Source organism: Salvelinus fontinalis, chromosome 34 (assembly GCF_029448725.1).
Source record: "Salvelinus fontinalis isolate EN_2023a chromosome 34, ASM2944872v1, whole genome shotgun sequence".
Lineage (NCBI taxonomy): Eukaryota > Metazoa > Chordata > Actinopteri > Salmoniformes > Salmonidae > Salvelinus > Salvelinus fontinalis.
The window spans coordinates 26,326,926-26,399,014 of NC_074698.1; the positions used below are offsets into that span (position 1 = coordinate 26,326,926).

The 72,089-nt window shown below is 40.4% G+C and overlaps 2 gene segments (V, D, J or C); one reads left to right on the forward strand and one right to left on the reverse strand.

Moving 5' to 3' along the window:
- Window positions 1-25,683: 25,683 nt before the first annotated feature.
- On the reverse strand, window positions 25,684-29,745 carry LOC129833624 (Ig mu chain C region membrane-bound form-like). The segment is given in 7 exon segments: window positions 25,684-25,793; window positions 25,952-26,106; window positions 26,916-27,233; window positions 27,572-27,889; window positions 28,019-28,303; window positions 28,499-28,798; window positions 29,661-29,745. Coding segments are annotated over 7 exon segments (1,407 nt in total).
- Window positions 29,746-54,895: 25,150 nt separating this feature from the next.
- Window positions 54,896-55,370, forward strand: LOC129833626 (Ig heavy chain V region-like). The segment is given in 2 exon segments: window positions 54,896-54,938; window positions 55,038-55,370. Coding segments are annotated over 2 exon segments (363 nt in total).
- The last annotated feature ends 16,719 nt before the right edge of the window (window positions 55,371-72,089 follow it).

Below are 72,089 nucleotides of genomic sequence, written 5' to 3' on the forward strand. Positions count from 1 at the left end.
TGTGAAAGCTATCTTTTCTGTGAAAAAATGGCAGTGTGTTTTTGGATATTGTGGTGAGCTAACATAAATATATGTTGTGTTTTCGCTGTAAAACATTTTAAAAATCGGACATGTTGGCTGGATTCACAAGATGTTTATCTTTCATTTGCTGTATTGGACTTGTGATTTCATGAAATTATATTATATTATATCCCTGTGGCGCTAGGCTATGCTATGCTAGTCAGCGTTTCTGATGAGAATGATCCCGGATTCGGGATGGGTAGTCCAGAAAGGTTTTAACTAACCTCCAGATGAGCTTCAATGCCATACAACTCTCCTTCTGTGGCCTCCAACTGCTCTTAAACGCAAATACAAATAAATGCATGCTATTCAACCGATCATTGCCCGCACCTGCCCGCCCATCCAGCATCACTACCCTGGACGGCTCGGACTTAGAATACGTGGATAACTACAAATACCTAGGTGTCTGGCTAGACTGTAAACTCTCCTTCCAGACTCACATTAAGCATCTCCAATCCAAAATTAAATATAGAATCGGCTTCCTATTTCGCAACAAAGCATCCTTCACTCATGCTACCAAACATACCCTCGTAAAACTGACCATCCTACCGATCCTCGACTTCGGCGATGTCATCTATAAAATAGCCTCCAACACTCTACTCAACAAATTGGATGCAGTCTATCACAGTGCCATCCGTTTTGTCACCAAAGCCCCATACACTACCCACCACTGCGACCTATACGCTCTCGTTGGCTGGCCCTCGCTTCATACTCGTCGCCAAACTCACTGGCTACAAGTTATCTACAAGTCTCTGCTAGGTAAAGCCCCGCCTTATCTCAGCTCGCTGGTCACCATAGCAGCACCCACTCGTAGCACGCGCTCCAGCAGGTATATCTCACTGGTCACCCCCAAAGCCGAATCCTATTTTGGTCGCCTTTCCTTCCAGTTCTCTGCTGCCACTGACTGGACCGAACTGCAAAAATCACTGAAGCTAGAGATTCCCATCTCCCGCAATAGCTTTAAGCACCAGCTGTCACAGTAGCTCACAGATCACTGCACCTGTTCATAGGCCATCTGTATACAGCCCATCTATCTACCTCATCCCCATACTGTATTTATTTATTTTGCTCTTTTGCACCCCAGTATCTATATTGCACATCCATCTTCTGCACACCTACCATTCCACTGTTTAATTTACATATTTTAATTACTTCGCCACCATGGCCTATTTATTGCCTTAACTCCCTTATTTTACCTAATTTGCACTCACTGTATATAGAATCTTTGTTTTCTTTTTTTCCCACTGTATTATTGACTGTATGTTTTGTTTATTCCATGTGTAACTCTGTGTTGTATGTGTCGAACTGCTATTCTTTATTCTTGGCCAGGTCGCAGTTGCAAATGAGAACTTGTTCTCAACTAGCCTACCTGGTTAAATAAAGGTGAAATATATATATATATTTTTAAATAGCTATATTTTTTAATGTAAAGGGGGGATATGAAACAGTACATTAAAGTATTACTACTTGTGGTGGATAAAACATATTAAAGACACTTAAGGAGAGCATTCATCAGTACTGGTCTTTATTTTTTCATATGGAGAGAGAGTGCCCCCTGTTGGTGCATCAACAACAATAGCACCATGTATTTAACAGGTGTATCATTGTGTTATTATTTGATACATCATTAGAATTGTTCCTCATGTGTCCCCTTGTCATGGTCTACTGGTCATACCATACGTGTGTCTGTGTGTTTGTGCACGTCCTTCCTTTCTCTACCAGATGGTTTTTGTACAGCTATTCTCATTAGTTTAACCATAGTGAGTCTCTAGCACAGTAATACACTGCAGAGTCCTCTGGCTTCAACTGGCTCATGTGCAGATAGAAATTAGAGCTGTCCTTTGATGCAATGAATCGACCCTGTACTACCTGGGCATTGCTCTTATAACTGTCAGAATAATAGTAAATTATCCATTCAAGTCCTTTTCCAGGTGCTTGGCGAATCCAGTGCATATAACTGCTGCTTAGAGTGATTCCACTACAGGCACATGTGAGTTTGAGGGATCCTGCAGGGGTCCCCTGGACTGACTGTTCAGCCTGTGTGAGTATGACCTGACAGTGGACACCTGAGGAGGGAGAGGAATGACAGGTCAGTTCAGTCAAGGAGTCACATCAGTATCACAGCAACACGAGTTATACTGATCAGATTACAGTCAGGAACTCACAGGAGGCAGCTGACAGCAGCAACAGCAGAGATGCAGGGAACATGGTTTGTGTTGAAGCTGAACAGGGAGCTGCTCTTCTCTACTCTCCAGGACTCAGAGGGACGCACTAAGACTCTCAGATACAGATAGGTTATTATATATGGGGAGGAAGAGGGAGAGAACAGGCATATTTGCATAGGGAAAGGACAGACATATACAATTTATGGGGATATCAGTATAAACACAATTATTTAATAACTGTACAAGCTATAAATACTCTATTGTCCATGTCAAAATACATACTTATACCGGAAGACAATGTTAGACATGACTGTGATAAAATTAGTATCTGTTGTCCATGTAAAAAGCCAGACTTTTACTGGTGGATAATGTTAGGCAGGGCCGTGATACAATGTGTTTAACTCTTTGCCAATGTTGTTGATATCATAACACAGAAGTGTTAATGCATATTGACTATGTGGAATAAAGCTATAACAGGAATATAATTGTTAGTTGCAGGTTAGGAGAAATTAAGCAGCAGGTAAGGAGAACTTACATAGCAGGTTAGAAGTTCTTACTCAGAAGGTTAAGATAATTAGGTTAGCAATAAGGTAAGTGTTAGCTAAAATGTTCTCCTAACCTGCTGTGAAAAGTCACTTCCGGTCATAGCTGTACTCCATCTTGTCACAACCGTGTTAATGGTCTCCAGTTTTTTTGCTGGATATATTTTATTGAAAACATATTTCTTCTTTGTGTCTTTTTCATAATATTTAATACAAAATACCTTATTGTTCCGTATCACCTTTTTATGAATGATTAAAACGTATAATGGATCATGCATAAGTTAATTGAATGTTTAGTAGACATCAATTAGAATACCATCAAGGTCTGGAGTCATCAGTCTGGAAGGAGTATAATTGGCAAACATTTCAAATATTTAGTTCTAGCACCGCCAGGGATAAATAGGACTTAAATGAATTTACACATTTGATATTGAGAAACATCTGTTCTATTTAATTGAATGAGTCCTAATATACAATGAATCACTGAGGAAGGGTTTTTCTACAGCTCTGGTGGTGGTTTGTATCACTGTGTCCGCTTAACACAGTAATACACAGCTGTCTTCAGTCTGGTTGGTGTTCCCTTGTAGAAACACTGTACTGCTGGAACTGTCATATCTAGAAGTGATCTTGCTGTTCAGTGAAACTACTGTGGAAGTGCTACTACTGCATGTATAACCAACATACTCCAAACCTTTGCCTTCAGCTTGTCGTATCCATCTAAGACAATAAGACGGTATAGAAAACCCAGAGAATTTGCAGGAGATGCTGAAAGACTCTCCTGGTTTTATAACCACTGGACCAGACTGGACGAGTTCAATATTACAGGAAACACCTTTATGGAGAAACACACATCAATACACATCATTGTCAGTTTTCATCAGAAATTAGAAATGATCAGTTCAGAGTTGTAATAAATGTCCATTTGTATTAACAGAGAGACTCAGCAGCAGAGATGCAGGGAACATGGTTTGTGTTGAAGCTGAACAGGTAGGCACTGCTCTTCTCTACTCTCCAGGACTCAGAGGGCCTCTAAGGACAGACAGACAGCCACTGTTCAAGTTGGGAAAGAACAAGAGAGACATAGAGAGATGGATGGAGGGAGGAGTTATACTGTAGAGGTTGGCATAATGAAGCTCTTAATAAGAAGGTCCACAGTTTGGAACGTGTGATTATATATTATATTATGGAGAAGGTTGGAGCTATATATTGAGCAAACTGTCTAAGTCAAATACAATTGTCAAATATACCAATGTAGTATAAACTAAATGAATCATTCCATGGGGCGTTTTGACTTTATATTATTACAGTAACAAGGTTAATATCACCATTGCTCCAACTGTTTAAGGGATGAGTGAGTTTTGTACAGTACATGTCTGGCCCTGGTTTGTATCACTGAGTCTCTGGCACAATAATACACAGCTGTGTCTTCAGCCTCCAGGTTCTGCCCTGTTATAGTCCATATTTTGTTAACCTGTTGAGGACAAGGGGGTGCTGTTTTCACTTTTGGAGAAAATCGTATGATATTTAAACGGCCTCGTACTCAATTCTTGCTCGTACAATATGCATATTATTATTACTATTGGATAGAAAACAGTCTCTAGTTTCTAAAAGCGTTTGAATTATTTCTCTAAGTGAAACAGAACTCTTTTTACAGACATTTTCCTATCCGGAAGTGAGATTTCCAAATGCGAAGTCTCTCTTTAAGACCTTGTCTATAAAAGTGAGTTTATAGGTGTATGACGTGTTTCTACAGTCATGGGTGTCATGCGGAAGTGAGAGCAGAAATCAGTTGATTATCTCGTTCAGGGGTTGTATACAACATCTTGGAGTGAGAAGTGCGCACTTTAATTTTTTTTGGAAGGCGCGAAGTTGGATCTGTACTCGGCTCATGGAAGAACCTTTTTAAAGGTGAATATGATCTCTGGCTTCGATTTTCTTTGATACATGTCACAATATCATCCTAAAGTATGTTTTTTCAATATAGTTTAATTATATTATTGAAATTTATTCTGGACTTTAGACGTGATGCGACGCAAGAATTGGTTCAAGAATGAGAGGTTAGCATCGCACGGCAAGTGGGCTTGCTAATTCAAGAGGGAAATTGTTCGTTCTGGATCGAAATAAAGACGTTTCTGAACAAAGGACCCCTTGGAGAACATTCTGATGGAAAATCAACAAAGATAAGTACCCAATTTGGGATGCTTTTTCATATATCTGTCGAACTGTGCTAACGCTACCGTTTGACTAGAATCAATGTTGCTGTGTGCTAGCTATTGTAGTAAGCTAATATAACGATATATTGTGTTTTCGCTGTAAAACACTTCAACAATCGGAAATATTGTCTGTATTCACAAGATATTTGTCTTTCATTAGCTATCCACCATATATTTGTCTGAAATGTTTTATGATGAGTAATTAGGTAGTTGACGTTGGTGTCTGTATTTTCTATGGCTACTCCCGTGCGATTTCTGACTGTAGCTATGATGGTAGCAGTAATGTAAAACTGATTTATAGCTAAAATATGCAATTTTTTTGAACAAAACATAGATTTATTGTGTAACATGTTATAGGACTGTCATCTGAGGTAGTTTTTTCTAGGTTATTTAGGTTGGTTCTAGGTTAGTTAGGTTGGCTTGTGCATGCTACCTGCAGCCTACTTGTGCTGTGAAAAATGTCTGTCTGTCTTTTTTTATTTGGTGGTGACCTAACATAAATATATGTGGTGTTTTCTCTGTAAAACATTTAAAAAATCGGACATGTTGGCTGGATTGACAAGATGTTTATCTTTCAAATGCTGTATTGGACTTGTTAATGTGTGAAAGTTAAATATTTCAACGATTTTTTTTTTTGAATTTGCCGCTCTGCCTTTTCAATGGAATGTGGGAGGAGTGCCGCTAGCGGCACCCCTGGCCTAAACAGGTTTTAACCTCTCTAGGGTATGTGGGACGGTAGCGTCCCACCTCGTCCACAGCCAGTGAAACTGCAGGGCGCCAAATTCAAAACAACAGAAATCCCCTAATTAAAATTCCTCAAACATACAAGTATTTTAACACCATTTTAAAGATACACTTGTTGTAAATCCAGACACAGTGTCCGATTTCAAAAAGGTTTTACGACGAAAGCACACCAAACGATTATGTTAGGTCAGAGCCAAGTCACAGAAAAACACAGCCATTTTTCCAGCCAAAGAGAGGAGTGAAATGAAAGCAGAAATAGAGATAAAATTAATCACTAACCTTTGATGATCTTCATCAGATGACACTCATAGGACTTTATGTTACACAATACATGTATGTTTTGTTCGGTAAAGTTCATATTTATATAAAACAATCTTAGTTTAGGCGGGGCGCTACTGTCTCACTTGGCAAAAAGCCAGAGAAAATGCAGAGCACCAAATTCTAATTAATTACTATAAAAATCTAACTTTCATTAAATCACACATGAAAGATACCAAATTAAAGCTACACTGGTTGTGAATCCAGCCAACATGTCAGAATTCAAATAGGCTTTTCGGCGAAAGCAAACGATGCTATTATCTGAGGATAGCACCATAGTAACAAAGAGAGAGAAGCATATTTCAACCCTGCAGGCGTGACACAAAATGCAGAAATAAAAATATAATTCATGCCTTACCTTTGACGAGATTCTGTTGTTGGCACTCCAATATGTCCCATAAACATCACAAATGGTCCTTTTGTTCGATTAATTCCGTCGATATCCAAAATGTCCATTTATTTGGCGCGTTTGATCCAGAAAAACACCGGTTCCAACTTGTGAAACGTGACTACAAAATATCTCAAAGGTTACCTGTAAACTTTGCCAAAACATTTCAAACTACTTTTGTAATACAACTTTAGGTATTTTTAACGTAAATAATCGATAAAATTGAAGACGGGATGATCTGTGTTCAATACAGGATTAAAACAAACTGTAACTAGCTTTCTGGTCACGCACTTCAAGTGACCCTCGTTCAAGATGTCCGTACTTCTTCATTACACAAAGGAAAAAACCTCAAACAATTTCTAAAGACTGTTGACATCCAGTGGAAGCGGTAGGAACTGCAAGAAGGTCCCTTAGAAATCTTGATTCCCAATGAAAACCCATTGAAAAGAGAGTGACCTCAAAAACAAAAGTCTGAATGGTTTATTCTCGGGGGTTCGCCTGCTAAATAAGTTATGTTATACTCACAGACATGATTCAAACAGTTTTAGAAACATGTGTTTTGAGTGTTTTCTATCCAACATGAGTGTTTTCTATCCAAATCTACTAATAATATGCATATCTTATCTTCTGGGGATGAGTAGCTGGCAGTTTAATTTGGGCATGCTTTTCATCCAAAATTTCGAATGCTGCCCCCTACCCTAGAGAAGTTAACTTCTTGGCGCACAGATCCATTTAGCGGGATCATTTTCGTCAACATCCCCTGAATTGCAGAGCGCCAAATTAAAATGAAATTACAAAAAATATTTAATTATCATGAAATCACAAGTGCAATATACCAAAACACAGCTTAGCTTGTTGTTAACTTCTTGGGACTATAGGGGGTGCTGTTACGCATTAGCATATTTAGGTCTCCAAATTAAACTGCCTCGTGCTAAATTCTTGATCGTACAATATGCATATTATTGTTATTATTGGATAGAAAACACTTTCTAGTTTCTATAGAAGTTGGAATTTTGTCTCTGAGTGGTACAGAACAATATCTACAGCACTTTTCATGACAGGGGTCAGATTTCAGAAATTTTTACCCCTGATCTGGAGTCTGTTTTTAAGGCGACAGTGAATGCTATGAAGAAACCGACACTGCCTACGTCTTCCTCTGGGTGTCTGTACGTCATCACGTTTTGAATGGAATCGATTGCACAATCACAGTCATTATAAAAGAACAAAATGTATAGGGACCTCCCTTTCTCGTCGCGCGCCTGAAGCGTGAAGGACATCGGACTTGCCTCATTCCAAATCGTTGTTTAACTAGTTATATTTCTCCGGTCATGTTTTCAGTCGTTATAGTTGTTAAAAACATCATAATGTAGTTAATTTGAACCGTTTTATAGCAATTTATATCCGTTTAGTGCGATTCTGAGGAATTTCTTTGTCGTGCACTTTTTAGCTTTGGAAACGTTTCGGGGTGTCGGTCGTTGGTGGTGGACATTTCGAAGGACAGAGGACATCTATCGACCAAAAGACGTTTATAACATAGAAAGGATACATTGCCCAAGAATCTGATGGAAGAACAGCTCAAAGTAAGCAATATTTAATATGATAAATCGTTGTTCTGTCGAAATATTTTAAACGCATATTTCGCCATTTTGTTTGGTATAGCTTCACTTGGCGAACCCTGTATTGAAAAGTAAGGATAATTTTAAAAATGTAAATCAGCGGTTGCATTAAGAACTAATTTGTCTTTCGATTCCTGTCAACCCTGTATTTTTTAGTCAAGTATATGATTAGCTTTCGATTAAACTAGATCACTCTGAAAGCTGACGTTCCTCATTTTGAGGCTTGAGTGTTGACTATTTCCATTGTATAACCACGGTTTTGTATGGCTAAATATGCACCTTTTCGAACAAACTGTATATGTATGTTGTAAAATGATGTTACAGGAGTGTCATCGGAAGAATTCTGAGAAGGTTAGTGAAAAAATTAATATATTTTGGCGGTGATTACGTTATAGCGCTCTTTGGCTGGAATCGATGCTCTGGTAACGTTTTCACATGTGGTATGCTAACTTATCGATTTATTGTGTTTTCGCTGTAAAACGCTTAGAAAATCTGAAATATTGTCTGGAATCACAAGATCTGGGTCTTTCCATTGCTATGCTTTGTCTATTCTTATGAAATGTTTTATTAAGAGTAAATTGGTCATACACGTTGCTCTCTATAGTAATTCTAGTCGTCTTGTGATGGTAGGTGCAATTGTAAACTGTGATTTCTACCTGAAATATGCACTTTTTTCTAACAAAACCTATCCTGTACCATAAATATGTTATCAGACTGTCATCTGATGGGGTTTTTTATAGGTTATTGGCTATCAATATCTTAGTTTAGCCGAATTGGTGATAGCACCTGAAGGAGTAAGAAACTGATGGAGTTAGAAAAGTGGTGTATTTTGCTAACGTGTTTAGCTAATAGATTTACATATTTTGTCTTCCCTGTAAAACATTTTAAAAATCTGAAATGGTGGCTTTATTCACAAGATCTGTATCTTTCATCTGGTGTCTTGGACTTGTGATTTAATGATATTTAGATGCTACTATCTACTTGTGAAGCTATGCTAGCTATGCTAATCAGTGTGTGGGGGGATGGGGGGTGATCCCGGACCCGGGGTAGAGGCTCGTTAGAGGTTAATCCACCTGGTGTGTCAGATTTTGAAAAGCATCTTTATGGCGAAAGCAAACCAAACAGCTAGCAGTAAAGTAGCTTGGTCACGAAAGTCAGAAAAGCAATAAAATGAATCGCTTACCTTTGATGATCTTCGGGTGTTTGCACTCACGAGACTCCCAGTTACACAATAAATGTTTGTTTTGTTCGATAAAGATGATTTTTATATCCATAAACCTCCATTTGGTTGGCGCGTTTTGTTGAGTAATCCACAGGCTCGTGCAGGTCATGACGGGCAGATGAAAATACCAAATAGTATTCGTAAAGTTCGTAGGAACATGTCAAACGTTTTTTATAATCAATCCTCAGGTTGATTTCAACATAAATAATCGATAATATTTCAACCGGACCGTAAACTATTCAATACAGGAGCGAAAGAAAATGTCGAGCTACCACTGTCACGCGCATGAACTAATCGAAGGGCATCTGGCAGTCCACTGACGCAATGTGATAAATCTCACAAATTTTTCTGAATAAAAGCATGAAACTATGTCTAAAGACTGTTCACACCCTGTGGAAGCCATAGGAAAAGGAATCTGGTTGATATCCCTTTAAATGGAGGAAAGGCAGGCAATGGAACAGGGATTTTTCAAAATAAGAGGCACTTCCTGGTTGGATCTCCTCAGGTTTTCGCCTGCAAAATCAGTTCTGTTATACTCACAGACAATATTTAGACAGTTTTGGAAACGTTAAAGTGTTTTCTATCCTAATCTGCCAATTATATGCATATTCTAACATCTGGGCCTGAGAAATAGGCCGTTTACTTTGGGGACGTTATTTTTCCAAACATAAAAATACTGCCCCCTAGCTTCAAGAGGTTTTAACCGATATATGATACTTGTATGTACCTAAATATTGAATATCCATAATTTTTATGATTATTTATTTGAATAGCGCGCCCTCCATTTTCACCGGAAGTTGCCGACAGGTGTCCCGCTGGCGGGACGCCTAGCAGTAAGATGTTTTAACTTTCCACCTTCTCCACTACTGTTTTCGTCAATGTGGATGGGGGGGGGGGGGGGTGCTCCCTCTGCTGTTTCCTGTAGTCCACGATCATCTTCTTTGTTTTGTTGACGTTGAGTGAGAGGTTATTTTCCTGACACCACACTCCAAAGGCCCTCACCTCCTCCCTGTAGGCCGTCTCGTCGTTGTTGGTAATCAGGCCTACCACTGTAGTGTCGTCTGCAAACTTGGTGATTGAGTTGGAAGCGTGGACGGCCACGCAGTCATGGGTGAACAGGGAGTACAGGAGAGGGCTGAGAACACACCCTTCTGGGACCCCAGTGTTGAGGATCAGCGGGGTGGAGATGTTGTTTCCTACCTTCACCACCTGGGGGCAGCACGTCAGAAAGTCCAGAGAAGTAATATATGCATAAGAAAGAGGCAGGTATAAATTAACTGCTAAAATAATGGAACATGGTCCTCCCGAGTGGTGCAGCGGTCTAAGGCACTGCATCGCAGTGCTTGAGGCATCACTACAGACCCGGGTTCGATCCCGAGAGTCCCATAGTGCTGTGCACAATTGGTCCGGGTTAGGGGAGGGTTTGGCCAGGGGGGCTTTACTTGGCTCATCGTATTCTAGAGACTCCTTGTGGCGTGCCGAGTGCCTGCAGGCTGACTTCGATCGTCCTCAGACACATTGGGGCTTCCGTGTTAAGGAGTGAGGTTTGCATGGTCATGCTTCGGAGGATGCATGACTCGACCTTCACCTCTCCCGATCCCGTTGGGGAGTTGCAGCTATGAGACAAGACTGAAATATGGAGAAATAGATGTTAAAATACAACAACTAAATTATAATAATGGAACACATTTTTCTGAAGTTTTAGCAAATTATGTGATAATTTGACAGTTTTGACATTACACTTCTAGGAGATGGTTAAAAAAGGCCTCAGTTATGGGACACAAATGACATGGATATTTTCTTGCGTTGTTGGTAATCCTAATATGTTGAAAAAATAAATAACAATGATGATCATTGTAAAATGTATTTCCATGGTTGTGCTTGTGAACATTGACCTTCTAAAACATTCATCGGAGGGTCTGAATGGGGAAGTGGTTTTTGTATAGCTCTCTCACCACCCTCTCTCACTTTGTGTTTCGGGCTGAGTCATCACTTTTCAGGCTGGGTGTTCTCATGTTCTCATGCATTTTAACTACTTTGCAGATATGAAACAGACAGTCATAATATCAGTCAAAAATATAAAAATATAAAATGTATAAGACATTGTTGGCAGAATAGATGGATGCAGTTCAATGCATGATTAATGTAATTAACCTATCATGTTGTAAATTATAGCTGGCCTGGTGCATTGTTTGCTGCCTCCACCCATTCGGGATGTACTGTTTCAGTTTCAATTATTCAAAATTTGGGAAAAAACTGATGACTGTAAGTAAGGAATGTCAATACAATCAACCTAGCAAGGCAGGGATCGCAAGTCAGTCATAACATGGCTAATAGGCTAGCGCATGTGTCACACAAGGCCTGCGGGCCAAATAGGATACACAAGCGAGTATGAATGAGATAATAGTTGAGTCATCTACTACAGCCTGATGCGCTTGCATCAGTGAATTCTACTTTAATTGCGCTGCTTTCGAGTATCCGGGTAACTCAGAGGGAAAGTATACAGACACATGCCAAAGTATTAGCTAGGCTACTAAAATGTTGCAGTCAGTTTTTAAAGCTTGACAATGAATAACGAAAAAACAAAACCTGCAAAAAAACACAATGCAAAGGAGAAACATGTAGACCTATTACAGCAACATTTGAGCAATATGCTGACTACTCAACTACAATACATTTTGAGTGCACCATACAGCAACGCTGCATTAAACCGCACCGGTGATCCACGCAGTGCACATGTTTTTAAAAATGTTTTATGTTTAAGTGTGCACATCTGCAAGCATAGCAGCAATGACTGGACAAATATTATTTATCTATTTTGTTTTAATGTTAAAATGCTATATACATCATCATATGTCCATAAGTGGACAGTATAAAAATACATGTTTTCAGTTAAAACAATGGCCATTTTGGGTCGCAGTTGCACGTGTTTTTGTAAAAACAAATAGGCTATACCTGCCCTCAAATTATTTATTTTTTCAATATGTCCCGTGCTCTGATTGAGTTTGACACCTCTATGCTAGCGTATCTAGCTATTTATTTAGCAAGCTAAAATCATGGAGCCTAAAATTTACTAGTTAGCTTCTGGAGGATGTCATGTCATTGGAGGAGTGGATGAGTGAACAACTATTTCTTTCTTCGTTTTTCGGTGGCTACAACTTGAGCTGCAGGTGTCATTTGGTTAGCTAGAAAGACATGTTAATCACTTTGCTAGCTAGCTAGCTATGCTGAACTCTAACTACTGTTATCCACAGTTAACATATCTCTTAGTTGTCAATTAAATGTGAATGATGGCAGGCCCATGTGGCAAATTGCTCATTTGCATATAGACCTCCTCTAGCTTTGATTGGCTATGGAGCACTCCGGTCCTGGACAGGACAGAGGTTTTTATTCGGTTTTATTTACTGCAGTGTCTATTAATTGTCCTAATGTAAGGCTGCATTCCCACTCTATATTGATATAGAATTTTCACAAATGCCTTACTATACGTAATTCCCAAACATTATATGAATTTATGAAAACGTGAAAATGACCATATCTAAGTGCTTGCTTGTCAGAAAAAAAAGGTGTCATATTCTTCCTGGTGTTGTATATGAACATATTTTTATAAGATTTAATGTTTCTAAAGCACTGTCAGTTCCACTTTAAGGCGGTATACAACTAAGAACGGAAGTGACTTTTTCTTTACAGGTTTGGATAATTTACACAGCATGTTAGAAGAATTGGGTTAGGAAAAGGTTCAGGTTTAGCTAAAGTGCTCTCCTAACCTGCTACGAAAAGTAACTTCCAGTCATAGCTATGCTATCTAGTCACAACCATGTTAATGGTCTCCAGTTTTTTTGTTGTACATACAGTGCCTTTGGAAAGTATTCAGACCCCCTTGACTGTTTCCACATTTTGTTACGTTACAGCCTTATTCTAAAATGGATTAAGTAGAAACATTTCCTCAGCAATCTACACACAATACCCCATAATGACAAAGCGAAAACAGTTGTTTGACATTTTTACAGATGTTTTAAAAATAAAAAACAGAAATACCTTATTTACATAAGTATTCAGACCCTTTGGTACGAGATTCGAAATGGAGCTCCGGTGTATCCTGTTTAAATTGATCATCCTTAAGATGTTTCTACAACTTTATTGGAGTCCACCTGTGGGAAATTAAATTGATTGATTATGATTTGGAAAGTCAAACATCTGTCTATATAAGGTCCCACAGGAAACAGTGCATGTCAGAGCAAAAACCATGACGCCATGACGTCAAAGGAATTGTCCGTAGTGCACCAAGACAGGATTCCTTCGAGGCACAGATCTGGAGAAGGGTACCAACACATTTCTGCAGCATTGAAGGTCCCCAAGAACACAGTGGCCTCCATCATTCTTAAATGGAAGAAGTTTTGAACCACCAAGACTCTTCCTAGAGCTGGCCGCCCGGCCAAACTGAGCAATTGGGGGAGAAAGGCCTTGGTCAGGAGGTTACCAAGAACTCGATGGTCACTCTGACAGAGCTCTAGAGTTAATCTGTGGAGATGGAAGAAACATCCAGAAACACAAACATCTCCACAGCACTCCACCAATCAGGCATTTATGGTGGCCAGACGGAAGCCACTTCTCAGTAAAAGGCACATGACAGCCTGCTTGGAGTTTGCCAAAAGGCACCTAAAGACTCTCAGACCATGAGAAACAAGATTGAACTCTTTGGCCTGAATCACTGCCAAAGGTGTTTCAACAAAGTACTGAGTAAAGGGTCTGAATACTTATGTAAATGTGATATTTCCGTTTTTTAATTGTAATACATTTGCAAAAATGTCTATAAACCTGTTTTTGCTCTGTCATTGTGGGGTATTGTGTGATTGAGAAAAAAAAACAATTTAATCAATTTTAGAGTAAGGCTGTAACGTAACAAAATGTGAAAATGTCAAGGGGTCTGAATACTTTCCAAAGGCACTGTATTTATATATATTTATTTAAGATAGAAGTGGCAGGTAATGAAATTGAGTTAATAACAAACTAACATCAATGTTTAGCCATTCCTCATAAACAACAGTTGATAAAGGGGGCAAACCAAGAAAAAGTTAAGTATATATGAACCCTGAGGGATCTGGATTTATATCATGATGTCATGGGGGAGGGGCTGATGAATGAGGTCAGAGGTCAATTTATGAGTCATCAGTAGGGCCAAGAGTTTATTTAACCTTTAGTTTTGACAGGGAGTCATGTTGAGATCAAGGTCTCTTTTTCAAATGAGCCCTATAAATAGAAAATATACTAATTTGAATATGAAAAAAAAACCTGGGTCCTGAGTCTGTCATGGGCTGGACAGACTCTATTCATCAGACATATGGACTGACTTGACAATTGTAGGAACTGTGGGGAGCCTTGGTGGATGATAAAAAACCTTCATCATGATTTAAATGGCAGATTAGACATCTTAAACACAGCTTAATGCAATTCTCCCTCTCTTTTCTACACCTCTCCTCAGGGAAATGTGTACTTTGTATTAATGTACAAGTAGCTCTCAGGGGAATATTACATTTCAGTAGACATTACTCTGCTGTACTGATCCTCTACTGCCCTCTGTTGACTCTGCAGCCAGTTAGATTCTCTGAGGGGTTTTTGTACAGATCCTCTACTCACTCACACCACTGTGTCTCTCGTGCACAGTAATACACAGCAGAGTCCTCTGCTCTCAGACCAGACAGCTTCAGAGTCATCATGCTGTTGGAATTGTCTTTAGTTGTTTCCATACGTCCTTCAAAGCTTTTAGCATGGTTACCTAGGCCTAATCCGGAGTTACCCATCCATTCCAATGCTTTCCCAGCAGGTTGTCTAAACCAATGTGTGTTGTAGCTAATAAAGGTTTACCCAGATCCCTTACAGGAGAGACTGAGAGTTTCTCCAGGATTTTTCCGGACTGAACTGGAGGGAATGGATTCCAGACTCTGGCCATTGAAACCTGAAGGAAAGCAGGATAAGATATTAAAAAATCTAATTGTCCATGTTCACTAATTTCACCAAGAACAGCTGATTTAAGTACTGCAGAACTCACAGGGCAGACAGAGAGAGAGCAGCAGAAGGTCGTTTTACGGTCATACTGAGGGTGGAGAGACAACAAGTCAGCAGCAGAACATAAGTATATATGAACTCTGAGGGATCTGGATTTACATCATGATGTCATGGAGGAGGGGCTGATAAATGAGATCAGATGTCAATTTATGGCTCGTCAGTAGTGCCAGGAGTTGTACCACATGACAAGACCAGCAAAAAACATTGTTTTTCCTAATCAGGTCACTTAATCAGAAAAACCTACAGGCCCTACTCACCACACACATAACTGACTCAAGGACTGGAGGAACTGTGGGGAACATGATGATTTTCTAAATATTGATCATCTTCATAATAATTATTTTAATTGTGTATTCATTGAAATGGTATATACTGTATAGACATCCATTTGTCAAGGAAATAATTAACATGTATTGAATAGTACATACATAAAGGCCACGATTGACAAGAATAGTAGACTAGTATTCACAGGACATGTTTTCAATGGGGCAGTAATTAATCATTCCAAAAAAAAAGTATGTTTTACATTTATACAGCAGAGCCCTCTGCTCTCAGAACATACAGCTTCAGATACACCAGGCCAGGGCAAAGGCCGGCCTGATTCAATATGGCCCGCAGAATCATGCTCAGACCACATAAAGAATTTGCGATAGTAAAGTTTTGAAAAAAACGGATTTGTTATTCAAATTAAAAGCCCAATGAATACTCGCCTTTGTGTAGTGATCTAACTCCCACCGCTTGTGGGACATTTATTTTGAAGGCACGTATAAATAACAACTACACGAGGACAGACAGTGACTGACAGGCTGACACACACGTCACAGTTACAAATAGTAGCTAGATAGAAATTGTGAAAAAATATGTTTTTCAAAGATATCAAAGAAAATGAAAGTCGACAATGAATGTAGGGTGTTCCATCAAGAGTGGACGTCTAAATATGTCTTTATTAAGGTATCAGGGAAAGCTGTGTGCTTAGTGTGCAAGAGAGCATCGCTGTCTTGAAAGACTACAACTTGTCCTGATACTTCCAGACGAAGCATGTAGAGAAATATAGGAATATGTTTTCTGAGCAGAGGGCAAGTGCATCGAAAGAGTTGCATTCTCAGTTGCAAAAGCAGCAAGGACTTTTCACAAAACTGCACTCAGCAAACGGAATTGCAAGAGCTAGCTATGTACTGTCTGACAAAATTGCTAAACAAGGCAAGCCATTCTGGGGTGGCAGGTAGCCTAGTGGTTACAACGTTGGGCCAGTAACCGAAAGGTTGGCTGACAAGGTAAAGCTGACAAGGTAAAAATCTGTTATGCCCCTGAACAATGACGGCCTAGGAACCCACTGTTCCTATGCCCTCATTGTAAATAAGAATTTGTTCTTAACTGACTTGCCTGGTAAAATAAAATAAATTCACTGAGGGTGAATTCTTTAAAGAATGTTTAATTGACTCTGCAGCAATACTTTGCCACGACAATAAAGAGCTGTTTGAAAATGTTTCCCTGTCAAGACGAATAGTGACACGGTGTGTTGAGGACATCGCAGAGAATATGGCACAACAGTTGAAAGACAAGGTAAAGGATTTCACCTTTTTCTCCTTGCCCTGGATGAGAGCAGTGACTGACCTGCAACATGCGCTTATCGATCTTCAGTCTGATGCAGTGATTGGAGAACTATTCAAAACAATGTCACTGACGAGGTTCTATTCATCTCTCGATGAACAAAACTTTCCAAAGATTAGGAGTCATGCTCAGAAGATGTTTGTACTGTGTGGGTCAACCTATGTATGTGAATAGACATTTTCAGTGATGAAATATAACAATTCAAGGCACAGATCATCTCATACTGACTCTCACCTCTCAGCAATCCTGCGCATAGCGAGGTCAGAAACTATACCTGACTTCACTGCACTAGTCAATGCCCATCAGATACTTCTCCTCACACTGATTGAGTAGTTTAAATGTAATGTTGAGCTCTCTATCTTTCTGGTGTTTTTGTGATTTACAGTAGATATATCTGTCAACACAATCATACACATGATGTATAATCCTGTAATATGATTCTGGCCCGCGATGGCAAAAATATATTCTAATGTGGCCCTCCATGGAAAATAATTTGCCAGGCCTGAGTTACACCATGCTGTTAGAATTATCTCTGGTGACTTCTATCCGTCCTTCAACACTTTTTGCATATGCAGTTCCACTACTAGTCCATATAATTAATATCCATTCAAGTGATCTTCCTGCAGGTTGATGTATCCAGGCCATTTGGTAGCTACTAAATGTAAAGCCAGATCCCTTACTGGAGAGGCTGAGAGGTTCTGCAGGCTTTTTCAGGACTGGACTGGAGGGAATTTCCTCCAGACTCTGACCATACACCCCTAATAGAGAAAAGAGAATGAAGACAATAGATCAAAATATGTTAACTCAATGGATATTATAATTATCTCTATACGTAAAATACTTTGTTCCAATAAATTGCTAGATTATTGAGTACATACTACAGAGGCCCAGCAAGACCAGGAGGAGGTGTGGTTTGCCTCTCATCTTTTCAGGATGGAAGACAATTCACACATGGTAGGAAACATCATATAAGTACACAGACTTGAGGGACAGAATTTGCATGACATCCATAGTTGGGTGGTAGCATGTCACATGCATATAAAATATCAAGGCAATCAATTCTAAGACAAAGCCAGACATCAGTGATCACTGTCAATCAGCAAACATTTTCTGTGTTGTTTACACAGTAAAGTAAATGTTTTTTTTTGTCACGTCTCTCATTCGAACAGTGTTTCATGTATTAAGAAGAGTCATGAAATAGTTGACATTAAATCATATTACATTTTGATATTTCTCACAACAATATCACAAATGGCCCTTGTAAGAAATTGTGGTATGTTGTGTCATACGTTTTAGGCATAGTTTTGAATCTGGCCTACTGCCCTTTGACACAACCTCTATCTTTCATTACATTACCTCTCTCTCTATCTGTTCAATAAAGTCAGAAAATACCTTACAAATATAGATTTTTAAAACAACACATAAAACAAGATAACTAAAAAAGAAGAAGGAATAATTCCCATCCTGAAGTACCCTGAAATGTATTCCCATTGCTTCAATGTCATATGGTCAGCAAATATCACCAAACTACTTCACTTAGATGGCGAAACTTCACTCGATAACTTTTTCAATTCACAATTTGTCTTTTTAACCCACATCTGCAATACATCATTGTTGTGTGTTGTTTTTAAACATGTTACTGCACTTTCACAATGATATATTCATCCTTTTTAGGGTTAATGAAGATAATATATCAGGGAGGGCAGGTGCATCCTGGGGCAGAAGTTATGCTTGGGTAGCTTTGAACTACTGTGCCCAACACTCATTTTGATAGACACACCTGATAAAAACACATTCTTAAACTCTCTCCCCTATAAACAATTATAATGAAGACATACTAAAGTATTTAGGGGGAGTATCCCAGGACAGATATGAGAAACCACATAGAGCAATTTATTATTTTAGTTAAGGACTCATTGTTCAATGCAATTCTTGATAAGTGTGTTATATTTATTACCAACACAAACCATGAATATGGTCTGTCAATAACATTGTGTGTGATGAGTAGCAGTGAATGACTGAAAATATAAAATAATACAATTAATACAACTGTTGACAAACCAATAATTAAAATTAAATGATTTGATCCATCTCACCATTTAATCAAATTCAAATTGTGTTCATGTGGTTGATGCAAAACAGCTTTTTCTCCTCAGCTGAAACAAGGTAGTGAGAATAAGATCATGAAAGAGTATAGGAACAGTTCCTGCAGTCCCTGGTCTACTTAACTACTTTAACTGTCTATCTGAATCATCAGAGATGCTAAACTGGGACCCTGAAACACCCAGGTGACAGACTGGAGTTCACCAAGCGTGGTGCCACACAGCTGTGAGGGTCACAGAGGGGAAGAGAGAGGGGTGGGGTGTGTGAGAGAAACAGACACCACTGAGAAAAGGAGAGCAGGGCCGGTGTGGAACAGAATGGATTTTCAAGCATAAATCTTATGGAATGGATGCATTAATAGTTACTTCTCAAACAGTTTGACCAAAAATTATGGAAAATATGGTGGTTCTGTGTGACTTAAAACATAATAATTATGACAAAAGTAACTGTAAATTTGTTTATTCCATACTCTAAGTATGTGTTTATTATTAAATAGTCCGTTTATATTGATATATTCAGTCAATTTGGTCAGAATCTGTGACTATTTGGCTTCGTGTACAAAATGACATTAAAGTTTCAATATCTCAGGCCCATAAAGTAAAATTCTTACTACGTAAAGTTCTCCTGGTTCAGTTTTCTCAGAGGGTCTACGTCATCAGAGAATGGTCCTTGGTGGTGCTATGGGCCACAACTGCATTTTCATCCTTTCTGTATATTTGCATGTCTTAAAGCATAAGAACTGTTTGAAAAGTAACAGTAACAGATCGACTGCTCTGTCCATAATAGGTCCTGAGACAGGATAGACTGGGCATTAAGTTTAGCATGTTCAACATTCATTGGTTCTACTTACAGTGGTTCCTCCTTTAAAAGTTGTGTCATACTTGCGGCACACCTTGTGTGCTGCCGCAGCATTCTGTGGCACATAATTTAATTCATTTAAAGTTATTGCTAATTTTACCACCAGAGGGCACCTTTGAGATTCTAAATTGTTTGCCTGCATTAGACAACTTTGTTACAATATTTCTGTAAATCAGGGCATATTATAGTGTTTCTATTCAGAGAAAAACAAAAAACAAAACCCTCAGGGTTTCTATGGCGCTGTACAACGTGACGGTCGGGAACAGGCTACAGGATCGGAGGATTCTAAATTGTTTGCCTTCATTAGAAAACTTTGTTACAATATTTCTGTAAATCAGGGCATGAGTTTTGTGTCAAAATGTCAATACCTCCTGTAAATAAAGCCATATGTCTGGACAACGTGATAACCATGATTGTTATATCTTAAATGTCAGGATAGGGTGCTACACTGTATATTTATATGGACAGGCATGTCCGAAATCAAACATGAATTTCATTCAACAATTTGGCTAAAAAACAGCACAGTAGGAATCAGTATGAAATCAGAAACATAGTACACAATAGTACAATAGCAACCAATAGTGGAATGGAGAAAATTAAGATGAAAATATGAACATTTAATTTCATAGCAGTGAAATGATCTCTCGTATGGCTCCAGAGTGAAGTCAATGTTTACACAGTACAATCCTGTCAACCCTCATGTCCATGGAGGTGTTTTAGTATTGATGTTCATCACTGTGGCCACTCCCGTACACAGTGACTCACTCCATTACAAAAACCCATGTCACAAACAGCCACAGAATCCTCTCAGTAAAACTCACTGAAACCTCCTATGTCTCCATGTGGACCATCTCTTTTTCAATCCTGTGTCATTTACAACAACAATTGAAGTTCAATTCAAGCAAATTTTTAGATCACAGTGTACAGAAAAAAGTTGTTCCCCAGTGTATGTCTGTTTTTAATGATGATATTTCTTTCTCTGAAGTAGGCCTAAAGAGTAAAGAGTATGGACATTTGTTTGAGTTGATAATGTGTATAAATGTACCAGCACGTTTAGGTTAGCTGCCTATAGACAATCAGAATGTATATGTCTGTGTTCCTTAGGTGTCAGCACTCTTACACACTGTGCTTGGTAGAGGTGGTAGCTTTTTGTCATGGACTGTATCATTGTGACCCTCTATATGGCACAGTGGTTTAACCCTGTACAAAAACCTCCCCACCACTCTGTGCAGGGCCAAAGATGGAATAAACACAGCAACCATAACATGATCTATTGATTTTGATCTCATGAACAGTATGTCAAATTATGTTTTACTACGTATTATTAACTCTTGATTAGTTTGGGCTTTCAGCTTTTGCTCTGTCAGGCATTTTAACCATAACAATGATCAAAGCACCTTGCTAAGGTCATTTCTTTACACAGTACATTTTTTTGTCATTATTGAAAGTTAAAAACATTTTTTTTAAACTGAAAATAAACACATTCTGTTGTCAGAATCCAATAATTGGATAATTGGAGTAGCTGTTTTAGCCAGTAGAGTTGATCTTGTCAGATATTATAATCTAAATGTATATGAAGAAATGCCAATCCATTCTCACTGGCCATCATGGCTAAAGGACAGACTGCACAGATGAGAATGGATAATCATACAACTTAAAGAGTGAGTAACGCAGCATCTCTTTAGGTTGTGAAATAAATGTTATTTGCACAACAGGAATATAAATGTGTTCTTGAACGTTGCCCTAGATGACAGTGTTTAGCTGGTTTACAAGAGCTGCTGTCCTCAAGCTCCTTGTAGTTGTTAGCAGAAGTAGCCTCATGCGCTGAATACAGGTGTTGCTGTTGATAGCAGCTCTGATGCCCTGGCAGCCTGCTAGTCTCCAGTAGTTGTAAGGTTCTGCTTTCTTTTCTTAGTCAACCTTGTGTTATTTTTCTTTGTGTTCTGGAACGTACCCTTGTTTCTTTGTGTTCTGGAACGTAGCCCTGTCTTTCATTTTTGTTCATTGATTTCACCTGTGTTCATTTCTCACCTGGTCTCATCAGCTCCCTATTTAGTTCAGTTCTTTCTGTTCGTATGGTTGTGAGGTATTGTTTGTTTTTGACTGCCTGCCTGTGTTTGACCATTGTCTGCCTGTGTTTGACCATTGTCTGCCTGTGTTTGACCATTGCCTGCCTGTGTTTGACCATTGCCTGCCTGTGACCATGATACCTGCCTGTGACCATGATACCTGCCTTCTGCTAAGGCATAATAAACATCTGCCGTGCTCTGCGTGTGAATCTACACCTTTTTCTCCCTGAGTATTCATTACAGTAGTATTTACACACATATACACACATAGAAAGTGACCTGTATCTAAGTCAGTGGTTCACAACTGTGATGGGATATAAAATTCTGTGGCACATGTAAAATGTCCCTATTAATTAATTCATTTAGTTGTAATGATCACATCTGATCCATTCTGAAAATCATCTATTTTATTTTACTTGAAATATGTTAATAGTTTTCATAGTTTCGTACTCTTGAGCGTTAATTTGTCTTTAAGAGTCGATTGGTCCGGGGTTAACATTACAAAAACAAAACAAAAATCAGTCAATTTAATCTGTCAGTTTAATTTTTAATGAATTAATTAAAATGTTTATGGGCTGCCTTTGGCATCTGCGGTGGAAAGGCGCAGAGCTACAGTGCTGTTTGCCAGACCAGGAGACATCTCAAAAATCTGTCTTCTCATGAAAATCTGCAGTGTCTGAATGGATTGGCCAACAAGATGAGACTCTCACAAACACAATGGTGTTCTCAGTTTTGTCCTACAACCCCCACGAGTGTCATAAAGGTAACACGGTACCGGGTGAAAAAATATGAAAATCCTGAGCTTTCTCATATCTCCTAGATATTGGACAGACACTTCAAAACCAAATTTCTTTTGATAGATGTGTATGTTTTGCATTTTATAAATGTGTTATTCAATGCATTTCTGTGGACTTGCAGTAAAAGCCAAATTCAATATTTGATCAAATACCTAAAGGAGTCCTAAAATTAAAAATCAAATAGATAAATGATCCATGTTATGACCATCTTTAAACATTTACATATGTTAACTTAATGGAACCCCCCTTTGTTACGTGCCCCTCAACAGCCTGAGGACACTGGACGTGAAACAACGTTACAGATGTAACCATGTTCCATTGAATGAATTATCTGACCTCCACTAGTGCTCCCAAGTCACAACTCCATGTGCAGACATTTTGTGAGTGTTCCATTTTTTAAATCATGATCAGGAAATGTTTCAAAACATACCTGAGAGTTCCTCAACTCACACCAGTGTGCGGCGGCACATCGGTTGGGAACCATTGATCTAAGTTACCAAATAATCAACAACTATAATAATAATCATCAAAGCACTGACATATACAGTATATGTGTGTGTGCTGGTGTTGATGTGTGGGTGCGTTGCTTTGGTACATGCAGTGTTTCTCTTCTTTCAAGGAAGTGTATTTGTGGCCCTGGCAGTTGCTGGACAGTTTCAGTGACACAGGTGTGGTATCAAGGGGATAGAGAGAGAGGAAGCTGCTTTTGCATGACACTATTATTAGACAAGTTAGAGAACCAAGAAACCACCTCAGATCAACTGATAACAGAATGTTGAAGTCTTAGTTGTGTATTGCGGATATAGCCTAACGTTGTTTTAATCTGTCCTGGGAGGAAGTACAGCTGTAAATGGTCTACATAAAAAACTGCCAAGCAGAAACACTTCAATAGGCAATGTATTTTTATTTTACCTTTATTTAACCAGGCAAGTCAGTTAAGAACAAATTCTTATTTACAATGATGGCCTAGGAACAGTGGGTTAACTGCCTTGTTCAGGGGCAGAACAAACGTTACTGGCCCAACGCTCTAACCACTAGGCTACCTGCCGCCCCAAACACAATATAGGACTTGTCCTTCTCCCAGCATTAGCATCCAGTGGATGTGTCAGTAAAATGTCTAGCTAAAAGTTAGATTTTATTTAATGAAAAAGGACACAGACTTCACAGGATACACTTTATAATTAAAGATACTGTACAATAGAAATCAATGAATGAAAAATAACATATCACTACAATGAATGTATAATAGTGAGAAAAACAATACTAATCAATCATAATCAATAATGTATTGGATATATACAGTGGGGAGAACAAGTATTTGATACACTGCCGATTTTGCAGGTTTTCCTACTTACAAAGCATGTAGAGGTCTGTAATTTTTATCATAGGTACACTTCAACTATGAGAGACGGAATCTAAAACAAAAATCCAGAAAATCACATTGTATGATTTTTAAGTAATTAATTTGCATTTTATTGCATGACATAAGTATTTGATACATCAGAAAAGCAGAATCTAATATTTGGTACAGAAACCTTTGTTTGCAATTACAGAGATCATACGTTTCCTGTAGTTCTTGACTAGGTTTGCACACACTGCAGCAGGGATTTTGGCCCACTCCTCCCTACAGATCTTCTCCAGATCCTTCAGGTTTCGGGGCTGTCGCTGGGCAATACGGACTTTCAGCTCCCTCCAAAGATTTTCTATTGGGTTCAGGTCTGGAGACTGGCTAGGCCACTCCAGGACCTTGAGATGCTTCTTACGGAGCCACTCCTTAGTTGCCATGGCTGTGTGCTTCGTGTCGTTGTCATGCTGGAAGACCCAGCCACGACCCATCTTCAATGCTCTTACTGAGGGAAGGAGGTTGTTGGCCAAGATCTCGCGATACATGGCCCCATCCATCCTCCCCTCAATATGGTGCAGTCGTCCTGTCCCCTTTGCAGAAAAGCATCCCCAAAGAATGATGTTTCCACCTCCATGCTTCACGGTTGGGATGGTGTTCTTGGGGTTGTACTCATACTTCTTCTTCCTCCAAACACGGCGAGTGGAGTTAGACCAAAAAGCTCTATTTTTGTCTCATCAGACCACATGACCTTCTCCCATTCCTCCTCTGGATCATCCAGATGGTCATTGGCAAACTTCAGACGGGCCTGGACATGCACTGGCTTCAGCAGTGGGACCTTGCGTGCGCTGCAGGATTTTAATCCATGACGGCGTAGTGTGTTACTAATGGTTTTCTTTGAGACTGTGGTCCCAGCTCTCTTCAGGTCATTGACCAGGTCCTGCCGTGTAGTTCTGGGCTGATCCCTCACCTTCCTCATGATCATTGATGCCCCACGAGGTGAAATCTTGCATGGAGCCCCAGACCGAGGGTGATTGACCGTCATCTTGAACTTCTTCCATTTTCTAATAATTGCGCCAACAGTTGTTTCCTTCTCACCAAGCTGCTTGCCTATTGTCCTGTAGCCCATCCCAGCCTTGTGCAGGTCTACAATTTTATCCCTGATGTCCTTACACAGCTCTCTGGTCTTGGCTATTGTGGAGAGGTTGGAATCTGTTTGATTGAGTGTGTAGACAGGTGTCTTTTATACAGGTAACGAGTTCAAACAGGTGCAGTTAATACAGGTAATGAGTGGAGAACAGGAGGGCTTCTTAAAGAAAAACTAACAGGTCTGTGAGAGCCGGAATTCTTACTGGTTGGTAGGTGATCAAATACTTATGTCATGCAATAAAATGCAAATTAATTATTTAAAAATCATACAATGTGATTTTCTGGATTTTTGTTTTAGATTCCGTCTCTCACAGTTGAAGTGTACCTATGATAAAAATGACAGACCTCTACATGCTTTGTAAGTAGGAAAACCTGCAAAATCGGCAGTGTATCAAATACTTGTTCTCCCCACTGTACATAACATTATTACTAAAGAACACTACTGTACGCCAAAACCATCTCAGACCACTATCTTTCTAATCTAGACACATCTATCTCTACAGTCCATCATGTGTTCTTCACTGCTTCATCTGAAAGGAGGGAGAGACAGATACAGGTTATTACAATAAACAGACAATAAACAAACAAACACTTGATACGTTATTTTTTTATTTCAAATCGTGACGTTTCAGCTGCCAATGGTCTTCATCAGAAGTCTACAATCACAATAAATAAGCGGTGTCAGTACCTTGACGAGGCTGAGTACTGTGCTGTAGGTGAGGGAGAGAAGGAAGAGGATGATAAAGGAGGAGGTGGTGGACCACAGGCTGCCGAACTCATCCTCAACGTTGTCCGTGCAGCTCAGAGCGAAGCCCGCCTCAGGCTCAGTCAGTAGGATGTTCTCTGAGAACAGGGAGAGAGACAGCTGGTGAGGAACGGACATACACTTGTGTCTGCGTGTGTGTGTGTGTGTGTGTTCATGTGTGTCTGCTTGTTCGTGTGTGTGTCTGTATATTCATGTGTTCATTGATATTGTACACCTGTATTAGTCTTTATCGTACATGAGCTACATGAGCTCAAATTATATGGACACACACAGACACACACATCAACACACAAAGAGCACATGCAACTGAGCTGGGCAGACTTGGCCTAATATTAACATGCACACCCACTCACATTATATCAAGCTACACCTAAACATTAAATAGTACATCCATGACCACCTTACTGTGAGTATAGTACTACTATGTAGGCTATTCAGTGATGTTGTCTTTTCATGACAAAACAATTGTCTGCATTCAGTTTTTATATGTACAATAGACCAGTATATTTTGTAAGACTTGAAGTAATTGATATACGAACACCAAACCATGTGATCTCATATGCTGTATTGTTTATTAGCCAGCCTCCACATTAGGAAGACACATTGAACAATGACAAAGGACAACAATGGCAACACAAGACTGTGCAATAGGACTGACATTTTACAAAACAGTAGACTGGACAATATCACATTAGACAATATGTTTACAGTCAACAAAACAATGACAACACTAACATGTTAACTTTAACTCAAGGACAACAACAATGACATCAAACAACAGGGGACACGCCTAGTAATTGGCTATTCTGACCCACAGAGGAGTCAATAAGGAGACACAACGACACAACACACACAGATTAATATCACTTGTCTTCACATGAGTTACCCAAGGACTTTGACACATTCCTCCCCTGAGGTGTGGTATTGTTGTCCGAGCTGAGGTCTTTGACGGCGCATGTGAAAACCGAGTTTCCCTCCCACTCCTTCTTAGTGGTGGTGAAGACGCTGGTGACGAAGTAGTCGCCTTTCTGGGTTTTCTGAGGAGGGCTGGTGACCCCCTCCTGGTACTGGCTGCTGTTCACCTGCCACATGATGTAGACGTCATAGAGAGACGGGATGACCACCAGGCACACCAGAGTCACAGTCTTCTCCTTCCTGGTGTCTTCCTCCGGGAGAAGGTGGACGGACACTGAAGGGGCTTCACCTGCAAGAGGATTGATTTTAAGGAGAAACGTTACACTCATGGATGTGTAAGTACGTATGAAAACCAGTATGTGAATATCAGTTTAAAATCAACTTAGTGGTCCTTAACCCTGGTTCTGGAGCGCCACAGGGGCGTGCAGGTTTCTGTTCTAGTCCAGCACTAACACACCTGATTCAACTAAGCAAAGGTGATGATTAGTTAATGATTAGTTGATTTGCTGACTCAGGTGTGTTAGCGCTGGGCTGGAGCAAAAGTCTGCACATCCTGTGTCTCCCTCTCCAGATACTGGAGTAGGTGACCACTTATCACAACCACATTGAGATGTCTCAGTGACCTACTTCCTTTGGTGAAGCTGATGTCCTGAATGACCGGTGTGTCTTCACCACTCTTCATGGCAGAACACTGGACTGTCTTCACTTTGGTCCAGTCCTTCTGGTCTATGGTCAGAGTACTGACCCTGCTGTTCAGGTTGCCCTTTGATTCAATATCTTTCAGATCGATGCCATCCATCTTGTCCTGTCCATTGAACTGCCAGGTGATAGTGGTACCAGACACTGTGTCCTGGTCTGTACCACTGATGACACAGTCCAGCACTGCTTGGTTGTCCAAGAACACCTTTTTCACACTTGGTGGGTTCAGAGTCACCGTCAGTGGTTCTGAAAGGGAGAGCAGCAATGTGAAAGCAGGACATGTTAATGTTCCTGATGAGGAACTACACTAAATAATAGACATACTGTATGTGAGCATGACATCAATTGTAGTACAGTCTTCTCCTATATACAGACCTGTTTTGGAGATTGTCTTGATGGTGGGTGGTCCCTGGTGCTGCACCACACAGCTGTACTTGACCTTGTTGTTCCAGTCAGTGTTGTTGACCTTCAGCAGACTGCTGCCTGAGTAGAGGCCTGACAGCTGTTTGCCTACAGTAGTGATTTGGCCCTCCACCTCCATGTCATTCTTCTTCCAGGTGACAGTGACTTTATTGGGGGTGAAATCTTCAATCATACACATCAGGTACTGGGTGGTGCCAATGGGCCCCGACAGCAAAGACACTGTTGGAGACTTTAGGACTGTGTAGCGGGAGGTAAAAAAAATGTCTGCATGTTAGTTTAACCCCTTATTGAAATAAGACATCCAGGGTAAACACCAAGTATCATTTTATAATCAGGTTTTCTAAACAGAAATAGTTTACATCACAAACATTAAAATGCAATCTTTAGAAAAATAGAACCAACAAAAAATGCAATATAATGACCAGATCTTACCTGGTCTATTGATGACTGCTGTCGTTTCCTTTCCAAGATGTTCCACAGAACAAATGAAAGACTTTGAGTTTCCCCAGACGTTCTCAGCCACACGGAGCTGACTGACTCCTGTGTAGGCTCCCCCACTCTGGACTGCCGGGTACTGGACGAAGTCCGTCAGCGGACTCCCGCTGGCATCTTTCCACTTGAATGTGAGTGAGGAAGGTGAAAAGCCGGTAGCGAGACAACCGATGCTGTAGACATTGTTAGAAGCGGTTCCACAGTTCATAAGAGGGAATAGAGTAGGGGTGGCTGTGGCTGCTGCAAGAAAGAAAGAAAGAAAGGTAACACTTGATTTGAATGTACAAAATGACCAGGTAACTACTAGGAATTACCATGGTAAAATGGTCATTACACAGTTATAACCTGAGAACTACTTGTTCATTTAATCGTGCACTATAAGGCACCATTTAGTTCCATGTAGTTGGTTGTCTTGTATTCTTTGATGTGTAACTACCACTACGTTTCTAGTATATTAGTTGTATGTACAGGATAGGATACAAATACACCATCTACAAAAACCTTACTTTCAGGTTCCTTCTCAACAATGCTACAACAAGAAGAAATACTAAAAGATAAGAATACGAACATAAAGTAACTGGCTCAGTAGAATAGAATAAACATTTTAGAAAAGGCATAATACAGAAAGGCACAATTAAAAAAACATTAACACATTCAATTGTAGACACATTTACCAGTGAAAACAGAACTGTAAAATAAAACATACTGTTTCTCTAATAAAACCTTTTTATTCAATTATGTATATGGATTAAGGTGATGCAAATTAACACTCAATTCAATATAGGCTAAGATGAACTCTTATTATTATACCTATAATCAGTTTATGTGTTTGACTCCCATATGAATAGCCTACATTTTCATTTTCACATGGTCATTTTTGACCTAAAGCAAAGCCTACATAATCCACTAAATAAACATCAATCGCAAAAAGTGAAAGACGTATGTGGACAGATGAACAAACAATATACTGCTTTACCTAGGTGTGCTACACAAACAACGTTATCCAAGTAGTAATGTCTACTTTTCTCCATAAAACAATGATTTATCTTCAAACTACAACAATTTGATTGCATGAAAAAAACACACAAAAACAATGGCTTACCTGATGATACTGTGACCATTGTTCCTTTCCCCCAATAGTCAAAGTATCCATACACAGTGTGACAAGGGCATATGCCAAGCAGTACAAAAACTACCCTCTTTACACCAATCGGTTTCAACTAATCTTGATAACTTCAAAGTACATTGGTTTGTAAAAACAAATCTAAATAGATACTACATTGTCACAGAGTCACACTTGGTCAACAATGTATTTCCACAATATATAACATTTTCTCGTAGACTGTAAAAAAAATTCTGAGGAAGGAATGGTTTTCTATTTATAAGACTTTAGGAAACACATTTCTGCATCATTCTACAACAGCAGAACCTAGAATTTGAGGAACTATTTGACTTTCAAGGAAATAAGCAAATTGATGTAAACCATTTCTTTAGTGGACTATGAACAGGTCTATTCAAGGACATTTTGCATCTGAAAAATGCAAAAGACAAAAATATGTTCTTTCTACACTCAAAATAGAATGGGAAAATTAAACATTCGATGGATATCATACATTTAAGTTTGCTTACCTGTTGAGACGGTGACTTGTGTCCCTTTTCCCCAGTAGTCAAAAGCATCACAGTGCTATGTCTCCATTCACTGCCTGTACAAAAACCCTGCACTTCAATAGGCAGCTTTAAAGTCACGATTCTGAATCCAACGGAATAAAATATAATGCAATATCGTAATACTATCATACACCTGATTCCTTAAGGACAGATGTTGTGAATTCCGTTTTGCATACATTTAAAAAAAAATATGCTCAGGTCCATGTCATGACATCACTCCATCAAAATATACTTTTTAAAAATGTAAAACAATTTACAATGGCGTTATATCAATATCAGACGATCATTGGAAGAATATTGTATGGTTTCTCCCCATTGTCCCAATCTTCAGGCAGATATAATGCAGGTTTTGTCTCTGAGGTTTTTGTACAGCCTCATTTCACTGTGCCCCCCAGCCCATATCACAGTGATATACCCCAGCACAAAAACACCTCCTTCACATCTCCATAGGGATTCCATATGACTCTGCTCTCAGTGAGGTATAAGAAACATAAAACCATCCATAATACAATATAATATAACACTACTAAAGACTCTTACAGTATCATATTCATCTATGATTTGGTGGACTATTGTTTCTGACAAAAGGTGTATCCATTGTCAGTTTTGTAACAGTTGTTTGCAAATGTATGGATTTAAGTGTTGCAGTATAAAACCAAATATCATGGCTATGGCAAAAATCATGTTTATGGTGAGGTTTCATCAGGGTTACATTGGTACCATTGTCCTGGGAGGTGTTTATTTGACTTGTTCAGTGTTCATGTGTCCATACAGGAGCAAAGGGGTTTTTGTACGGCGTAATATCACTGTGGCCCCCATATAGTCACAGTGATACACACCATAACAAAAACCTCCCACCAGCACAACACACCTGCTCTTTGAGGACAGCAACACATTCAGATGGTTGTGGATAGGTGATAATACACATATCTATTATTTCTTAGAATATTTTATGATATTGTTTACCTTCAGGAAACTGTTATGTAATATATATTATAGAAAATGTATTTATTATTTTGAATTAGAACATTTTACCTAAATCTTGCTATTACAATTCTTTATAACTGCTATATACCTTTCTTACAATAAGCCTTTCTTATAATAATGTTTTAATTTTCACCTAACTCAACATAATTGTTATTTGTTCAGCATTAGTATGAATGGTTTAACCTTCATTAATAGTTGTTATGTGGTCAGCATCATTATGAATGGTTTAACCTTTAATAGTTGTTAATTAATTAGTCAGCATCATTATGAATGGTTTAATCTTTAATAGTTGTTATTTAGTCAGCATCATTATGAATGGTTTAATCTTTAATAGTTGTTATTTATTCAGCATCAGTATGAATGGTTTAATCTTTAATAGTTGTTATTTAGTCAGCATCATTATGAATGGTTTAACCTTTAATAGTTGTTATTTAGACAGCGTCATTATGAATGGTTTAATCTTTAATAGTTGTTATTTAGTCAGCATCATTATGAATGGTTTAACCTTTAATAGTTGTTATTTAGTCAGCATCAGTATGAATGGTTTAATCTTTAATAGTTGTTATTTAGTCAGCATCATTATGAATGGTTTAACCTATAATAGTTGTTATTTAGTCAGCATCATTATGAATGGTTTAACCTTTAATAGTTGTTATTTAGTCAGCATCATTATGAATGGTTTAATCTTTAATAGTTGTTATTTAGTCAGCATCATTATGAATGGTTTAACCTTTAATAGTTGTTATTTAGTCAGCATCATTATGAATGGTTTAACCTTTAATAGTTGTTATTTAGTCAGCATCAGTATGAATGGTTTAACCTTTAATAGTTGTTATTTAGTCAGCATCATTATGAATGGTTTAACCTTTAATAGCTGTTATTTAGTCAGTATCATTATGAATGGTTTGGATGTTCACAATCTTTATCACTAATTTAACAAAGAACAAACTTTGTATCGCTTAATTAAAAAATCTACTTATAACCTGCTTATAAACATGAAACAATTTTGTACTTAGATGCACATGTTTGTTATTCATGGTTAAAATATGATTGCAGATACATGATTCTAATTATGTAGAAAGCTTTTCAGACAGTTTATCTCATTCCCAGGAAGTGTCTATTTTGACTGTGACAATGTGAACTGGGTAATCCTTAGGGAACGATGGTTCCATGTGACAGACATCTTTGTTGTTTTTGTACAGGTCATGCTTGCTTCACACCACTGTGTGTCATTATATCTGACACAGTAATACACATCTGTGTCTTCAGTTTGAATTCTCTGCCCTTCTAAAGTCACTATGTTGTTGGAACCATCTTTGGAGATGCTGAACCTGCTTTTCAAGGAACCCTTGGAGTTTCCATCTGAACCATTATATAGCTTTACCTACAGGATGCCTAATCCAGTCTGTGGTATAGCTCTCATCACAGATAAAATACCCAGATACCTTACAGGTGACGCTCCAAGACTCTCTGGGCTTTACAACCATTGAGCTTGGCTGCTGAGTTCTGGGTCAACAATACCGTGCACACCTGTGGGGGGATTGAGATATTTGAAAATGGTCTAACATCAGGTACATGATAAGTTGAGGAAGCTTGACTGTGTTATAGTAATATTTATTTAAAAAATAAACAGGAGGCAGGTGCAAGCAGCAGAATCAGAGATGCAGGGAACATGGATTGCGTGGAAGCTGAACTGATGGGAACAATACTTATTTACTCCAACTAGGTGAAGGAGAGACAGACCCTTCTACATATACTGTACAAAGAGGGGAATTGATTTGCATCCAAGTCTGAGATTTAGGATTAATGCAGAAGTACAGTTAGTAAATTACTAGTACCAATGTGACATGTTGAGTAGAACATACTTTTTATCGTAATAATACAATTATTTCTTATGGAATGCATTGTGCAGCATTATGAATGGTTCTGTTCTGCTCGTGGTGTACAGTATGTTATTCTAATCATTATCATTGATGCACAAATGGAGATAATCTAACTATCGGTGTCCACCAAAGATACAGTATATACAGTACATGGCATATTACTCTTTTCATATAACAGTAAAAATCTGCTATCAAAATTCCCTGTTTACATTTCATTATGCTCAATGAGGACATTAATTCCTACCAGTAATTCAAACCCCTGATTGGATTAGACTGATATACAAGTGAATGTAAATAAGCTGTCATCAAGATTATATTTACTGACTAACATGGCCAGAGGGGTTTAAGCTTCATTGAGCTTGATGAGGAACGGTATGCTGTGAATACACTTATGCTGGATCCTCAGTTTATTGTCTGTCTTACATACCATTAAGACTACTCCAGTGAGAGAAGTGCTTGATCAGTTTATGTACAGCCCTGCAGCCTCCTGTGTCACTGTGTCTCTGGCACAATAATAAACAGCAGAGTCTTCAGTCTTCAGGCTGTTCATCTGGAGATACACCTGTTTCATGCTATTGTCTCTGGAGATGGTGAACCGACCCTGAACAGACTGGGGGTAGTAAGTGCTTCTGCTGTCATGGGTAATAGTTGCAACCCACTCCAGTCCTTTCCCAGGAGCCTGTCTGATCCAAGCCATCCAGTAGTTATTCATGTCTAAATCAGAGGCTGTGCAGGTCAGTTTGTGTGGTTCTTCAGGCTTTTTAACTACTGGTCCAGACTGAATCAGCCTCTGACCATGAACATCTGTTGATAAAAAGAGAGTATTTCAAACTTGAAGAAGAGCTTTTAAGTACACACAACCATCTGTTGAAAGTAAAAACAAAGTGTTTACCTGACAGTCCTATAACCATTAGCAGTAGCCCTATTATGTAATCTTTGTTAAACATGTTTGACTATTTTCAGTGTCTATCACTCAGTCTAGTATTCAAAGGTTCAGCCCCTCTCTTCCACTCTGCAGTGAGATAAGTAGTGATGGAAGAGGCCAGAGTTTTGCATTGACTCCTCCTCACTGGGTGGGAAGATCACAAAGAGATTAAATAGAGAACTCAGAGATGGGGAACATGTTCTGGATACTTTGACAATTACTTGTTTGTGTGACAAGACTGGGCAAGCGATAGTTTGATTGTGTAGTTTGAATGTTAGATGCTGGAGTCGTTTATTGTGTAGTGCTTTGTGATATTGTTGTATTATTTACAGTAATGATCCTCAGTATTATTCTAGTGTGACACAAAGAAAGTAATACACCACCTATCCATGTTGTTAGGGGTTTTTATACAGCTGCTTCACCAGCTTCAATCAGTGTGTCTGTCAAACACAATAATAAACAGCAGAGTCCTCTGATCCCAGACTCTTGGCCGCTAAGAGCTGTGTGCTTGTGGAGAAGTCCTCATTCAGGGTGAACTATCCTTAGTATGAGTAGTCTGGAACATCTGTTTAACCAGAGTCAACGCTCCCAATCCACTTCAGAGTTTTGCCTGGTTTCTGCCTTATGCAGTGCATGAAGAACCTTGCCATTGTAAACTCAGAGATTTAACAGTATCTCCTTGTCTTTTCACATGAGAATGTGACTGATCCAGTCTGATATCACAACAACACCTGCAAAACAAGAACATTCAGTTGAAGATATGGCATTTACACTAATTTTGAGTTGAAGAATGAGGAACCTAGAGGGACTTAGGAAAATTACAATGGGCTCAGAACAGGGTGCATGGCTGGCCCTTAAATGTACACGGAGAGCTAACATTAATGATATGCATGTCAATCTCTCATGGCTCAAAGTGGAGGAGAGATTGACTTCACCACTACTTGTTTTTGTAAGAAGTGTTGACATGCTGAATGCACCGAGGTGTCTGTTTAAACTACTAGCACACAGCTCGGACACCCATGTATACCCCACAAGACATGCCACCAGAGGTCTCTTCACAGTCCCCAAGTCAAGAACAGACAATGGGAGGTGCAGAGTGATACATAGAGCCATACATGCAACTCTATTCCACATCAGGCAACTGATGCAAGCAGTAGAATCCGATTTAAAAAACAGATAAAAAACATCTTATGGAACAGCAGGGACTGTGAAGAGATACACACACAGGTACAGACACAGGCAAACACACACACATGCTAGCACACACACACTCTACACACACGTACACTGTAATATTGTTGTATCGGGGTATTATACTATTTGTATTGTAGATATGTAGTGGTGTAATAATGTTATATTATGTACTGTTTATCTTTAGTTGTATGTGTAATGCAAGTGCCTTAATGTGTTTGGACCCCAGGAAGAGTAGCTGCTGCCTTGGCAGGAACTAATGGGGATCCTTAATGAATACAAATACAAATACTCAGACATTCTTCAGTCACAATGATGTACTGTATAGGGCTTTACTTACAATGTATAGACATCACCATGACAACTAAACTCCAGACAGTCATCAGTTCCATTAATAAGTGATAGTTAGTGGAGGATGTGTTGTTAATGTCAGTCCAAGCTTCCTATAATGAGAAGGCCAGAGCAGAGTGTCTGATTATAAAGAGATGGAGGTAGGGAGACTTTGCATAGACTGACCCCTAGAGGATGAAATAGAGACTGAGAGGGAGAGATGTTCTTTAAGTTTGATATTGGCAGCATTGTTTCTCAGAACAGCACAGGATGACAGAATCTATTCGCATTAATACAATAAACTTGTTCCATCTATACTTGTTCCATTACTCTTTGACATTAATGACTTTCATGGTTCTATATTTAATATTATAAACTGGTTGGTTCGAACCCTGAATGCTGATTGGCTGAAAGCCGTGCTACATCAGACCATATACCATGGGTATGACAAAACATGTATTTTTACTGTTCTAATTACATTGGTAACTAGTTTATAATAGCAATAAGGCACCTCACGTGTTTGTGGTATATTGGTAGTATACCACAGGAAGGGCTGTATCCAGGACATATACCACACCCCCTCTGGCCTTATTGCTTAATTATACTAATTCAAGGTCCTCGGTGTCCAAATCACTAAGGACTTAAAATGGTCCACTCACATGAGCACAGTCGTGAAGAAGGTGCAACAGTGCCTTCTCCCCCTCAAGAAGTTGAAAAGGTTTGGCATGGGGCCTCAAATCCTCAAAAACGTTTTAGAGCTTCACCATTGAGAGCATTTTGATTGGCTGCATCACTGCTTGGTATGTCAACAGCATCACCCTCAATTGCATGGCTCTACAGAGGATGAGGACAGCCCAGTATTTTACTGGGGCCAGACATCCCTGTCATCCAGGACCTCTATATCAGGCGGTGTGAAGGAAGGCCTGGAAAATTGTTAAAGACTCCAACCAGCTAAGCCATAGACTGTTCTCTCTGCTTCCGGTGCATCAAGTCTGACACCAACAGCCTTGAACAGCTTTTATCCCCAAGCAATACGACTGCTAAATAGCTGACAGAATGGCTACATGGACCCTCTGAGTTGACCCTTGTATTACATTTTTATTTTTGCACTGTCTCTATGCACACTCATAGGACTCTACACACTCACACACACTAACACTCCAACACACACATAACATTCACACACATTTATACTGACTCTACACACATGCACACACACTCACATACAATCATCACTTACGCTGGCGCTACTCTGTTTATCATATATCATGATGCCTTGTTCCCTTACCTCTATACATCTACATCCATTACTCTAGTATCAATGAACATTGTAAATGGGATTGGAAGTGACACTGTATATAGCTTCTTACTTTCTTATTTTTATATATTGTGTGTTTTTGTTCTACCTTATGTTATTGTTTTGTGCTACCTTGATATTGATAACTGCATTGTTGGGTTTGGAGCTTGCACAAAAGGCATTTCACTGTACTTGTGCACGTGACATTAAAACTTAATTCTGTTTGCTGAAATTTGACATTTGGTTTCATGCAAATAAGTTCCACAAATTGAAAGATATTACCAAAAAAATGGTTTAGCTGCTAAATATTGATAATTTATTTGATTGAATGACTGCATAAATGATTAAACCATTTGGAATTATTTTCCATTGTCAACTGACTGAAAGGCTGTAAAGTTTTCTGTTAAAGTTTCAAGAGGATTTTCATACTGTTATGTTGACAGGTTGTCAGGAATATTTTATGCTTTTCAAGTTATATATATTTTTTTATATTTGGGTTATAATTTACAGTAGGATGTGTCTACTCAATCCTATAGTGTTGGTGTGGTCATGGGATTGATATTGACAGACACTGGAGCTCAGAATTGTCTCACTTTTTCACAGTAAAATATCGGCTTTGTCAGTTTTTGTACGGTGCTGCAGCCTCCTGTGTCACTGTGTCTCTGGCACAATAATAAACAGCAGAGTCTTCAGTGTTCAGACTGTTCATCTGGAGATAAACCTGCTGCTTGATATTGTCTCTGGAGATGGTGAACCGACCCTGAACTGACTGGGAGTAGTAGATGCTACTACCACTTGGACCATCAATACAAGCTATCCATTCCAACCCTTTAGCAGAAGCCTTTCTGATCTAGTTAGTCAGAGCTCGTTGAGATTCCAGAATATGTACAGGTCAGTTTGTGGGATTCTCCAGACGTTTTAGCAACTGGTTCAGACTCAGTCAGTGTTTGGCAATGAAAACCTGTGAAAATTCAAAATGACAATGTTTGACACTATCACATAAAATATTACTTTGAAGTTTGAACACGTCCCGTTTTATTAACCTTTCTCGCCCAGGGGTTCCGCTAGCGGAACACCCACAACATTCCGCTGAAAATTCAATTTTTTTTTCTTTTAATATTTAACTTTCACACATTAACAAGTCCAATACAGCAAATGAAAGATAAACATCTTGTGAATCCAGCCAACGTGTCCGACTTTTACAATGTTTTACAGCGAAAACACAACATATATTTATGTTAGCTCACCACCAAATCCAAAAAAGCACAGACATTTTTTCACAGCAAAGATAGCTTTCACATAACCCACAAATAGAGATAAAATTAATCACTAACCTTTGAACATCTTCATCAGATGAGTCATATGACATCATGTTACACAATAGATTTATGTTTTGTTCGATAATGTGCATATATATATATAAAAGAAATCTCAGTTTACATTGGCGCCTTACGTGCAGTAATGTTTTGATTCCAAAACATCCGGTGATTTTGCAGAAATACTCATAATAAACATTGATAAAAGATGCAAGTGTTATTCACAAAATTAAAGATAAACTTATCCTCTATGCAACCGCTGTGTCAGATTTCAAAATAAACTTTACGGAAAAAGAATAATCTGAGAACGGCGCTCAGAGCACAATCCAGCCAAAGAAATAGTCGCCATTTTGGCATCAACAGAAGCTACAAAAACACTATAAATATGCACTTACCTTCGAATAACTTCATTAGAAGGCACTCCCAGGATTCCCAGTTCGATAATAAATGACTGATTTGTTCCATAAAGTTCCATAAAGCCCATCATTTAGCCACTTGTTGTTAGCATGTTCAGCCCAGTAATCAATTTTCATGACGCACGAGCAATCCCTCCAGACAAAAACTCAAAAAGTTCCGTTACAGGTCGTAGAAACAAGTCAAATGATCTATGCAATCCATATTTAGGATGTGTTCAACATTAATCATCAATAAGGATCCAACCGGAGAATTTCATTGTCTGAAGAAAGAGCATTGGAACGAGAGCACTCTCTCTCGCGCGCAAAATGAGACTGAGAATTTCTGAAGACCACTCAGTAAAATATCTCCTATGAGCCCCTCCTTTATAGTAGAATCATATAACCAAAATCTAAAGACGGTGACATCTAGTGGAATCCCTAGGAAGTGTGTGCTTATCCATAACTATAAGGGGTATCATTTGGCACTGTTTTGAAAATCGAGTTCTCACTTCCTGTTTGGAAGTCTTCTCAGGTTTTTGTCTGCCAAATGAGTTCTGTTATACTTACAGACATAATTCAAACAGTTTTAGAAACTTCAGAGTGTTTTCTATACAATGGTAATAACAATATGCATGTATTACCTTCTGGGACAGAGTAGGAGTAAATTCCGTTTGGGCACGCAATTTGTTCAAAGTGGAAATGCTGCCCCCTGTCCCTATGAAGTTTTAATCTGTTAGGGCATAAATCTGTTGTTATTGAGTTATAATGGTTACCATTAAAACTATTTGAAAAAGCCTGTATGAGAATGATTCTAGTGGACACAACAGACTCACACACATACCGTGAATGAACACCAACATAAGTATTAAACTATAGAGTCCTCATTGTTCAGTATTAGTTAATGCAGGTCTCGCATTAACTAATACTGTTAATGCAGACAACGCTGATAAGCTGAGAGGGCACTGAACAGAGAGCACAATTGCACTTGGCCAAATCAATTCCAGTAATTAATGAAATAATTCTACTTTTACTATGACACTTCACGACCCACCAATAACACTTTAGGTCATGACTGATACTTTAATTAAGAAAGGCTGCAGTAGGGTATTGGCCCAAAACATTATCACACATTATCACTGCATATTGGCTATGCTTGAATTGCCCTGCCAAAGTTGTTCTTCTCGGATCATTTTGAAATTATATAAGGTACCAGTCAAAAGTTTGGACATACTTACTCATTCAAGAGTTTGTCTTTATTTTGTACTATTTTCTACATTGTATAATAATAGTGAAGACATCAAAACTATGAAATAACACAAAACATCATCTAGTAACCAAAAAAGTGTTGGCATTCTCTCAACCAGCATCACCTGGAAAGCTTTTCCAACAGTCTTGAAGGTGTTCCCAGAAATGCTGAGCACTTGTTGGCTGCTTTTCCTTCAATCTGCAGTCCAAATCATCCCAAACCATCTCAATTGGGTTGAGGTCTGGTGATTGTGGAAACCAGGTATTCTGATGCAGCACTCCATCACTCTCCTTCTTGGTCAAATTGACCTTACACAGTCTGGAGGTGTGTTGGGTCATTGTCCTGTTGAAAAACAAATGATAGTCACACTACGCGCAAATCAGTTGGGATCGTGTATCGCTGCAGAATGATGTGGTACTGTAGCCATGCTGGTTAAGTGTGCCTAGAATTCTAAATATATCACAGACTGTGTCACCGGCAAAGCACCCCCACACCAGCAAACCTCCTCCTACATGCTTCATGGTGGGAACCACACATGAGGAGATCATCCGTTCACCAACTCTGCGTCTCACAAAGACACAGCGGTTGGAACAAAAAAATCTCAAATTTGGACTCATCAGACCAAAGGACATATTTCCACCAGTCTAATTTCCATTGCTCGTGTTTCTTGGCCCAAGCAAGTCTCTTCTTCTTATTGGAGTCCTCTAGTATTGATTTCTTTGCAGCAATTTGACCACGCAGGCCTGAATTACGCAGTCTTTTCTGAACAGTTGATGTTGAGATGTGTCCCTTACTTGAACTCTGTGAATCATTTATTTGGGCTGCAATCTGAGGTGCAGTTAACTCTAATTAACTTATCTTCTGCAGCAGAGGTAACTGGGTCTTCCTCTCCTGTGGCGGTCCTCATGAGAGCCAGTTTCATCATAACGCTTGCTGATTTTTGTGACTGAACTTTAAGAAACTTTAAAAGTTCTTGACATTTTCATGTTGACTGACCTTCATGTCTTAAAGTAATGATGGATGTCATTTATCTTTTCTTTTTGAGCTGTTCTTGCCATAATTTGGACTTGGTCTTCTTCCAAATAGGGCTATTTTCTGTATACCACCCCTACCATGTCACAACACAACTGATTGGCTCAAAAGCATTAAGACGAAAATAAATTCCACAATTAACTTTTAACAAGGCACACCTGTTAATTGAAATTCATTCCAGCTGACTACCTAATGAAGCTGGTTGAGAGAATGCCAAGAGGGTGGTTACTTTGAAGAATCTCAATAATAAATCATATTTTGATATGTATAACACTTTTTTGGTTATTACATGATTCCATATGTTTTATTTCATAGTTTTGATGTAGAAAAGTGTTACAATAAATAAATACAATAAATAAAGCCAAACCCTTGAAATAGTAGGTGTGTCCAAACTTTTGACTGGTACTGGATATATAATTATTATTCGTATATAATACTTGAATATACCAATTATTGGTGTCACTCAAGGATCTCCACTGAACAAATATATAAATGCAACATGTAAAGTGTTGGTCCCATGTTTCATGAGCTGAAATAAAAGATCCCATAAAATAAATGTTCCATAAGTACAAAAAAGCTTATTTCTCTCAGGTTTTGATGCAAATGATGTTGCATTGAGTCTTTTAGAAACGTTCATACTAAGATCAATGTTAAATAAAACACCCAAAATGTAATGAAAATCATCAAAATGTATTTTGTGTGTTCAGATGCCCTGTGTACTGTAGACAAAGTCATGGAACCTTATGACAATCAGATTAAATGAACTACATTTTTCAGAGAAAACTTGAAATCCGGTCCAATTCAATCGGAACACAGCAAGAGGGTTAAGTATATTTAAATATCTGTTCTTATACTACAGTATAACCGTTTATGGGGTGGATGAGTTTTTGTACAGCTCTGGTGCTGGTTTGTGAGTTGAGCAGGGGAAGAGGTCAAACTAATGCTTTGTTTACCTGAAAGGGAGTAGAGAGAAAGGACAGAGAGAGGAAACTTAACATGACAAAATAAAATAGTATTTTCATTAAAATAAACTCTATAAACTTTTGGGCAAAAACAACTTTATTTACTAGATTTACACTCCAATCTGGTTATGTACTCTGTATTTGAAGAGATTAAAATCACCCTACTTACATGGTAGGAAGGCCGGGAGGAGGAGAGATGTAAGAAACATGTTTCTCTTGCTCTTCTCCACTCTCCAGGATTCAGAGGGACGTACTACTGAGTTTTTTATAGGGAGAGGTAGAGGGAGTGAAAGGAAGAGAAGGGATAAGTGAAATTAGCATAGGACCCGAGGGTGGGTTTTCATTGATGGAGGGTAAAGGGGAGAGGGGTTATACTGTAGAGGCCGGCATACTGAAGCTCTTATCATGTTATCTTAATTAGAGGGTACAGTTTGTAACTTGAGAGGTTGGAACCTGTGATTATTAAACAAAACTAATGATTCCATGGGTGGGATTTGACTTGTTAAAACTCTTGGGTAGGGGGCAGCATTCGGGAATTTTGGATGAAAAGCATGCCCAAATTAAACTGCCAGCTACTCATCCCCAGAAGATAAGATATGCATATTACTAGTCGAGTTGGATAGGAAACACTCTGAAGTTTCTAAAACTGATTGAATCATGTCTGTGAGTATAACATAACTTATTTAGCAGGCGAAACCCCGAGGACAAACCATTCAGAACCTTTTTTTTTTTAGGTCACTCTCTTTTTAATGAGATTTCATTGGGAAACCAGATTTCTAAGGGACCTTCTTGCAGTTCCTACCGCTTCCACTGGATGTCAACAGTCTTTAGAAATTGGTTGAGGTTATTCCTTTGTGTAATGAAGAAGTACGGCCATTTTAAACTAGGGTCACTGGAAGTGTCCTGTTAGATAGAAGCGCGTGACCAGAAAGCTAGCTACAGTTGGTTTTAATCCTGTATTGAACACAGATCATCCCGTCTTCAATTTTATCGATTATTTACGTTAAGAAATGCCTAAAGTTGTACTACAACAGTAGTTTGAAATGTTTTGGCAAAGTTTACAGGTAACCTTTGAGATATTTTGTAGTCACGTTTCACAATTTGGAACCGGTGTTTTTCTGGATCAAACGCGCCAAATAAATGGACATTTTGCATATATATCGACGGAATTAATAGAACAAAAGGACCATTTGTGATGTTTATGGGACATATTGGAGTGCCAACAACAGAAGCTCGTCAAGGGTAAGGCATGAATTATATTTTTATTTCTGCGTTTTGTGTCGTGCCTGCAGGGTTGAAATATGCTTCTCTCTTTGTTTACAATGGTGCTATCCTCAGATAATTACATCGTTTGCTTTCGCCGAAAAGCCTATTTGAATTCTGACATGTTGGCTGGATTCACAACCAGTGTAGCTTTAATTTGGTATCTTTTCATGTGTGATTTAATGAAAGTTTGATTTTTATACTAATTTTTATAGTAATTAATTTGAATTTGGTGCTCTGCATTTTCTCTGGCTTTTTGCCAAGTGAGACAGTAGCGTCCCGCCTAAACTCAGATTTTTGGATATAAATATGAACTTTACCGAACAAAACATACATGTATTGTGTAACATGAAGTCCTATGAGTGTCATCTGATGAAGATCATCAAAGGTTAGTGATTCATTTTATCTCTATTTCTGCTTTTTGTTAGTGCTCTCTTTAGCTGGAAAAATGGCTGTCTTTTTCTGTGGCTTGGCTCATACCTTACATAATCGTTTGGTGTGCTTTCGTCGTAAAACCTTTTTGAAATCGGACACTTTGGCTGGATTTACAACAAGTGTATCTTTAAAATGGTGTAAAATACTTGTATGTTTGAGGAATTTAAATTATGGGATTTCTGTTGTTTTGAATTTGGCGCCCTGCAGTTTCACTGGCTGTTGACAAGGTGGGACGCTAGAGGTTTTAACATCGGCCCTCCTTATTAAAATATGTAACTCCAAATATTTAATGGATGAGTGAGTTTTTGTACAGATCTGTTGCTGGTTTGTATTAATGTGAATCTCAGGCACAATAATATACAGCTTTGTCTTCAGTCTGCAGGTTCTGCCATGTTAAAGTTAATATCTTGCTGAAAGAGTCAAAAGTGAGGCTGAACTTCTTTTTCAGTGAATCCTAGGATGTCTCCAGTATACAATACCAGTGAAAAGTATGTACACAGCTACTCATTCAAGGGTTTCTTTATTTTTACTATTTTCTACATTGTAGAATAATTGTGAAGACATCAAAACTACGAAATAACACATATGGAATCATGTAGAAACCAAAAAAGTATTTAAAAAAATCTAAATATATTTTACATTTTAGATTCTACAATGTAGAAAATAGTAAAAATAAAGAAAAACCCTTGAATGAGTAGGTGTCTCCAAACTTTTGACTGGTACTGTATATGCTTCCAATCCACTCCAGGGCTTTCCCTGCATGTTGTCCAAGTTGTCCAATAGCCTGATAATGTATATGAACCTTACAGGAGATGGTGGTTGACCTGGCTAGACAGTCATAGAGGCTGGCTGAGTGAGTTATTCACAGTGAACACCTGTGGACAAAGCATTTAAAATGTAACACACCACAAATAGAATGATATTAGAGTTTTAACAATAATTGTTTTGTCTTTCCTCCCAAATCCCGAGACACACAGGATATAGCTGCCAGCAGCCGCAACAGAGATGCAGGGAACATGGTTTGTGTTGAAGCTGAACAGGTGGGAGCTGCTCTTCTCTACCTAAAACACCACATAGAAAATATAAACTTGAACAAAAACCCCTAGTCACGCCCTGACCTACTCTACCATAGAAAATACAGGTTTCTATGGTCAGGAAGTGACAGGTAAGGCAATAAATAGGCCGTGGAGGCGAAGTATTTACAATATAGCAATTAAACACTGGAATGGTAGAATGTGCAGAAGATGAATGTGCAAGTAGAGATACTGCGGTGCAAATCAGCAAGATCAATAAATAATTATGGGAATGAGGTAGATTGGATGGGCAATTTACAGATTAACTATGTACAGGTGCAGTGATCTGTGAGCTGCTCTGACAGCTGGTGCTTAAAGCTAGCGAGGGAGGTAAGAGTCTCCAGCTTTAGTGAATTTTGCAGTTTGTTCCAATCATTGGTAGAAGAGAACTGGAAGGAGAGGCGGACGAAGGAAGAATTGGCTTTGGGGGTGACCAGTGAAATATACCTGCTGGAGCGCGTGCTACAGGTGGGTGCTGCTATGGTGACCAGTGAGCTGAGATAAAGCGGGGCTTTACCTAGCAGAGACTTGTAGATGACCTGGAGCCAGTGGGTTTGGCGACGAGTATGAAGCGAGGGCCAGCCAACGAGAGCGTACAGGTCGCAGTTGTGGGTATTATATGGGGCTTTGGTGACAAAACGGATGGCACTGTGATAGACTGCATCCAATTTGTTGAGTAGAGTGTTGGAGGCTATTTTGTAAATGACATCGCCGAAGTCGTGGATCGGTAGGATAGTCAGTTTTACGAGGGTGTGTTTGGCAGCATGAGTGAAGGATGCTTTGTTGTGAAATAGGAAGCAGATTCTAGAATACATTTTGGATTGGAGATGCTTAATATGAGTCTGGAAGGAGAGTTTACAGTCTAACCAGACACCTAGGTATTTGTAGTTGTCCACATATTCTAAGTCAGAACCGTCCAGAGTGGTGATGCTGGATGCAGGTGCAGGCAGCGATCGGTTGAAGAGAATGCATTTAGTTTTACTTGCATTTAAGAGCAGTTGGAGGCCACGGAAGGAGAGTTGTATGGCATTGAAGCTCGTCTGCAGGTTAATTAACACAGTGTCCAAAGAAGGGCCAGAGGTATACAGAATGGTGATGTCTGCGTAGACGTGGATCAAAGAATCACCAGCAGCAAGAGTGACATCATTGATGTATACTGAGAAGAGAGTCGGCCCGAGAATTGAACCCTATGGCACCCCCATAGAGACTGCCAGATGTCCGGACAACAGGCCCTCTGATTTGACATACTGAACTCTATCAGAGAAGTAGTTGGTGAACCAGGAGAGGCAATCATTTGAGAAACTAAGGCTGTTGAGTCTGCTAATAAGAATGTTGTGATTGACATAGTCGAAAGCCTTAGCCAGGTCGATGAATATGGCGGCACAGTAATGCCTCTTATCGATGGCGGTTATGATATCGTTTAGGACCTTGAGCGTGGCTGAGGTGCACCCATGACCAGCTCTGAAACCAGATTGCTTAGCGGAGAAGGTATGGTGGGATTCAAAATGGTCGCTAATCTGTTCGTTAACTTTCGAAGACCTTAGAAAGGCAGGGTAGAATAGATATAGGTCTGTAGCAGTTTGGGTCTAGAGTGTCACCACCTTTGAAGAGGGGAATGATCGTGGCAGCTTTTCAATCTATGGAAATCTCAGACGATACGAAAGAGAGGTTGAACAGGCTAGTAATAGGGGTTGCAACAATTTTGGCAGATCATTTTAGAAAGAGAGGGTCCAGATTGTCTAGCCCGGCTGATTTGTAGGGGTCCAGATTTTGTAGCTCTTTCAGAACATCTGGATTTGGGTGAAGGAGAAGTGGGGGAGGTTTAATCCTAACTTCACTGAAAAGGTGCACATCACAGGGGCTGTTCGATGCTAATGCAGAACGCCACATTATGTTTTTGTGCTGGTCAAGGGCAGTCAGGTCTGGAGAGAACCAAGGTGTAACGGCTGTCTTCGGGTGAAAGAGAGGAGGACCAAGATGCAGCGTGGTGATAATCCATAATTTAATAGGATATTTAAACGACGAACAAAAACAACAAACTGAAAGAAGGAACCGAAGACGCTACAGTCCTGAACATGGGAACACAGAACAGACGAACACACGAACAGGAACAATCACCCACAAACAAACAGTGAAAACAGCCTACCTTAATATGGTTCCCAATCAGAGACAACGTAAAACACCTGCCTCTGATTGAGAACCATATCAGGCCAATAAGACACACCTAAACCAATGACACACAAAACATAGAATATACCAACCCAGCTCACGTCCTGACCAACTAAACAAAGACTAAACAAAGGAAATAAGGTCAGGAACGTGACACAAGGGCTATATCTGTTCCTGGTTCTAAATTTTTTGAATGGGGCATGCTTATTTAAGATGGTGAGGAAGGCAATTTTAAAGAATAACCAGGCTTCCTCTACTGACGGGATGAGGTCAATATCCTACCAGGATACCCGGGCCAGGTCGATTAGAAAGGCCTGCTCGCTGAAGTGTTTTCGGGAGCTTTTGGCAGTGATGAGGGGTGGTCGTTTGACCGCAGACCCATTACGGATGCAGGCAATGAGGCAGTGATCACTGAGATCTTGGTTGAAAACAGCAGAGGTATATTTGGAGGGCAAGTTGGTTAGGATGATATCCATGAGGTTGCCCGTGCTTACGGATTTGGGGTTGTACCTGGTGGGTTCATTGATCATTTGTGAGCATCAAGCTTAGATTGTAGGATGGCTGGGGTGTTAAGCATGTCACAGTTTAGGTCACCTAGCAGCACGAGCTCTGAGGATAGATGGGGGGCAATCAATTCACATATGGTGTCCAGGGCACAGCTGGGGGCAGAGGGTGGTCTATAGCAAGCGGCAATGTTGAGAGACTTGTTTCTGGAAAGATGGAAAGTAGAAGCTGGAATTGTTTGGGTACAGACCTGGATAGTAGGACAGAACCCTGCAGGCTATCTTTGCAGTAGATTGCAACACCGCCCCCTTTGGCAGTTCTATCTTGTTGGAAAATGTTATAGCTAGGGATGGAAATTTCGGGGTTTTTGGTTGTTTTCCTAAGCCAGGATTCAGACACGGCGAAGACATCCGGGTTGGCAGAGTGTGCTAAAGCAGTGAATAAAGCAAACTTAGGGAGTAGGCTTCTAATGAAACCAAGGATTTTACGGTTACAGAAGTTAACAAATGAGAGCACCTGGGGAGTAGGAGTGGAGCTAGGCACTGCAGGTCCTTGATTAACCTCTACATCACCAGAGGAACAGAGGAGAAGTAGGATAAGGGTACGGCTAAAGGCTATAATAACTGGCCGTCTAGCACGTTCGGAACAGAGAGTAAAGGGAGCAGGTTTCTGGGAACGATAGCATAGATTCAAGGCATACTGTACAGACAAAGGTATGGTAGGAAGAGAGTGCATTGGATTTAAACCTAGGCATTGAGTAATGATGAGAGAGATATAGTCTCTAGAGACGTTTAAACCAGGTGATGTCATCGCATATGTAGGAGGTGGAACAACATGGTTGGTTAAGGCATATTGAGCAGGGCTAGAGGCTCTACAGTGAAATAAGACAGTAATCACTAACCAGGACAGTAATGGACAAGGCATATTGATATGAGGGAGAGGCATGCGTAGCCAAGTGATCGTATGGGTCCAGTGAGTGGTTGGGCTGGCTGGGGACACGGCGATTTAGACAGTTAGCAGGCCGGGGCTAGCAAGCTAGCAGTTAGCAGGCCAGGGCTAGCAAGTTAGCAGAAGGGCCTTGGAGGGACGTCGCGATGGAGGAAAGTCTGTTTTTGACTCCTCGTGCGGTGACGTCGATAGACCAGTCGTGGATTAGTAGAATTCCGAGTAGCAGAAGGGTCCAAGTCCAATTGGAAAAATTGGTATAGTGGTTTAAGAAACTGGCCGATGGATCAGCTAACAGTCCAATATGCTCTAGATAGCTAGCAGGCCACGGTTAGCAGAATGGGCCTTCAGGGGACATCGCGCCTGAGGGGCCTTTTGGAATCCTCGGGCAGATTATGTTGGTATTCCAGTCGTGAAGGATCAGCGGGGTTCCATGCCCCGTACCGGCAGTCGAAGGGGTCCGGATATTGTAGCCCAGGAGTGTGCTTCAGGAGTAGCCAAGGAGCCCTAGCCGGGAGATGGGCCTAGCATGGGCTAGCTCCAGGCTAATTGCTGCTTGCTTCGGGACGGAAACGTTAGCCAGGAGTTGTCAACCTGGGTTGCGGTTAGCTAGTTGCGATGATCCAGATGAAAAGGTTCAGAGTTTGCGGTAGGAGTCAGGGGATATGAAGAGAAAAATAGTCAGCTCTGGTTTGAAACGCATTGTACGAACTGGTGTTCACACAGTTCTATGGCGGTTTTGTTATATTTCAGTCTTCTGTGATGTATATAATGTCTAACAATGGGTTGCAAATTCAAAATGAATACATTTCAACTCTATATATGACATGTTACAGGTGTGTTATTTTCAAATCATATCACTGCAAATAGTCCAGGTAGCCATTTGATTAGCTGTTCAGGAGTATTATGGCTTGGGAGTAGAAGCTGTTAAGAAGCCTTTTGGACCTAGACTTGGCGCTCCAGTACCGCTTGCCGTACGGTAGCAGAGAGAACAGTTCATGACTTGGGTGACTGGAGTCTGACAATTTTTAGGGCCTTCCTCTGACACCGCCTGGTATATAGGTCCTGGATTGCAGGAAGCTTGGACCCGGTGATGGACTGGGCCGTACGCTCTACCCTCTTTAGTGCCTTGCGGTCGGATGCCGAGCAGTTGCCATACCAGGCAGTGATGCAACCAGTCAGGATGCTCTCGATGCTGCAGCTATATAACTTTTTGAGGATCTGAGGACCCATGCCAAATCTTTTCAGTCTCCTGAGGGGGAAAAGGCTTTATCGTGCCCTCTTCATGACTGTCTTGGTGTGTTTGGACTATGATAGTTTGTTGGTGATGTAGACACCAAGGAACTTGAAGCTCTCAACCTTCTCCACTACAGCCCTGTCGATGAGAATGCTCGGTCCTCCTTTTCTTGGAGTCCACAGTCATCTCCTTTGACTTGATCACATTGAGGGAGAGGTTTTTATCTTGGCACCACACAGTCAGGTCTCTGACCTCCTCCCTATAGGCTGTCTCATCGTTGTCGGTGATCAGGCCTACCACTGTTGTGTCGTCAGCAAACTTAATGATGGTGTTGGAGTCGTGCCTGGCCAAGCATTCATGGCTGAACAGGGAGTACAGGAGGGGAATGAGCATGCACCCCTGAGGGGCCCACGTGTTGAGGATCAGCGTGGCAGATGTGTTGTTACCTACCCATACCACCTGGGGGCGGCCCGTCAGGAAGTCCAAGATCCAGTTACAGAGGGAGGTGTTTAGTCCCAGGGTCCTTAGCTTAGTGATGAGCTTTGAGGGCACTATGGTGTTGAACGCTGAGCTATAGTCATTGAATAGCATTCTCACGTGGTGTTCAGATTTTTTGTACTTTTGTACTTTTGTTTTAAAGTAGATTTATTTAAGACTACTATGTGACCCTGATTCAGCCCACTGCAGTTAGAATGTTTTAAGAGCAACATGTTCACAAGCAGGCACTGTAAGGAGCCCTTATCACTTGTGTCATACAACATCATCATAAACTGATAAAAAAACACCTTACGGAGGAGCGGGGACTGTGACGCAACACAAACATAGGCACAGACACATGCATACACACACACACACACGATAGCATACGCACTATACACACACGTACACATGGATTTTGTACTGTATATACAGTATGTGGTGGTGGTGGAGTAGGGGCCTGAGGGCACACAGTCCCGTAAATGTATTGTTTTTAAAATTGTATAAACTGCCTTTATTTTGCTGGACCCCAGGAAGAGTAGCTGCTGCCTTACAAATACAAATACAAAGAAAAAAACACAAATCTATTGAGAACCATTTTGGAAATGAATATCTGACCAGAGACCCGGTGTGTTATATTGCTAAAAATGTTGGCAAAAAGTTTTGCTCATAGTATCAAAAGAGCCTTTCCTATTACGCACCAGTATCAGTCCAGCTCTTTACAGGGACAATATAGTGGAGTATGCTCTTCTCTACTCTCCAGGACTCAGAGGGACGTACCATTGAACACACAATGAGAGACTGTTTATATAATAGAAAGGTGGAGAGAGTGAGAGAAGTCTAGCGACAAGTGAAATTTCCATAAGATATTGAAACAGGAATAAATAACTGCCAATATTGTTGGAAAATGGTAGGGGTTACAAAAGGCCTAAATGATGGGACACAAATGACATGGATAGTTTATTGCATTGTTGGTAATCCTAATATGTTTAAAAATGTATTGCAATTATAATCATTGTTAAAATGTATTTCCATGGTTGTGCTGTGAACATTGTCGTTCTACAACATTAATCTGAGGATATTGATGCTGCTTGTGTTGAATGGAGAGGTGGTTTTTGTACAGGTCTCTCGCCACTCTCTCTCACTGTGTGTACCGGGCACAGTAATACACTGATGTCTCCTCACTCTTCAGGCTGTTCATCTGTAGGTACAGCTTACTGCTGGAGTCATCTCTGGAGATGGTGAATCTACCCTGGGCTGACTGGGAATAGAATGGACTCGAACCACCAGTGTGTATAAAGGCAACGAACTCAAGTACCTTCCCAAGTTCTCTCACGTCACCCCGCTCCTCCGCTCTCTCCACTGGCTTCCAGTTGAAGCTCGCATCCGCTACAAGACCATGGTGCTTGCCTACGGAGCTGTGAGGGGAACGGCACCTCCGTACCTTCAGGCTCTGATCAGGCCGTACACCCAAACAAGGGCACTGCGTTCATCCACCTCTGGCCTGCTCGCCTCCCTACCTCTGAGGAAGTACAGCTCCCGCTCAGCCCAGTCAAAACTGTTCGCTGCTCTGGCACCCCAATGGTGGAACAAACTCCCCCACGACGCCAGGTCAGCGGAGTCAATCACCACCTTCCAGAGACACCTGAAACACCACCTCTTTAAGGAATACCTAGGATAGGATAAAGTAATCCTTCTAAACCCCACCCCCCCTTTAAAAGAGTTAGATGCACTATTGTAAAGTGGTTGTTCCACTGGATATCATAAGGTGAATGCACCAACTTGTAAGTCGCTCTGGATAAGAGCGTCTGCTAAATGACTTAAATGTAAATGTAAATGTAAGTCCAAGATTCATCCAAGCCATATGGTATCTACTGAATGTGAACCCAGAGGCTGTACAGGTCAGTTTGTTGGATTCTCCAGGCTTTTTAACTACTGGTCCAGACTCAGTCAGTGTCTGACAATGAACACCTGTGGAAATAGAAACCAGAGATCTTTGATGAACATTGTTAATATCCTACCTGTTAAAAACACTGTCAGTAAGATTATTGTAGGTTGGAAAAAGTATGTGAACCCCTAGGCTAATGACTTCTCCAAAAGCTAATTGGAGTCAGGATCCAGATAACCTGGAATCCGATCAACGAGAAGAGATTGGAGATGTTGGTTAGAGCTGCCCTGTCCTATAAAAAACACTCACAAATTTTGAGTTTGCTATTCACTAGAAGCATTGCCTGATGTGAACCATACCATGATCAAAAGAGTTCTCAGAAGACTTAAGATATAAGAATTGTTGATGTGCAAAAAGTTGGAAAGGGTTACAAAAGTATCTCTGAAAGTCTTGATGTCCATCAGTCCACGGTAAAACAAATTGTCAATAAATGGAGAAAGTTCAGCGCTGTTGCTACTCTCCCTAGGAGTGGTCCTGCAAAGTTGACTGCAAGAGCACCACGCATAATGCTCAATGAGATTAAGAGGAATCCTGGAGTGTCAGCTAAAGACTTACAGAAATCTCTGGAACATGCTAACATCTCTGTTGACGAGTCTACGACATGTAAAACACTAAACAAGAATGTTGTTCATGGGAAGACACCATGGATGAAGCCACTGCTGTCCAAAAAAAAAACATTGCTGCACATCTGATGTTCGCAAAAGAGAACCTGAATGTTCCACAGCGCGACTTGCAAAATATTCTGTGGACAGATTAAACTAAAGTTGAGTTGTTTGGAAGGAACACACAACACCAGTTATTAAATCCAAGGGTTCACATACTTTTTCCACCCTGCACTGTGAATGTTTACACAGTGTGTTCGATAAAGACATGAAAATGTATAATTGTTAGTATGTTATTAGTTTAAGCATACTGTGTTTGTCTATTGTTGTGACTTAGATGATCAGATCAAATTTTTTCACCAATTTATTCAGAAAACCAGGTAATTCCAAAGGGTTCACTTATATTTTCTTGCCACTGTATGTTTTGAGGTTGGATTTTTAGCACGTTTGCACTTAGGGTGCACCAATTGGTGTCACCTCGTTAGTCAGTATGTGTTATACCTGTGCTGGTTATACCTGTGCTGGTTTCCATCTCATTAGTGGGAAGGTGTTTTACCTGTGCTGGCCCAGGTCCTATTTAAGAGTTGCTGGTCCAGTGCTCCTATTGCCTTGAGAGATGTGGCGGGTCAACACCTTTAGTTGGCGCTCCCTATTTGAGTTACAGAAAAACAATCCTTTATCTAATCTTGCCTGTTTTCATTTAGCTCCACTTCAGAAACACTGGATTGCTGGAGGCGTCCACTGAGAAGCTGGTTTTTCTCTTTAGTAAGTCTTTGGTTTCAGTGTCCCCAATACCGCTTTTGTATCCCATCCATTCCAATGCATTTCCTTCAGGCTGTCGAAGCAGAGATGCAGGGAACATGGTTTGTGTTGAAGCTGAACTGGTGGGAACTGTTCTTCTCTACTCTCCAGGACTCAGAGGGATGTACTAGGACGGACAGACAGATATGGTTTAACCTGTTATGGCTGCAGCCCGGTGTCGGTACACTTATGACAACAGCCCGTCCAAGTGCAGGGCGCGAAATTCAAAATATATTTTTTAGAAATATTTAACTTTCACACATTAACAAGTCCAATACAGCAAATGAAAGATACATATGTATTTCTATTAGCTAATCACGATAGCAAAAGACCCAACTTTTTTTTTTCACCATTTTTTTACTGCATAGGTAGCTATCACAAATTCGACCAAATAAAGATATAAATAGTCACTAACCAAGAAACAACTTCATCAGATGACAGTCTGATAACATATTTATTGTATAGCATATGTTTTGTTCGAAAAATATGCATATTTCAGGTATAAATCATAGTTTTACATTGCAGCCACCATCACAAAATCTCACCAAAGCAGCTAGAATAACTACAGAGACCAACGTGAATTACCTAAATACTCATCATAAAACATTGTGTCTTCCCTGTAAAACATTTTAAAAATCAGAAATGATGGCTGGATTCACAAGATGTGTATCTTTCATCTGGTGTCTTGGACTTGTGATTTTATGATATTTAGATGCTAGTATTTACTTGTGGCGCTATGCTAGGCTATGCTAGTCAGCTTTTTTACTGATGAGGGTGCTCCCGGATCCGGCATGGTGACTCGTGAGAAGTTAAACTCCTTCCAGACTGATGACTCCAGACCTTGATGGTATTCTAATTGGTGTCTATTAAAACATTCAATGAACTAATTCATGATCCATTACGTTTTAATCATTTATATGATAAAGGTGGACTCACCAATACAGAACAAGAAGGTCTAAGCTCTGTATGATCAAAAAGATACATTGAACAAATAATGTTATAAATAAAATGTATACAACTAAAAAACTGGAGACCAACATGGTCGTGACTAGATGGAGTACAGCTATGACTGGAAGTCACTTTTCGTAGCAGGTTAGGAGAGCATTTTAGCTAACCCTAAACGTAAACCTTTTCCCAACCTTAACCTAACTCTCCAACCCTGCTGTGTAAGTTCTCGTAACCTGCTGCGTAAGTTCTCCTAATCTGCTGCGTAAGTTCTCCTAACCTGCTGCGTAAGTTCTCTTAACCTGCTGCGTAAATTCTCCTAACCTGAGATGAAAAAGTCACTTCCGGTCATAGATGTGTACCATCTACTCAAAAATCATTGACACTTCTGGGTTATGGTACAAAAACATTGGCAGAATGTGAAACTCATTGTATCACAGTCCTGCTCAACATTATCTGCCAGTACAAGTCTGTCTTTTTACATGGACAGAGTGTTTATAGCTTCCACAATTATTAAATAAATTAGTTTGTACTAATACCCCCCGTAATGTTATATATCCATCCTCTCCTTATGCAAATTTCACCTAGCCCCTCCTGTCTCTCCTCCTTATATAAAAACCGCTCTGTATCTGAGAGTCCTTTTACGTCCCTCTGAGTCCTGGAGTAGAGAAGAACAGCTCTCACCAGTTCAGCTTCAACACAAACCATGTCCCCTGCATCTCTGCTGCTGCTGCTGGCAGCTGCCTCCTGTGAGTTCCTGACTGTAGTCTGATCAGCATAACTTGTGTTGCTGTGATACTGATGTGACTCCTTGATTGATCTGACCTGTCATTCCTCTCCCTCCTCAGGTGTTCACTGTCAGGTCGTACTCACACAGGCTGAACAGTCAGTCCAAGGGACCCCCGTGGGACCCCTCAAACTCACATGTGCCTGTAGTGGATTTCCTCTAAGCAGCACTAATATGTACTGGATCCGCCAGGCACCTGGAAAAGGACTTGAATGGATCATTTACTATCATTCTGACACTTACAAGAGCAATGCCCCAGTTGTACAGGGCAGATTCACAGCATCAAAGGAGAGCACTAATTTCTATCTGCACATGAGCCAGTTGAAGCCAGAGGACTCTGCAGTGTATTACTGTGCTAGAGACTCACTATGGTTAAACTAATGAGAATAGCTGTACAAAAACCATCTGGTAGAGAAAGGAAGAACGTGCACAAACACACAGACACACGTATGGTATGACCAGTAGACCATGACAAGGGGATACATGAGGAACAATTCAAATAATTTATCAAATAATAACACAATGATACACCTTTTAAATACATGGTGCTAGTGTTGTTGATGCACCAACAGGGGGCACTGTCTCTCCATATCATTAAAATAAAGACCAGTACTGATGAAGGCTCAGATCATTAAATGTATTACAAGAAAAAAGTATAATTTGGATGTTGATTCAAAATGCTTAAGTTTGTCAAAATGAAAGTAGTGTCTTAAACATGTTTCGTCCACCACAAGTATTAAATAACGCTGTAAATGTAGTGTTTCATATTTACCCCACCCTCCCATTCAAAAAGATAACCTAAAGAGGGTCAGTTTTTAGAGTTTAAAGGTTGTGTCCAGTAATAGTGGAGATGGTCCTGCAGTGTCTCTAACCCTCTTATACATCCCCTCCCCCTTTACGTCAATGCAAACCTGGTTTTCTCCCTACTTAATGCAACCGCTGTGTTAGATTTTTTTAAATAACCTTATTACGACATACAGCTTACGTTATAGCGAAACTGCGCCCGAATTCTAGGCGGAATATAGTCTAAACATTTTTACACAGAAATACGAAATAATATCATAAATGGTTCCTACTATTTGATGAGCTTCCATCAGAATCTTGTACAAGTTGTCCTTTGTCCAGAATAATCGTTGTTTGGTTGTAGAATGCCCTCTTCATCTGTAGAACGCTAGCCAACGTTAGCCATGTGGCGCAGCAGTGTCCAAATCCCCAGAACGCATCACAAAGAAAATATCGAAAATCGGAATAAACTTATATAAACTGATATAAGTCGGTTTAATATAACTAGTTGATGATGTTTTTAACACATATATCGAATAAAATCAGAGCCGGATATATCTAACGTCGATAACGAAAGGTTTTCAGAACGCAATCCAGGTGACCGATTCGCGCCATGGTGAAGAAAAGAAAGAGTGGTCGAGTCACTCCAACAGGTCTTATTCGGCCTCAGATAGAGTTATACACCCCATTCCAATTCTCACTGCCTACTGACATCTAGGGGAAGGCGTATGCAGTGCATGTAGACCCATAGATTACATGCAAATTAATAAACTGACCCTGGAACAGAGCCCTCGATTTCAGATTTCTCACTTCCTGACAGGAAGTTTGCTGCAAAATTAGTTCTGTTTTACTCACAGATATAATTCAAACGGTTTTAGAAACTAGAGGGTGTTTTCTATCCAATAGTAATAATAATATGCATATTGTACGAGCAAGAATTGAGTACGAGGCAGTTAAATTTGGGAACAATTTTTTACAAAGTGAAAACAGCGCCCCCATATTGACAAAAGGATAACTGGTAAACAATTCAAATACTAATTTCCAGCAGAGCCAGTGGTAGGGCTTGTATTCATTCACACATTTTATATTGAGAAAACATTTCTGTTCTATGTGATTGTAATGAATCCTATTATAAAATTAATCACTGGAGAAAGTTTTTTTTACAGCTCTGTTGGTGGTTTGTATCACTGTGTCCACCGAGCACAATAATACACTGCTGTTTCTTCAGTCTGGAAGTTGTTCCCTTGTAGAAACGTTGTACTGCTGGAGCTGTTATAGCTAGAAGTGATCTTGCTCTTTAGTGAATCTAATGTAGAAGAATTACTACTGCATGTATAACCAACATGCTCCAAAGCTTTGCCTTCAGCTTGTCATATCCAGTGAGGACAGTAAGAAGATATAGAACACCCAGAGAATTTGCAGGAGATGCTGAAAGACTCTCCTGGTTTTATAACCACTGGACCAGACTGGATGAGTTCCACATCACAGTAGACACCTGTATGGAGAAACACACATCAAAACACATAGTTGACAGTTTTCATCTGAAATTAGAAATGATCATTCCAGAGTTGTAATAACAGAGAGACTCACAGGAGGCAGCTGCCAGCAGCAGCAGCAGAGATGCAGGGAACATGGTTTGTGCTGAAGCTGAACTGGTGGGAGCTGCTCTTCTCTACTCTCCAGGACTCAGAGGGCCTCTAAGAACAGACGGACATTGTTTAAGTAGGGAAAAAACTAGGGGGTGGGTTTTCATTGGTATAGGGAGGAAGCGGTATACTGTATAGGTGGGCATAGTGAAGCTCTTATCACATTGTCTTAATGAGAGGGTCCACAGTTTGAAGCGTGTGAGGATGTAACTTGTGATTAGATATTATATTATGTAGAAGGTTGGAGCAAACATCATGTCTAAGCCAATAATGTTTTTATCCTGTCAAAGATACCCATGTAGCATAAACTAAATTACTCATTGGGCTCCCGAGTGGTGCAGTAGTCTAAGACGTGTCACTGCAGTATCTGGTTTGAAACTAGGCCGCATCACATCCGGCCATGATTGGGAGTCCCATAGGGTGGCTCACAATTGGCCTAACGTCGTCCGGGTTTGGCCGGAGTAGACCGTCATTGTAAATAAGATTTTGTTCTTGACTTGCCTAGTTAAATAAAGGTTAAATGTATAATTTTTTTATTTATTTAAAATCATTCAATGGGCGGATTTGACTTTATTTTATTACAGTAAGAAGATTAATATTGCCCCCTACTGATTCATATATATGACTCCAACTGTTAAATTTTTTAACTAGGCAAGTCATTTAAGAAAAAAAACACACTTACAATGACAGCCTACCCCGGTCAAACAACAGTGGGCCAATTGTGCACCGCCCTTCGGGACTCACAATCACAGCCAGATGTGATACAGTCTGGATTTGAACCAGGGACTGTAGTAAGATGCAGTGCTTTAGACCGCTGTGCCACTCGGGAACCCAAAGGGTGAGTGAGTTTTTGTACATGTCTGGCCCTGGTTTGTATCAGCGTGTTTCCAGCACAATAATACACAGCTGTGTCTTCACTCTGTAGGTTCTGTTCTGTTAAAGTCACAGTATTGCTAGAGGAGTCTGCTTGTTTTTCAGGGAACCTTGGATGTGTCTCCAGTATATATACTTCCAATCCACTCCAGTCCTTTCCCTTCAGGTTGTTGCATCCAAGCTGTCCAATAGCTAGATAAAGAGTATGAGACTTTACAGGAGATGGTCAGGGGTTGACCTGGTTGTACAGGCTGACTGAGTGAGTTTTTCACAGTGACCACCTGTGGGAAGAGAAGTAAGGAAGAGATAATTACAAGCTCCAAATAGTGTCAAATTAAATCATTCTAATAACATTTTCATTAATGTATCTTTTCCCCAAAATCCAGAGAGTCTCACAGGATACAGCTGCCAGCAGTAGCAGCAGAGTTTCAGGGAACATGGTTTCTGTTGATGCTGAAGTGGTGGGAGATGTACTTCTCTACTCTCCAGGACACAGAGGGACGTACTATGGGACATACAATGAGAGACTGTTTATATAATAAAGAGGTGGCAAGTTATATTTGCATAAGATAGTGAAACAGGTATAAAATAACTACCAATATTAGTGGAAAATGGCAGGGGGTGGGGTGGGGGGGCTCTGATAATTTGACTACACTTCTTAGAATGGATAGAAAATGCCTCATAACGGACACAGACGACATAGATATTTTCTTTCATTGTTGGTAATACTTATGTATTTTCGTGGTTGTTCTTGTTAACATTGTAATTCTAAAACATTAAATCATAAAGGTACAAAACCCTTTATTCCCCTTTCTATGGCCTTTTCTCATTTGGTAAAAAGCCTGTCCTCCATCCTCTCTCACCTATGATCCAGAAACCGATAACTGGTTGAGGAGAGTGTTACATTTTTAGTAGGCAAACTGAAGAGTGTCCTCCCCTCCTTGATAGCCTCCTTTATTCGAGGATAGTCATGTGTATCCTACCTGAGTCCTTCGCCGAAGAGCATTGATATATGCCACACCCCCTTTGAAGCAGTTGTTATTTTCTCGAAGGACAAAAGCTATCTTTTGTCCTTCTTTTGTTATCTATAAAATATCTTGCACAACTAGCTAAATTTGTTTTATCACTTTACACATTTATTTGGGGTAATTTGCCTGATGTGAAAGTGGAGGGAGTCTCATTTCATACAAGCGCATTTTCGTCCACATTGCTCCTCCTCGACATCTCTCCTTGATTACCTTTGGCTTTAAAAGAACAAAGCCAGAATGACCCACTTTGTGTATATTGTCAAATGTTGCTTTGTTATTAAATAGAAGTTGTGTTTTAAGTGTTGTGAACAAGTTCAATATGTAATGTAATTTTCTGGGTGTACAGGCTTTTGCACAAACCTCATCGGACATTGACAGTCAAAACCGTTATGCAGTATTGCCTCTAGCCTTTTGGGGGCCCTAAACCAGATACCAAATGTAAAAAAAGATTGGTCGGGAGCCCCCTAGCAGCAACATAGTCTGCGTATAGGAAAAGGTGTCTCTGTCCTTATCGTCAGCTTATTTAATTTAGGTATGTGAGATCAGGTGCGTTAGCAACATCTTGGACATTGTAAAAGATGACTCCTAAACACGATGACCTGTGCATGTTTATTGTCGTTTTTTTCTAGGCTATCTCAAAATAATTTCAAGAAAAACTCAAGGCCCTATTCATGAAGCATAGACAATGTTTCTGATATAAGGACATCTCATGTTTTTTCTCAATAGGGGGGCGCTGTTTTCACTTTGGAAAAAATCGTGCCCAAATTAAACTGCCTCGTACTCTATTCTAGATCGTACAATATGCATATTATTATTACTATTGGATAGAAAACACTCTCAAGTTTCTAAAACTGTTTGAATTATATCTGTGAGTAAAACAGAACTCATTTGTCAGCAAACTTCCAGACAGGAAGTGAAAAATCTGAAAACGATGCTCTGTTCCAGTGCCCGCCTATTCAATTGCCTAATTTCTATGGATTTGCATGCACTGCATACGCCTTCCACTAGATGTCAACAGGCAGTGGAAGGTGGAATGGGGTGTCTAGCTTGATCTGAGGTCGAACAAGAGCTCTTGGAATGACGTGACCACAATTTCCTTTCTCTACCTAGGCGCGGCATTGGCTTCTGAAAAGCTTTCGGTATACACGGTAGATATCTCCGGCTCTGATTTTATTTGATAGATGTGATAAAAACATCATAAAGTAGTTTTTTTCAACCGAGTTGTATCAGTTTATTGAACGTTTATTGCGAGTTTTGGAATTTTCTTTTCTTTGCGTCAGGTGAAGTTGGGCACGTTTGCGCCACATGGCTAGCTATGGTTGCTAATTCGACAGGAGAAGAGGACATTCTAAAACCAAACAACGATTATTCTGGACCAAGGACTCCTTGTACAAGATTCTGATGGAAGCTCAGCAAAAGTAGCAACCATTTATGATGTTATTTCGTATTTCTGTGGAAAATGTTTAGTCCTATTTTCCGCCCTTATTGCGGGCGCTGTCTCGCTATAACGTAAGCTGTTTGTTATGGTAAAGTTATCTTTAAAAATCTAACACGGCGATTGCATTAAGAACTACTGTATCTTTCATTTGCTGTCCAACATGTATTTTTTAGTAAAGTTTAAGATGAGTTCTTTGGTCAGATTAGGTGACTGTCCAAAATATCTCTGGATAATTAAGGAATACCTAGGATAGGATAAGTAATCCTTCTAACCCCCCCCCCCCCCCCTTAAAAGAGTTAGATGCACTATTGTAAAGTGGTTGTTCCACTGGATATCATAAGGTGAATGCACCAATTTGTAAGTCGCTCTGGATAAGAGCGTCTGCTAAATGACTTAAATGTAAATGTAAATGTAAATGATAATTTGGTGAATCGATGCTACATATTCACAACGTATAACCACGGTTTGCAGCGCAAAATATGCACATTTTCGAACAAAACATAAGTGTATTGTGTAACATGATGTTATAAGACTGTCATCTGATGAAGTTGGTCAAGGTTAGTGATTAATTTTATATCTTTTGCTGGTTTTTGCGATCGCTACCTTTTGCTGCTGATAAATGCATTTGTGTGTTTGGCTATTGTGGTAAGCTAATATAATGCTATATTGTGTTTTCTGTAACGGCAATCTAGCTCTTCCTCCTCTTCGGACGAGGAGAGGCGAGAAGGATCGGAGGACCAATGTGCAGCGTGGTAAGTTTCCATGATTTAATATACACGAAGACAAGACACTATACAAAATAACAAACAAACTAACCGTCACAGTCCCGTGTGGCACAAACACTGACACAGGAAACAACCACCAAACAAATCCCCAACACAAAACAAGCCACCTATATATGATTCTCAATCAGGGACAACGATTGACAGCTGCCTCTGATTGAGAACCATATTAGGCCGAACACAGAAACCGACAAACTAGACACACAACATAGAATATCCACCCAGCTCACGTCCTGACCTACACTAAAACAAGCAAAACACATAAGAACTCTGGTCAGGACGTGACAGTTTTCGCTGTAAAACACTTTAAAAATCTGAAATATTGGCTGGATTCACAAGATGTTTATCTTTCATTTGCTGTACACCATCTATTTTTCATAAATGTTTTATGATGAGTATTTAATTATTTCACGTTGCTCTCTGTAATTATTCTGGCTGCTTTGGTGATATTTTTGATTGTAGCTGCAATGTAAAACTATGATTTATACCTCAAATATGCACATTTTTGAACAAAACATAAATGTATTGTGTAATATGTTATAAGACTGTCATCTGATGAAGTTGTTTCTTAGTTAGTGACTAATTATATCTCTATTTGGTCAGTTTTGTGATAGCTACCTATGCGGTAAAAAAATGTTGAAAATATGCGGTTGAGTCTTTTGCTATTGCGGTTAGCTAATAGAAATACATATTGTGTTTTTGCTGTAAAACATTTTAAAATTCGGGAAATGATGGCTGGATTCACAAGATGTGTATGTTTCATTTGCTGTATTGGACTTGTGATTTCATGATATTTATATGCTATTATTTACTTGTGGCGCTATGCTAGGCTATGCTAGTCAGCTTTTTACTGATGAGGATGCTCCCGGATCCGGGATGGTGATGAAGTAGAAGTTAAAGCATACATTGTTTACCCCAGCTGTTTGAAGAGAAGGGTTAGGGGAGTACAACAGTGTGTACATGTTTCACAGCCTGTCTCTATCCATGTCTGAGGGGGTTTTGTACAGATCCACCACACATTTGCATCACTGTGCCCAGCGTGCACAGTAATACACAGCAGAGTCCTCTACCTTCAGACCAGACAGTTTCAGATGTGTCATGCTCACTGAGCTGTCTTTGGTCAGTTCAATCTGTCCTTCCAGGGTTTTGGCATAGCCTGCTGCTCCAGTATTGGTGTTGATCCAGCCTATTTATTCCAGTGGTTTTCCTGTATCCAGTTCATACCATAGCTTGTAAAGGTATACCCAGTTCCTCTGCCGGAGAGGTTGAGTTTTCCAGGCTTTTTCTGGAGTGGACTGGAGGGAATGGACTCCATACTCTGACCATTTAAACCTGATGGAGAGAAAGAGAGAGAGGAAACAGAGGGAAAAGAGAGAGGGTGGAATATTGAGGAAAATTATGAAAGAGCAATGGAGATAGAGGTTACAATGGAAACTTGTCTTCAGTATTTGCTCAGCATCAGAACAGTTGATAAAAAGTAAAACCAGACAGAGAGAGCAGCAGAAGCTCATTTTTTAATTTAATTTAATATTTATTTTACCTTTATTTAACTAGGCAATTCCATTCAGAACAAATTCTTATTTACAATGACGGCCTACCAAAAGGCAAAGGCCTCCAGCGGGACGGGGGCTGGGATAAACAATATACACTGCTCAAAAAAATAAAGGGAACACTAAAATAACACATCCTAGATCTGAATGAATTAAATATTCTTATTAAAAACTTTTTTCTTTACATAGTTGAATGTGCTGACAACAAAATCACACAAAAATTATCAATGGAAATCAAATTTATCAACCCATGGAGGTCTGGATTTGTTGTCACACTCAAAATTAAAGTGGAAAACCACACTACAGGCTGATCCAACTTTGATGTAATGTCCTTAAAACAAGTCAAAATGAGGCTCAGTTGTGTGTGTGGCCTCCACGTGCCTGTATGACCTCCCTACAACACCTGGGCATGCTCCTGATGAGGTGGCGGATGGTCTCCTGAGGGATCTCCTCCCAGACCTGGACTAAAGCATCCGCCAACTCCTGGACAGTCTGTGGTGCAACGTGGCATTGGTGGATGGAGCGAGACATGATGTCCCAGATGTGCTCAACTGGATTCAGGTCTGGGGAACGGGCGGGCCAGTCCATAGCATCAATGCCTTCCTCTTGCAGGAACTGCTGACACACTCCAGCCATATGAGGTCTAGCATTGTCTTGCATTAGGAGGAACCCAGGGCCAACCGCACCAGCATATGGTCTCACAAGGGGTCTGAGGATCTCATCTCGGTACCTAATGGCAGTCAGGCTACCTCTGGCGAGCACATGGATGGCTGTGCGGCCCCCCAAAGAAATGCCACCCCACACCATGACTGACCCACCGCCAAACCGGTCATGCTGGAGGATGTTGCAGGCAGCAGAACGTTCTCCACGGCGTCTCCAGACTCTGTCACGTCTGTCACGTGCTCAGTGTGAACCTGCTTTCATCTGTGAAGAGCACAGGGCACCAGTGGCGAATTTGCCAATCTTGGTGTTCTCTGGCAAATGCCAAACGTCCTGCACGGTGTTGGGCTGTAAGCACAACCCCCACCTGTGGACGTCGGGCCCTCATACCACCCTCATGGAGTCTGTTTCTGACCGTTTGAGCAGACACATGCACATTTGTGGCCTGCTGGAGGTCATTTTGCAGGGCTCTGGCATTGCTCCTCCTGCTCCTTCTTGCACAAAGGCGGAGGTAGCGGTCCTGCTACTGGGTTGTTGCACTCCTACGGCCTCCTCCACGTCTCCTGATGTACTGGCCTGTCTTCTGGTAGCGCCTCCATGCTCTGGACACTACGCTGACAGACACAGCAAACCTTCTTGCCACAGCTCGCATTGATGTGCCATCCTGGATGAGCTGCACTACCTGAGCCACTTGTGTGGGTTGTAGACTCCGTCTCGTGCTACCACTAGAGTGAAAGCACCGCCAGCATTCAAAAGTGACCAAAACATCAGCCAGGAAGCATAGGAACTGAGAAGTGGTCTGTGGTCACCACCTGCAGAACCACTCCTTTATTGGGGGTGTCTTGCTAATTGCTTATAATTTCTACCTGTTGTCTATTCCATTTGCACAACAGCATGTGAAATTTATTGTCAATCAGTGTTGCTTCCTAAGTGGACAGTTTGATTTCACAGAAGTGTGATTGACTTGGAGTTACATTGTGTTGTTTAAGTGTTCCCTTTATTTTTTGAGCAGTGTATATATATATAGGACAAAACACACAAGAGAGACACCACAACTACATAAAGAGAGACCTAAGACAACAACGCAGCAACACATGACAATACAGCATGGCAGCAACAGATGACAACATGGTAGAAACACAACATGGCAACGGCACAACATGGTAGCAGCACAAAACGTGGTACAACCATTATTGGACACAGACAACAGCACAAAGGTCAAGAAGGTAGAGACAACAATATATCATGTGAAGCAGCCACAAGTGTCAGTAATAGATAATTGAGTCTTTGAATGTAGAGATGGAAATAGAACTGTCCAGTTTGAGTGTTTTTTTGGAGCTTGTTCCTGTCGCTAGCTGCAGCGAACTGAAAAGAGGAGCGACCCAGGGAGTGTTTAATTTGTAAATTGAGAGGTGGCGGAACAAATATTGAGCACGGGGGTTACCTGGGGAGTTCCGGAATGCATGAAAATATAAATCTCCTTTGTAATAAAGTATTCCACTCATATCATCACATTTGCGTAGTGGCATAGAGCAGTAGAATAGGGGCACCTATAGAAGTTGCACACATGGTGTACATTTTAGTAGCATAATGTCAGGGAAAATGTTGGCCACTTATAAACGCATTGCATGCAAATCTGCGTCATTTTACATGACTGGAGACTTCGGCAGAATCTTTGTTAATACCACACAAATGATCGAAATAGCTGGCTACTTTGATACTGACAAACTTAGAATCAGAGATCAATAAAAACGACCTTGTCTTCAATCCATCAATAGCCTATAAGCCTAGGTGTGTGGAGGCACATATTGTAGGCTACAATATGAGGAGAAAATTATAGTCCTAAAAATGCATTCCAGTTTCACTGACTCACCCAATGATGGGCACCTCACTCACTGGTGATGGCCGATGCACTCTAGACAAAAGCCTATCTCTCTCTCTCTTCTGTAAAACAATATTTGGAAGTTGATCAAATATGTTGGTAGCCTACAGCATAGAGTCTAAATAAATGGTTAAGTGCAACGCTTGAGAGATGAGAGTTCATGTCTATCGGAGGAGAGAGGGAGAGAGATCATAGAACGTGAATCTCATTCCAGTTATGTGAGAGATACTGGCGTGCTTCTCACACAGCCAACATCACGAGTTGGCAGCGCAGTGGTCTCAAACATATACTATGCCCACATGCTGTGGGGCTTACAAGTCTGAATTTCTTATAGCCTAATTTTCAAGACATCAATGTACAGCAACGTTTTTAAGAGTCATTGCAGGACACCCGCCATATGCATATGAACACATTCTCAGCTGTGGGGCTTACAAGACTCGAATTTCATATAATTTAAGACATCAATGTAGCAGTAGAACAAACATATTACAATCATTTAATTTGATATCAGAATGTATCTCAAATAAAATAAATCAATGTAGGCTACAGCAGAACACATTTTATAGTATATAGGCCTCCTGCCTATGTGATAATATGAAGCACATAATCAGAATAAATTTACAGTACAGAACAAGTTTGAAAAGGAAAAAGATGTCCCTACCTTAGTTTTACAAAACCTTCCACAACACTGCCATTTCCTTGTGTGTCTTCTCCTTATTTCTTGTTTTGCTCCTGATGTCTGTGACACATCTGTGTCCTTTAGCAATCCATGACCTCACATAGGGGACTGGGTTGAATTTGGTCAGGGGTGGGCCAACAAGGTTCAGAAAGAGTAGTCCTGATATGGTGGAGGTATGCAGAGAAACACGGGTTGAGGTACAAATCAGATTAATTTGAGAAAATCCTCCCTCACATTCTGCACTGTAGATGACGATGGTGCTGACCGCCACCACCAGCTGGAATCCATCTGGAATGTCTCCTTTATCACTACCATTAGTGTCCCAATACTGCCTGAAGTCCCATAGGTGGACTGTCAATGCCACACCGCTGGCAGAGAGATTCTATCTCTGTTTCTCCATACTGTGCTCCTGCTTCCTCCGGATAGTATTGTGCGTCAAGCACCTTCAGCTCCTCAATGAACTGGCTTTATCCTGTATTGTACGCTACCAATCCTCCTTGAGAGAACATTCTAGCCTCCATGTTCCTCGCCAAGCTCTCGAAAAACTCCCTCTGATCAATGACTCTGTCGCTCTGGATCTTCCACCATTCAGTTTGATACCTTGGAAAGAGTTCTCCTGAATCCCTCTCTGGCTGAGTTGTGTGTGTCACCTGGCTGCTCTGCCATTGCACTGAACACCCTCGCTCACCCTGGTGACTGCCCTGTGTGCAGTAATAATTGTGCAGTCTCTCTTTTGGAGTTCGGGTGACAATTCAGATAGTTCTTGTGCATCACACATATGGCTTAGATTGTTAACAAGAGCATGCGAGGATATGCGCATGGCAAGCCACTCTAGCTCTGACGGGTCACGCCGTCGTGGGAGGTATCCTCAGCTGCTGTGGTGAAATGCTTGGTCATTTTTCCACACAGACTCTACAGTTCTAAAACTGGATGCCACCCATCTAGAGTCCAGGATCCTGCCAATTTTGCACAGCTGAATGTCTCATCTCTATGTGCACTCCCTCAGCTCCATTCAGTGCCAAACAGTTATATTAGGGAAGAGGGCCTGGAGCCTTGTTGCTATTCTGCTCTTGTGTCCCAGCATGACAGACGCACCATAATTCTAATGAAGGGTAATGAGGGTAATTCTAATGAAGATAACAGATTACAGACAACTTCCCCCAGCAGATAAATCCTCCTGTTCAACAAGATCAACAAAAATGTTTGCTGGTCCATATCTGCCAGCTAAAGTCTGATGTACACAATCAAGGCACTTTTTATTCAAACCAGTAGCCTCATCGAGCAATAGGCTGATTTTGGGAGAACACTGTACAATTCTTTCAAATAGTTTTTGCTTAATTTTGGATGAAATATGTTGGTGTATGTTGGAGCAAGCAACATTGGAATAGAGAATTCTTAACTCCTGACAGTCAATTTATTTCAAAACCGTGAGCGGATCTATGATGTTTAGCCTCCTTGTAAGCTGTTCAGAAGACTGGCTGTAATGTCTACGTTTTTATTTTAAGCATTAACTACAATCTGTGTTAAGGTGTCCTCTTTAGCCTAGTCTAAATAACCTTGCCTCTAAATGGGCCTAGGTTTGGGCATGTTCAAAAACCTTTTTTACGTTGGAGGCAGAGGATGTTACTGTACATTCCACTCACTCTTTTGCTAGTTTCATCTCTCTAGTCTTTTCAGGGCCCAAACTCCCTACCTTTTTGCATGTTGTACAGCCCAGCTTTGAATTTTGCATGACAATCCAGGGGTTATAAGTTTGCTTGGTCTTGAACTGAGCCTTACTAGCTAGTTGAGGTGCCAGTGGTGATGCTTAACTAGCGGGATAAGCATCGCTGCTAGCTAAGGCATCGCCATCAGCAGCAGTTGAGGGACCTCTTCACTAGCTGACCACCACTACCAAGTCCTGTTTCAAGATCAGTTACTTACCTTGCCGGCCTGCCCCATAACCTGTATATGCAAATAAGAGAGCAGGTTTGAAATCAGTGTGGAAGGATTAGATGATTGCACAGAAGAATCGCAGCACTTTACATTATGGTTTTTCTGGGAGGCGGGAGAAATAACCAGGAGGCAACTTGATCTGAGAGGTGCCGGAACCTGTTACGGCATGATCCGTATAAAATTAAGCACTGGACCCAGGGATGTGTGTGCTTTGGGGACCTTTAACAGAATGTAACTGGCAGAACGGGTGTTGTATGTGGAGGATGAGGGCTGCAGTAGGTATCTCAGATGGGGGGAGTGAGGCCTAAGAGGGTTTTATAAATAAGCATCAACCAGTGGGTCTTGCGACAGGTATACAGAGATGACCAGTTTACAGAGGAGTATAGAGTGCAGTGATGTGTCTTATAAGGAGCATTGGTGGCAAATCTGATGGACGAATGGCAAAGCACATCAAGCCGCTCAAGAGCACCCTTACCTGCCGATCTATAAATTACGTCTCGGTAATCTAGCATGGGTAGGATGGTCATCTGAATCAGGGTTAGTTCGGCAGCTGGGGTGAAAGAAGAGCGATTACGATAGAGGAAACCAAGTCTAGATTTAACCTTAGCCTGCATCTTGGATATGTGCTGAGAGAAGGACAGTGTACCGTCTAGTCATACTCCCAAGTCATACTGAGGGTGGAGATATGAACTCAGCTGCTCCACACAAGACAACAAGACAGCAGCAGAACATAAGTATATATGAACTCTGAGGGATCTGGATTTACATCATGATGTCATGGGGGAGGGGTTGATGACTCTGAGGTCAGGGGTCAAACTGTGACTCTTTGGTAGGGCCAGGAGTTTTCGTTGATAACATGACATGCCAGGTGACACGGACAAACTCTGTCCCCATGCCATAACCAGGGCCTAGAGTTTTTCCTGATCTGGTCAAGGTGTTTGGTAAAACTGTAGGGAATCTTGGAGGATGATTCTCTATATATTTGTAGATATCCTTCATGATTGGGGTTAATTAACTGTAAACGTCAGATTAGGGATCAATCTATAGATTGACAGTCCAAGTGTTCATCATGAATGTACACCACTATGAAGGCCTGTATCCGATTCCTATTTACTTTCTATCTCTCTCCTAAGGAAAATGTGTACCTTGTGTTGATGTACAACAGTTATGTAGTTTTTGCTCTCAGGAGAATAATATGCTTCAGTAGATGTTTTTCTGCTGTACGGATGCTATACCTCCCTCTTTTGACTCTGCTCCCAGTTCTATTTGTAGTAGCTGGGATCTACATCTGTTTATATTAGTTACTATGCTGTTACTAAGCGGTGATGTATTACGACAGTGTTACGTTACTACACCTAATAGGAAATGCACATGCGCACTAGTGTGCCCGGGAACTGCAGAGCACGAGAGGTTTTGACTAAACGAAAACTAACTGTACTCCCATCTCCTGCCTGGTCATTTCTCCACAACACAAATATTACACTATTCTCTGAGGGTTTTTTACACAGATCCTCCACTCACTCACACCATTGTCTCTCTTGCACAGTAATACACAGCAGAGTCCTCTGCTCTCACACCAGACAGCTTCAGAGTCATGAAAATGTTTGAATTATCCTAATTTCTACACGTCCTTGAAAACATTTTTTTAAATGCACTTGCCCCTGCATACCCCATCCATTCCAGTGATTTTCCTGATGGTTCTCTTATCCATAATAGTTACTAAATGTAAATCCAGATCCCTTACAGGAGAGACTGAGAGTTTCTCCAGGCTGTTTCTGGACTGGACTGGACTGGACTGGACTGGACTGGAGGGAATGGACTCCAGACTCTGATCATTTAAACCTGATGGAGAGAGAAAGAAAAGAGGGAACAGGAGAGAGAAAGAGAAGAGATGGGCAAGCAGAAATTAGAAGGGAAAGCAAGAGTTTACAATAAACAAAGTCAATGTTCAGTTATTCCGGTTGATAAGGAATAAAACCAAGCAGAACTCACAGGGCAGACAGAGAGAGCAGCAGAAGGTAGAGTTTTCCCATCATACTGAGGGTGGAGATAAGAACTCAGCTGATCCATAGAAGACAACAAGACAGCAGCAGAACATAAGTATATATGAACTCTGAGGGATCTATATTTACATCATGATGTCATGGGGGAGGGGCTGATGAATGAGGTTAGGGATCAAGCTATGACTCATTGGTAGGGCTGGGAGTTTTTCTTGATCACATGATATGTCACCTGACCAGGACAAATTATGTCCCCATGCCATAACCAGGGCCTGAAGTTTTTCCTGCTCAGATCACGTAAGTTTGAAACTGTAAGGAATCTTGGAAGGTGATTTTTGAAATATTTATAGATATTGGGGTTAATTTACTGTAAATGTCAGATTAGGGATCAATCTATCAAGGATAGTCACCTTGTTTAACAGGAATGAACACAGCTATGTAGGCCTGTATGTGATTCCTCTACTTCATATCCCTCTCCTCAGGGAAATACACTACATCAGATATTTCAGCACCACCAGTTGCTGACAGGTAAGGCCCAACGTAGGAGATGAGAAGCAGGTACAGGGAGTGAACCATTTAATATAGACGGACATGCAACGGAACAAGAACAGTGTCTGGACATAAACACGACAAGACAAACAATGCTACTACAGGGAACAACACAGAGGAGCAGACATATATGCAGGGGAAATCAACAAAGTGAGGGAGTCCAGGTGAGTCCAATGAGCGCAGCTGCGCTTAATGATGGTAACAGGTGCGTATGATGACGGGTAGCCTGGTGCCCTTGAGAGCCAGGGAGGGGGAACGGGAGCAGGCGTGACACAGGTGTATAAAATTGAGCGCACAAACATGCAATCTCCATAGACAAACAATGGCAGTAGAATGGCCTTAATGAAGAGCTCAGTGACTTTCAACGTGGCACTGTCATAGGATGCCTCCTTTCCAACAAGTCAGTTCCTCAAGTTTCTGCCCTGCTAGAGCTGCCCACGGTCAACTGTAAGTGCTGTTATTGTACTGTTAAGTGGAAACATCTAGGAGCAGCAACGGCTCAGCCATAAAGTGATAGGCCACACAAGCTCAGAGAATGAGACCACCGATTGCAGAAACGCTTAGCTTGAAAAAATCGTCTTTCCTCGGTTACAACATTCACTACCTAGTTACAAACTTCCTTCTGGAAGCAATATCAGCGCAAGAACTGTTCGTCTGGGGCTTAAGATCACCATGCGCAATGCCAAGCGCTGGCTGGAGTGGTTAAAAGCTCGCCGCCATTGAACTCTGGAGTAGTGGAAACATGTTCTCTGGATTGATGAATCACGCTTCACCATCTGGCAGTCCGACAGACGAATCTGGTCTTGGCGGAGGCCAGGAGAATGCTACCTGCCCGAATGCATAGTGCATAATCATAACTCTACAGCATACAATGACATTCTAGATGATTCTGTGCTTCCAACTTTGTGGCAACAGTTTGGGGAAGGCCCTTTCCTGTTTCAGCATGACAGTACCCCATGCACAAAGAGAGGTCCATACAGAAATTGTTTGTCGAGATCAGTGTGGAAGAAATTGACTGGCCTGCACAGAGCCCTGACCTCAGCCCTACCTTTGGGATGAATTGCAACGCCGACTGCGAGCCAGACCTAATCGCCCAACATCAGTTCCCAACAACACTAATGCTCTTGTAGCTGAATGGAAGCATGTCTCCGCAGCAAAGTTCCAACATCTAGTGGAAAGCCTTCCCAGAAGAGTGGAGGCTGTTATAGCAGCAAAGGGGGGACTGACTCCACATTAATGACCATGATTTCGGAATGAGATGTTCGATGAGCAGGTGTCCACATACTTTTGGTCATGTACTGTATGTGC